Source organism: Canis lupus, unplaced genomic scaffold (genome assembly GCF_011100685.1).
Source record: "Canis lupus familiaris isolate Mischka breed German Shepherd unplaced genomic scaffold, alternate assembly UU_Cfam_GSD_1.0 chrUn_S1898H2097, whole genome shotgun sequence".
Classification (NCBI taxonomy): domain Eukaryota; kingdom Metazoa; phylum Chordata; class Mammalia; order Carnivora; family Canidae; genus Canis; species Canis lupus.
Window position 1 is genome coordinate 115 of NW_023330762.1, and position 63,512 is coordinate 63,626.

Below are 63,512 nucleotides of genomic sequence, written 5' to 3' on the forward strand. Positions count from 1 at the left end.
GTAGTAGTGACAGATATCATGTGACCTACAAAGCCTAAAATATCTACTGTCTGGCTCATTAGAGAAAAGTTTGCCTATTCCTGGCCTAGATGCATAGGGCCAGATAATAATTATTATAATAAGAATCTTAATGTGGCATTACCATATGCTAAGTAGTTTCCAAGGTTTTATTTAGACTTCAAAACATTTTACAAGGAAACTAAGGCACAAGAGGTTAAGATAACACAAGTAATAAGGGCCAGCCAACATAGGAGAGGTATTTAAATAATAGGTTATCACTGAGTTCTAAAATGATGAACAAACCATAATTTAGAGGCTTGAATAAAGCAGTAAACAACTCATGGTAAGGTTACAAGAACAATGGGATCATAGAAGCAGATTATTAGTAATAACCACATTCAGATCACTTGCAAATTCCTTTTGCATATGATATTAGATGAAAATATATGTTTAAGAAAATAAAAAAAATAGAAGTTACCAAAAACAATGCTTTATTTTTTTAAAAAGTGTTTCTTCCAGAGATGCTACATTTATTATATTTTCCCCTGAGCTTCTACATTTAAGTCATAATTTCTGCTTCAAGAGAGTCACCCTGGGATAATCCTCATTTATTTTTTTTTTAATTTTTTTTTTTTAATTTTTATTTATTTATGATAGTCACAGAGAGAGAGAGCAGAGACACAGGCAGAGGGAGAAGCAGGCTCCATGCACCGGGAGCCCGACGTGGGATTCGACCCCGGGTCTCCAGGATCGTGCCCTGGGCCAAAGGCAGGCGCCAAACCGCTGCACCACCCAGGGATCCCAATCCTCATTTATTAAAAGTAATTCAAAATGGTCTTGAAATTTATATTTGAAAATTATCTTCAGAATCAGGTTACTCAGATTATACCAGATGTGGTCCCTGATGACTTTTGCCTTCTTTAGAAAGTAAATCCACCACAAGGCAATTATAAGGATAAAGATTTTCCACAACCTTATCTAAATAGTTCATTGCTAATCACCAGAAGCTGGCACATAGTAACTGCTTAAAAAATAATTGTTGAACAAAATGCATGACTTTCTTAAAAAGAAGTTTCAAAAATGTTTTAGGAAATGACAACCCTGTTGGAAAATCTCCCTGGGTAATTTTTGGGGAAAAAAAAAAGCCAAACAAACATACATTTTGTTCATCAAATTTCTTTGATTCAGCTATTCAACAAATAGTCATTGAGAGCTAGAAGTAGCTACATAATCTGTGGGGCCCAGTGCAAAATGAAATGCAAACCCCTTGTTCAAACAGCAGGGGGGGAAAAGTATTTTCCTTTTTCCTGTGGCCTTCTTCTCAATCTGTCTTTGTGTTTTTATTTGCTACTCAGTGTTGCGTTCCTTTGGATGAGTGGGTACTCACAGAGAGAGTGCTGAGCCTCACAGGCACTGTAGATTCTATGCTTGACTCCACATGTGGGCACAAGAATCCAGCCAATCCCTCCCCGTTCCTGCACCAAAGTGGGCGTGGTGGAGGGGAATGGGAGAGGCAAGCAGCTGTGGTCACTGGGTGGAGTAGGCGGGCATCCCAGAGAGATGGGACCAGGGTTCCAAGCCCCTGGTATATGTTCCATTGGTCTTCACTTACAAAACAAATCCAAAGACAAATGATAAAAAGTTCAAGGGGCACCTGGCTGATTTAATTGGTGGAGTGTGGGACTCCTGATCCTGGGGTTATGGGTTTGAGCCCCACCTTGGATGTAGAGATTACCTAAAAATGACATCTTTAGGGGTGCCTGGGTGATTCAATCAGTTAAGCAACCAACTCTTGATTTCAGCTCAGGCCATGATCTCATGGTCCTGGGATGGAGCGCCCCCCACCTCCACCACCCACGGGCTCAGAACTGGGTGTAGAGCTCACTTAAGATTCTCTCTCTTGGGATCCCTGTGTGGCGCAGCGGTTTGGCGCCTGCCTTTGGCCCAGGGCGCGATCCTGGAGACCCGGGATCGAATCCCACGTCGGGCTCCCGGTGCGTGGAGCCTGCTTCTCCCTCTGCCTGTGTCTCTGCCTCTCTCTCTCTCTGTCTCTGTGACTATCATAAATAAATAAAAATTAAAAAAATAAAATCTTTAAAAAAAAAGATTCTCTCTCTTTCCCTCTGCCCCTTGCTCTTTCATGCATTTGCCTGTGTGCCCATGTGCATGCACTCTCTCAAATAAAATAAAATAAAATAAAATCTTTTAAAAGAATTTCAAGGGGGGATCCCTGGGTGGCGCAGCGGTTTGGCGCCTGCCTTTGGCCCAGGGCGATCCTGGAGACCCGGGATCGAATCCCACGTCGGGCTCCCTGCATTGAGCCTGCTTCTCCCTCTGCCTGTGTCTCTGCCTCTCTCTCTCTCTCTCTCTGTGTGACTATCATAAATAAATAAAAATTTAAAAAAAAAAAAGAATTTCAAGGGGTGCCTGGGGGGCTCAGTCAGTTAAGCATCTGCCTTCAGCTCATGTCATGATCTCAGGGTCCTGGGATCGAGTTCTTCATTGGGCTTCCTGCTCAGCAGGGAACCTGCTTCTTCCTCTCTTTCTACCCTTCACCTACTTGTGCGCTCTCTCTCTCAAATATAAATAATAAATAAATAATATAATAAATAAATAAATAAATAAATAAATAAATAAAATCTTTAAAAATAAGTTAATACATTTTTTAAAAGTTCAAGAAAGCAACTGAAAGATATTAAAATCAAACTTCCTCCCAAGTGCTAGTGAAGCTGGCTCTATTAAGAAACCACGGTAAAAAAAAATTAAAAACAACAACAAAAAGAAACCACTGTGTGCTAGGTATTGAATGTATAGCATGAAGAAGACAAAGACTGCCTGTCCCCTGGACCTTTCTGTCTAACAGAAGAGACAACGAAAGAGGAAATTACCCTGCAGTGTCTAAGAGAACCAATGTGAGTACTGGTAGCTTCAGTATTACGGTCAAGAAAGCAGTCCCAATACAGAGACTGCTAAGTGAGACCTAATGTATAGGAAGGATAAAACCAGAGAGAGTGCAGATAGAGGAAACAACACTTGAGAAAGTAGAGGTGAAACATGAACCAAGCATTCCAGAACCTAAATAGTTTGGCTAGAGTGGGAACACATGATTCAAGGCTGGCAAGTGAAGAGTGGGGGCTTCCTGAGAACAATGGAGAGCCATTCAGGGGACAGAGAGGGACTTGATCAGAGCTGTGCTATGTGAAGTCAATCAAGTTACAATGGGAAGAAGAAATGGGTCATGTGGGAAGAAGAGAAATTCCAAAGGGGAGGAAGCTTGGTAGGAAGAACACAGGCAGGGTCAAAGAAAGAAGCAGAGGCAGTTTGGAGATATGTGAAAGACACTAGATATCTACAGGGGCTCACAGTGGGATAAGAAAGACAAAGACTGATGCATAGAACTCATTTTAATATCCATCTGGTAGCTGGGGACCACAGGTGTCAAAGCAGGAGGCTGAGCCTGCATTGAACGTGCCTCTTTGGGAGGCATAGACCAGATCAGCGGCAGGCTCTCACCAATCACTGTTCTAGAACTGTCACATAACACTGAGGCTTGACACTTGTTGGGGAGCCCATGATCAGCATTCATTCCACACCCTTCATTACAAAAGAACTTAACTCTGCAAAGCAAATATAGTAACCCCGAGACAATGTTATCCAAGAAATCTCATGAATGGACCAGAGTTAATATAAAGACAGATGTTTCAGCTCCTTAAAAAAGCACAGATGTGTGCCCGTGCTTGATCCTTAGGCCTGTATGTGTAGAATAGCATCATGGGCTGGTAAATGTTGGGAAGATGGTGTCTTAACACATTCAATTTGCCCTACAACTTTTTTGAGTGCATAACTGGCTACCATATTTTAGGAGTCCCCCTTGTCCATCAGGTACAATAAAAGTGATTGATCCCTTCAAGAATCATTTTGCAACCACGAATATGATTTGCTGAGCAGTTTGGCGAGGGCTATAGGAGTACAGATGGCCAGAGGAGCTTGCTGGACACAGTGAAGTTTAGAAATCACAACTCTTAAGGTCTTCTTCCTAACATTGAGGAGGTTATTGTCTACACCATTAATTTCTCAAAGGATATCAGACCATTGTTTCATGTTGGGTTATAATCAAGTACTTCCATGGCTTCCTTCTCTGTTGAATACCAGTAAATTCCACAAGGACTAGGAGCACAGCTTCTTCATTTTTGCCTCCCTCTCAGCATTCTGTACATTATACATAAACTACACAAAGATTTATAAAATAAATAAATTAACTAAACATCTTCATCTTTGGCAAAATGATCCTGGCTGATTTTTTTACAGATTAAATTTGTGGGGGGGGGGATTTTCCTAGTTAAAACAAGAGAGGATGTTCAGGGTCAGGATGTTTCTTGGTCTAGTCTTTATTGCGTGCATTGGGAGCCACAGAATTGCTCTTCAGCTCTCTGTGGGAGGAAAGAGTAAAGCTGTCCCTGATCACACAACAGTAATCTGAGTCAAGGATATGAAACAAGCCCTTCAGGAAGTGAGCCGATTAAATGTTATTTCCTCAGATATGAGGTTAATAAACAAAATTTAGTTAAAGAATCAAAACACTTTAGATTCTTATGTTCCCTAAAGGGGATAAATAATCGGTGTCTGGTGATAAAAATATATGAAGAACCTGGAACATTTTTCTCATTTTCCCCATCTCGCAGTCTTATCATTCAAGCTTTATGCACAATGTGACGTTAAAACCAGAAGAACTTTTTTTCTTCCCCCTTTTGTCGGGGGGTAAACCGGCTGGAGCTTTGTGAGCAGTGAGTAATACACCTGGCACAGGACCAAGGTAACTGCCACCTGAAAACTTTCCACTCTGCTATTTTTCTTCAGCTCAGGAGTCTTATGGTCCAAATGGATGAAGGAAGCTGTTTGGGGGCTATCGTTCACAGGAAGTTTCCTACCGCATGGGTTGCCTGGTTATGTCAACTCTCACTTTCTCCCCTATGCCTACCACATGCCCAAATGTTTGTTTATTTTTTCCAAAGATTTTACCTATCTATTCATGAGAGACCCAGAGAGAGAGGCAGAGACATAGGCAGAGGAAGAAGCAGCCTTCCCAAAGGGAGCCTGATTGGGACACAATCCCAGGACCCCGCGATCATGACCTGAGCCAAAGGCAGATGCTTAACCACTGAGCCACCCAGGCATACCCATGCCCAAATGTTTGATCTCAGGATGATTTCTTCCTGTTTCTCAGCACACATTTGGGTTTCCTCTCCCTTGGCCACAGCTTGGCACATCCTCAGAGATGGAAGCCAACTTTAATATCATAACAAGAAAATATATTTTGGACTGTCAGTGTAGCAGAGGCCACATTGACAGGTTTCTTCACATAACCCTCAGGCTTTATTTGTAGGCTCCCAACTGTCAGTATCTGCCTCTCTGTCCCGAGACCATTTTCCTTAAGCCCAGGGAGGTTGCTCTACCTGGCATAAAGCAGGCCTGAAGTCCAGGAGAATCGTTATGCCAGGAACAGCCATAACTCATGACCAATAGGAACGGGTGATTGATACCCTAGCTTCTTGGGCCCTCAGTGAAGATAATCCTAAAGTGCATGTTTTATGTTTCACAGTCAGGATGAGCTCCTAACATACCTTTGATCAACTGCCTTTCCCATCTCTACATCATACCCCTGCTACCATACTATCATTTCTTGCCACTCCCAAATAAACTACTGGCCCTTGAAACTTTGTCTTGGGTCAGTTTCCAGGGACACCCAAACCAAAATGGTCAGCAGGTTCCTCCTCAAATTCTTATAATGGATGGGATGATGAAAACTGGATAATTCATAATTAAACTAAGAGTCAAGTTGGCTAAACATAAGTTCCTTCACTCAGAGCATCACTATTCCTCAAACTTGCTTCTTCATGCTCTGAAAGTATTCTTCTGACTGAATGACCTCTCTGGTAAGTAGTTTAATAGAATGCATTTCCGATCAGTGTAATGCGGTTTGAAGGTTATGGTACAAGCCTCTGAATCATGATTCACAGGTATTTTTCCGGAACTATTTCTGATGTACCAAGTGACCTTAGCCATTTTAATGCTGATATTCAACTGGAATGTGTGCTGAGTTGTGAAATCATAGTCCATACCTGGTACAACAGACATTTTATTTTCCAGGCGGAAAATACACCAATTATTTCATTATTTTTCACTATTCTTTATTTTCCCTTTCCCCAAATACTAATTCGTTATTTTTTCACATCTCTCCCTCTTGTCATTGTTCTTTTTATGACAAAATGATGCAATTGCACATAATATTCATTTATACGGTAGATGCTACGTGCCCAACAGATCCCTTCCTCTTGGGTCAAGGAACTCACTCCTCTGGCTGAGGGATATTGGCTGCTAATGGTGCATATAACTCAGTTCCTCTTCAGGAATTCCTGAGCTGAAGGTTATACTCTTCCCTGGGGACAACCAACATTTGAAAAACTTGGGCTGTCTCCATTAATCACCATGTAGCATCTTCTCCTCACCCACCTCACATATCACCCCCATTATCATTCTTGGAGGATTTATGAAAATCTTTCCTGGTAACTTTTTCCAAACTCAGTCAAATTTGGGGGGCAGCAGTGAAGGACAAGGTTTAAAGAGGAGATTTTCCTACCAATAAATTAACTAAAAGAAAAAAATAGGAGGAAGTAAGCCAATGACAACCTAAAATGAGCAGAAGAAGGAAGAAAAGGTAAAAAGGTTATGTTGCTGAAATGGTACCTCCTGTGCATTTGTTGAAGGTGCATCTATTGGTGCTACTTCCTTTAATTGCAGTCCTTTAATTGCTAGCCATTCAAATCCCTTGTCAGTTAGGGTCATGGTAGCAGCTATAATAAATAGACCTCAAAATATATAATATTGTAGCCTCATAAAAGCTTATTTCTTGCTCAATTAAACTGTTTCTGGGTAGTGAGTGACTCTGGGGCACGCTCGGGCCCCCTCTGTATTGCCTTCTGTTTTACAAAGCAGCTCCCCCTCCCCCAAGGCCTCATCTTTATCAGCATCTAGTCAATAAAGGAAGAAACAGAGCAAGGAGGAGACATATCTGTTTCCTAAAAGGCTTGGCTTGGACTTGGCATAAATGATTTCCTGCACACATTCTGTTGGTTAGAACCTGTGACATCAACACACTACAAAGGAACCTGGGAAATATGGTCTAAGTGTATGCTCAGAAGCAAGAAGGAACTCATTTTTGCTGAACAGCTAACATACCCAGACACAGAGCCTTTGTACAGCTTCAGGAAGATAAGCAAATACCAAGTTTCTCAAACTGTACTGGGGGTGGGGGTGGGGGATCTTAAAGGTGCCACCTGGCTAACTGCTGGAGCCAGTCAATGGAAGTCCACCTTCTTCCACTCCCCTTGGAGCCCCTAATACTTAATACCTCATAGTAATTCTAATCTCTCAGTAATAGTTGTACTAATACACCAAAGTAGGCCCCACAGTAAATCACTCTACGTCTCCAAGAGAGGAGAGATGGCCTCTTAGGAACTGACTGAAGAATTAAGTCTGTCTTTCTTCCCTCCCCTTCCCTTTCTAATGAAGTGGTCACATTGTTTGGGAAGGTTTCTGAGATCATTATCTGGATGCCTCATCACTCTGACACCACTACTCTGAGCACTAGAATTTCAATCACCAAGTCCTGGGAAATTTAACCAGGTCATTTTCTTAACATTTTGTCAAGAAAGGAAATAAACTTTCCATAAAATGACAGTTACCAAAAGATAGAGAGAGAGAGAGAGAGAGAGATTTCTCTTGGCATACTACAAAAGCCAACAGTGAATCTTCCGTTTCAACATTCAAGCCAGAGATCAGAATTTTATTTGAAGAAGATGACAACTTTGTGGCTAATGGTATTCTTTTTGTACTTATTCACTCTTCCAGATGAACGACAGAGAACAATTGGTCATTCTGAAGACAGCTTCACAAGAGAAGAGCTTACAGCCCATATTGTATTTTTTTTAGTTCAGAAAGGACATTCCTGAGGGAAAATATGATCAGGTTTATATGAGTCAAATGAAACTATCTGTGTAGGAGGCTTTTGCTTTGTAGCATAAATGGTTAACCCAGACGTGTCTACACATAGAAGAGCCAAATTATAATTAAGAACTTTCAGTGAACACCACCACACTAGATATTATCAGTGTTTACCAGTAGTGTCTGCTCATATTTACAAATCACTTTTTAATGTTCATGAAAGTATCTTACCTCAATTATTTACAACTCCACGTAGAGCATGAGTGGATAATCTTTTTTTTTTTTTTTAATTACCGGTTACATCTCCTAAAGCAAAATCAGTTTTGTAATTAATTCAGAGTTGTTTTTCCTTAAAGAAATAGTAAGCATCAAAATCACCTTCTTTTTACTAAGCAAAGAAAGCAAAAAAGTACATAATTCTTACAAAATACGTTGGGGCGACTGCGTGGCTCAGTCTGCTCAGCATCTAACTCTCGATTTCTGCTCAGGTTGTGGATAGCAAGGATGTGATGTCAAGATCTCATTCGGGCTTTACACTGAGCATGGAGCCTGCTTAAAATTCTCTCCCTCTGCCTGCCACCCCCCGAACCCCCACACTCTCTCTCAAAAATACATACATACATACAAAATTTAAAAATACTTAAAAGTATTTTATTTCCATACTGTAGCTGGGTAAGAGGAAAGGGAGTAAGGAAGAGGAGAGGGATGAGGTGGAAGCAAAGGGTGAAAACAGAGAGAGACAGAGAGGTGAGTAGACATAAAAAAAAAGGAAAAGTTGAATGATAATAGAGGAGAACAAAGTAGAGAATGAGAAAGAAAAATGGAGAAAAAAGGAGTAGCAGAATGTTTTTTTGAAAGGAATGGGGGACATTTGTACAAAGTAATAAACAGAACCTACCTATGAGGTAAGAGAATCGGGAAAAGTTCTCTCCCATATTGTAGCCATTATGATCAGAGCAACTCAAGGTTGAATGAGATCAAGTCCAGCGTGGGTCTAGCTGTGGGTGTTGATTTCTTACTGTAGACTTTATGAAAAGCCACATCTCTCCAATCAGAAAGATATTCTTTTTTAAGTGATCTTTCATAATTCACTTTCTTCATGAATTTCAGGTTCTTTAAAAAATTTTTTTTAATTTTTAAAAATTTGTTTTTAAAGCAAATTCTCTACCCAACATGGGGCTTGAACTCTTGACCCCAAGATCAAGAGTCTTGTGCTCTACTGACTGAGCTAGCCAGGCACCCCATAAATTCTTTTTATTAAATTAACATATAATTTATGTGCCTTCAAATTAGTTTTTTAAAAGTATACAGTTCAAGGCTTTTGATAAATTTACAAGGTTATACAATCATTACCACTACTTAATTCAAGAATTTTTTCATCACCCCTAAAAGGAACTTCATACACATTATAATTAATTCCCCATTCCCTCCCTCTGCCAGCCTCTGGAAACTGAAAATCTCCTTTGTATCTCTATTAATATGCATATTCTGGAAATTTCATAAAAATGGAATCATAATATGTGGCCTTTTGTATGTGTTGCCTTTCATTTAGCACGTGCTTAAGGTTCATTCGTGTGGTAGCATCTATAGTACTTCATTCCTTTTTATAGGTAAATAATATTCCTATGTGTGTGTATATCATATCTCTTTATCCATTGATCAGTTGATAGACATTTGAATTGTTTGCATTTCTTAGCTACTGTGATAATGTTGCTCTGAATATTTTTGTACAAGCTTTTTTGTGAATATGTTTTCAATTTTCTCGAGTATTTGCCTGGGAATGGAATTGCTGCGTGATATAGTATTACTATAGTTAACCTTTTGAGGAATTACCAAAGTGTTTTCCATAGTGGCTGCACCATTTTATTCAATCCAGCAATCAGTAAGTGTTGCAAATTCTCTACAACCTCACCAACACTTGCTAAAGTCCACCTTTTTGAGTATAGTCATCCTGGTGGGTGTGAAGTAGTTCTCATTGTGGTGTTGATTTGCATTTTTCTAATGACTAATGAATGGAGCATCTTTTCATGTGCTTAAAGGTCATTTGTATCTCTTCTTTGAAGAAATATCTAACACAATCCTTGCTCATTTTTTAATTAGGCTGTCTTTTTAGGATTGAGTTGTGTTTTTCATATATTTTTGTTACCAGATCCTTATCAGATATATGATTTGCAAATATTTTCTCCCATTCTGCAGAGTCTCTTTTCATGATGCATAAAGTTTTTTAATATTAAAAAAATAATAAAAGTTTTTAATATTTATAACATCCAGATTACTTTTGTTTTCTTTGTGAATTACGCTTTATGTGTCATATCTAAGAAACTGTTGCCTAACCCAAGGTCATGAAGACTTACACCTATGTTTCCTCCAAGAGATTCATAAATTTAGCTCTTACACTTACTTCTTTGATCTATTTAATTTTTGTATATTATATGATGTAGGTGACCACATCCATTCTTTTTCATGTGGATACCAGTTGACCAGCACCATATGTTGAACTCAACTATTCTTTCTCCATTGAATTTTCTTGGCAAAAAAAAAAAAAAGAATTTTCTTGGCACTGTAGAGATTTATTCATTTCATCTAGGTTATGTCATTTGTTGACAATTGTTCATAGTATTCCCTTATAATATTTTCTATTTCTGTAAGGTTGGTAATAAACATCACCTCTTGGGATCCCTGGGTGGCGCAGCAGTTTAGCGCCTGCCTTTGGCCCAGGGCGCGATCCTGGAGACCCAGGATCGAATCCCACGTCGGGCTCCCGGTGCATGGAGCCTGCTTCTCCCTCTGCCTGTGTCTCTGCCTCTCTCTCTCTCTCTCTCTCTCTGTGACTATCATAAATAAATAAAAATTAAAAAAAAATAAATAAAAAAAATAAACATCACCTCTTTCATTCTTGGTTTTAGTATGAGTCCTATCTCTTTTTTTCAGTGTCAGTCTAGCTAAATTTTTAAAATTTTGTTGATGCTTTCAATAAACCCAATTTTGGGTTGGGTTTTTAAAATCTTCCTCATTGTTCTTCTGTTCTACTTCATTTATTTCTGCTTTAATCTTAATCATTTTCCTCCTTCTGTTTGCTTTAGGTTTAGATTGTTCTTTTTCTAGTTTCTTAAGGTAGAAGGGTAGGTTATTGATTTAATAGCTTTACTCTTTTTTAATATAAACATTTAAACCTATAAATTTTCCTCTAAGCATACCATAAATCATGGTAGGTTGTGTTTTTGTTTTCATTCATCTAAAATTATTCCTAATTTCCCATGTGATTTCTTCTCTTACCCATTATTTGTGAGCATATTAATTTCCAACATCCTAATTTATCAATGGGAATTTCAGAAACCCCTTCTGTCATTGATTTCTAACTTCATTTCATTGCAATCAGGAAACATACTTTGTATAATTTCAATCCTTTCAAATGTTTTGAGACTTCTCTTATGCTTAATATATGGGTCTGTCTGGAGAATACTCCATGTTCACTTGAGAAGAATGTACTTTTAGCAGTTTTGGGGGTGCTCTATAGATGTCTGTAATGTCCAGTTGGTTTAGATTATTGTTTAAATCTTCTTTTTCCATGGTAATCTTCTGTCCAATTGTTCTATCCATTATTCAAAGTAGGATATTGATGTCTCCCATTATTACTGTTAAATTTTCTATTTCTCACTTAAATTCTTACTTTTTTGCTTCATAAATTTGGGGACTCTCTTGTTAAGTACATATAAGTTCATAATTGTTATATCTTCTTGATGCATTGACACTTTTATCATTATAAAATACTTTTTTGTCTCTAGTAACAATTTTATCTGAAAGCTATTTTGTCTGATATTAGTGTAGCTTCTCTAGCTTTCTTTTGGTTATCTTTGAATGGTATATCTTTTTCTGTCATTTTATTTTCATCTCTTTGTGCCTTGAATCCAACGTTTGTTGCTTGTAGCCAGAATATACTTGGAGCATTTTAAAAAATCTATTCTAGCAGGGCACGTGGATGGCTCAGTTAGTTAGGTGTCCAGCTTTTGATTTCAGCTAGATCATGATCTCAGGGTCCTGAGATTGAGCCCTGCATCAGGCTCTGTGCTGAGCATGGAGCCTGCTTAAGATTTTCTCCCTCTCTCCCTCTGTGCCTCTCCCCTACTTCTGTGCGTGCATGTGCATGCACACACACACACACACACACACTTTCTCTTAAAAAAAAAAATTCTACCAATCTCTATTAATTGGAGTGTCTAATTTACACTTAATGTAATTAACATTAAGGTAGAATTTACATTTGCCATTTTGCTATCTTTCAAATGTCTTATGTCTTTTTTATTTCTTTTATTCTGTCCCTGCCTTTTTTGTGTTAATGTCAGTTTTTTCCACTATTAGTAATGCTAGTCTTCATCATTGAAAAATAAGAAATATCAACAACTGTTTTTTAAAGATTTTTATTTATTTATGAGAGATACAGAGAGGCAGAGACATAGGCAGAGGGAGAAGCAGGCTCCATGCAAGGATCCCAATGTGGGACTCAATCCCAGAACTCCAGGATCACGCCCTGAGCCGAAGACAGATGCTCAACCACTGAGCCACCCCGGCGTCCTGTTGCTGGGTCCCTTTAAAAAAGGAAAGGAATGTTCCAATATAAAAAATATGGTATTCATGGGCTACAGTTTGTTCAAACACACCGGGGTGAATTTCCAGGCTTCAATCCAATTGTATGATGCATTCAGAAGCCCTGTGCCTGCTCATAAAAATGTCTCAGATCAAAGACTTTGAAAGTTGTTTAGGAGCTTTAACTCTTACAAGCACAGCAATGTTGGCCATTTCATTTTGGGAACAGAAGTTCAATACTGAAGTTGATAGAGCAATGATTATAATTTCTCTAATTCCAGAAAGACACACACACACACAGACACACACAGACACACACACCCCTCCTAAGAGAATAAGTAACTTGAAAGGATTGTTGGAAGAGCCTCTCTGAGTCAATTCACCATTTGCCCTAAAGTGTTCATTTTTCTACTCTTATTATTCTTGAACACCCAAATTCTCCAATAAATCATAAATGCATAATTACTGTCACTTGGGAAACTTTTTGACAGCAAGATTTATGACCTGAAGCATGGTGGAATTTTTGTCTCTCTAGTTAAAAATGATGTTCAAAGTAACCCATTACTTTGGTTAGAATTATTCACATATTGGAACCAAACCTCAAATGCCAACCCCAGAAGAAAGCCAGACTTGAAAACAACTGAAAGGATTTTCTATGGGCAAATCAAGAAGCAGAACAAATCCAGGCTGCTCAAAAGGTTACACAATCTATACTTAGGTCTTAGACAAGGATAGAATATCAGCTGATAAAGACTGATATGTCTTTACCAGTATAGACTAAAGCCACCCAAGAGATAATACCAAATAGTAAGCCTCAACATTTGACCTATGATACCTTGTAAACACTCAAACAACTGTAATTGCTGAAAACAGATAAGAATTGGAAACTATTTTTGAAAACACATTTAGTATATTTATTCATTAAGCCCCTCATAATTCTCTCAGTGACTCTGCTATAAAGAATGCCACTTAAAATATGCATGCTTGGGGCATCTGAGTAGTTCAATAGGTTAAGCGTCTGCCTTCAGCTCAGGTCATGATCCCAGGGGCTTGAGATAGAGTCCCATATGGCTCCCTGCTCCCAGGAACCTGCTTCTCCCTCTCCTTCTGCCATTCCCCACCTACCTTGTGCTCTCTGGTTCTATCTCCCTGTTAAATAAATAAATAATTTTTTTAAAAAAAAATAAAAAATAAAATAAAATATATATGCTTGTGAAGAGGTATGAGAGGGGAATCAGTCGGTAAAGAAATATTTGTTTTGTGGTTACAAAACCGTATTTCTGAGCCAGAAAATACATACATAAAACTTTTCTCTCAGAGAAAATCATGTAGTTTGCAGATTAAAATTAATAAAAAAAAACATTAAGCAATGAAAATCAGTAACCCAACATGGTTAAAACCAGAGAACTATGCTAAATTCTGCAGAGTTTCTGTAAAGATATTTATATGCAGGGAGATATTTTGAAAATTGTTTTCCTGTTGATCTTCTAGACAGGAAAACAGGCCTATACAGCCCTAACACTTTATTTGCATTTAATAACTTTTAAATTTCAAATCATCTTTTTAAATTGCCTAGCAATTATCTTGCCACATACTTTGTTCTAATGAAACTGAAATATCAAAACCAGCTTTTCTTTTAATTTTAAGTTTAGGATAGGACAAACGGGATAATGGAAAGAGCAATGGATTTGAACACAGAAGATATGGATTTGAATCTTACAGTAACTATGATATCAGGTCTTATTTTCTTATCTGCAAAATGGAGATATCTTCTTCATTTTTCCTACAAGGTGAAGGTAATGAGAATCTAATTGCTTCTATGTAAAGATGGTGAATTAGGGGATCCCTGGGTGGCTCAGCGGTTTGGCGCCTGCCTTTGGCCCAGGGCGTGATCCTGGAGTCCCGGGGTGGAGTCCCACATCGGGCTCCCTGCATGGAGCCTGCTTCTCCCTCTGCCTGTGTCTCTGCCTCTCTCTCTCTCTCTGTGTGTCTCTCATGAATAAATAAATAAAAATCTTTTTTTAAAAATGGTGAATAAAACACATTCTTCCTGAAAGCTAAATGCAACATCATTACAAATAATTTTAGAAGGCATAAATCCACAATAGTGGAGCAGGGAAAGAACTATAGAAACAAAATTTTGGAGACAATATGATAGACAAGTGACGAATAAACTGGCAAGCCCAAAAAACTGGGGAAATCTAGCTTAAGATTCATTAAAAGGTTCAGGAATTGATAAAAATGCTCTGATGGTGTGGGTATGTGTGTGTGAGTGTGTGTGTGTGCGTGTGTGTGTGTCTGTGTCTGTGTAAAGATAATATTGATAAAGGAGGACTGGTTGAAGGATGTTTGAAAAGCAGTTGGGTCTCTGTATCCCCTCTCCCACTCCATGTGCCTGGGCAAGCTGTCCATCCCTTATGCTGGCAGATGTCTGAACGTTTATTCCCTGGAAATAGTAAAGCACAGGGTCTCTTCATCTGGGTAATATCAGGCACACAAGAGCAGTCAGGATCCATGACAAACTAAAGAAGATTAAGTGAAGAATTCACAGTATTCTAACCTACCCAACTTTCTATGCCAGGAACGTTGGCAATCAGATGTGGACCATCCTCTGAGCAGGAGACTGATGGAAGCTTCCTTGGAGAAATTTGGCCAACTTAATAGAAAAGACCCAAATATATGGACATCAATGTTCTCTAATTTAGAGCATCATACACATTCAGAGCTTCCAATCAGCTTTAGAGTCTCCCATTATTAAACATGAAAGGAAAAATTATTGACTACCAATATCCAAGGAAAATCTCTAAAATAAAAAATAGAAAATAAAAAATATAGAAAATAACAACAGCACATGGGGGGGGGGGGCAAAAGCCACTCAGGAAACATGCTACACAAAAAGGAGAAAACTTCAAATTAATATCATTAATATCTTTAGATAAGAAAATATGTTACATCCATGAAATATGAATAAGATGCTATTTAAGAGAGAAAACAAATAAAATAAAAAAAATTTTGGAAAATAATAACATTATAACAGAAATGAAAAGCTCAGTGCAAGAGGAAAAAGTAAAATTAAGAAAAACTCCCAGAAAAGAAAAAAAAAAAAGGAAAGAAAAACTCTCAGAAAGTGGAACTAAAATATGGAGATGAAAAATAGAAAATAAAACATAGTAAAAAGAGAGGATAAGTCATAAATATGCAATAACTAATTAATAGGAGTTCCAGAAAGATAGAACATAAGAAATAATGAGAGGAACTTGGCAGAGAAAGAATTTAAGACTATATCCCAGAAATAAAGACACTAATTTCCCAATTAAGAAATACCACCAAAAGCCAGGACAATAAAGGAAAACAAACTCATGCCAAGACATATTATTGTGAAATTTCATAATAGTGAGAGCAAACAGAAGATCCCAAAATCTTTTGGAATGTAAAAATAAGTAATATAAAGAGCTGGCTTTCAGAATGGCATTGGATTTCCCACAAAACCTAGGAAGATAATCAATGTCTTTAAAGGCTTCCCAAAACCTAGAAGATAATCAATGTCTTTAAAATTCTGAAAGAAAATGAGTTCCAAACTAGAATTCAATACCCAAGCAAACTATTAATCAACTACGAAGCTGAAATATATATATTTATTTATGAATATGCAAAGCCTCAAATGATTTCCTCCCATACAACTTTGTTAAGAAAGCTAATGGAGGATATGCTCCATTACAATGAGAAAGTAAAATGTGAAATGAATACACAAGATTTAGGAAACCAGAGATCCAACACAGGAGATAGGTGAAGGTAATCTCTGAGAGGATGATGAAGGGAGATCTTGGAACTCTCTCAGTACCAGAGCACAATCAGTTTAGACTGGAGCATATATAAGGAGGGTACCACTAGCAATCATTCTAAAACAAACAAACAAAACCCAAAAACAGTTGGATTTGACAGATTATTTTACACTTGAATATGGTCTCAGAAGATGGAAAACAATTTGAACATAAGTTAATATAAGGAACATAAAAATTAAGCAAATAAAACATGATATAATTATTAAATCCAAAATAAAAGGAAAAAATTATTCAAGCAAGGAAATCTAATCAGCACACACCATGGCTCAGTTATGAAAATAATCGTGATTAACTGAATATCAATGTAACTAAAATCTATGACTTAATTGGGAGATCAGAGAAGAAATATTTGTGTATGTAGCAGAGGCAGAGTGAGAAAGTTACCCTTTATCTTTTACATTAGGAAGTCAGCAGATTATCTCTAACAGTGTAAAATCAAGAAATAGCATATTTGGGCATATTGGAAATATTAGAAGAACAAATGGAAGGGTAAATATGGTTGCTTTGGGGGATTGGGCTTTGGGAATTGGGAAGCAGGAAGGGATAAAAGTCAAAGATTGCCATTTTCCATTGTAAGCTTCATTTAACTTTGAAAACAATGTATATATATACAACTTTGATAAAATTTAAAACCTGTAAAAAAAGAAAAGCCTAAATGACAAACTACGTCTCAAAATCATCTCTTAGAATACCTGGTTTGTAATAAGTAGTTAATCTTTTTTTTTTTTTTCTTTTAAGAGTAGGAAGTTTAGATGTTTCCATAGTTCTTTCACACAGGAGGACATCAGTGACCCAGAATGTGGAAACTAGGAGCATGTTGTCCAAGAGCACATGACAATATTCTCATCTTTGGAAATTGTACAGCTTTATTGGGTAGTAACTCAGGTACCAGCAAGGGAACAATGATATATTTGTCCTTATTGGCCCAGCAAGGCTGTTGAAACACAAATCAATGAAGCAATTGAGCAAAAACCTTATGTGCATGCATGTGTAGTAAGTGCATTTGCTTGGCCCCAAGACAAGTGTGAGATAGATCAGAATTATGAGACAAGTTAATGAGAGAGCTCATGAAATGGATAAGTTCTCACTCTCAGAATTTATCTGGAGTGATTCTCAACCTCAATTGCACACTAGATTCATTTGGGGAGCTTTAAAAACTCCTGATTGGCATCCTAGACCAATCAAGTCAAGATCTCCTTCAAATTACCTCAGATGATTCCAATGTGTGATGAAGGTAGAGAACCATGGCCCTAGGTATAAGTTCATGAGACTGGGGTGTCTGCCATTTCCCAAAGCCATGAGAGCCCCGGGGAAGGTAGACACACGCTCAATGGAGAGAGAAGTTGATATCCTGCCCTGTACCAAGTCCAACCTGCACTTCTTACCCAACCCCACTCTCAATTGGCATAGTTATATGAATGTCTTCTGGGTCATTGTAGGGCATGTACTCTCAACAGGATGTCATCTTTCCCTCCCTCACTCACCAGAAGAAGAGCTCTGATTGGTCAAAACCTAAGACACTGATGCGGAATGGGTCTTGAAGGCAGAGCCCAGGCTCTATCTTTTCCCTTTTATCCCCAGTGTCCAGCAAAGTAGACCGCTTTTTTCCTGTTTCTAGGCCACTGGCTTTCACAGAGTGGGCTCAGGCACCCTGGCCTCCTCTTTTCAGCATCTCTGCATATGGGACTGGATCTCTCATGAGAATCCAGTGAATGGTGGATAGAACACTGACTTGGGTTACTCAGGCTGCCACAACAAAATGCCATACATAGATGGGTGGCTGAAACAATAGGCACCTACCTCCAGCACCTACCTCCAGGTCTAGAAGTCTCAGGTCCGGGTGCCAGCATGGTTGGGTTCTGCTGACAATCTCTTCTTGATTTATAGAATGCTACCTTCTTGCTGTATCCTTACATGACCTCTTCTTTATGGACAAGTGAGAGGGAGGAATGGGGGACAGAGTTAGATACAGAGAGACAAAGACAGAGAGGGAGGGAGGGCTCTCTAATCCCATCATGAGGGCCCAACCCTTATGACCTCCTCTAAACCCAAAGGCCTCATCTCCAAATACTATCAAATTGGGAGTTAGGACTTTAACATATGAATGAGGGGGCACAAATATTTGGTTCTTAACTGATGTGTTAGGCCTCTGGCCTGATCTTTGTCTCCAGCACGGTCTTCCAGAGGTTACCAAGCTTTTGACTAAGTCTCAGTAACTGGAAGGGTATTTTAAAATTTATCCAGTCGCTGACCTTTGTATGTGTTCTTCCTCAGTTCAAACACCCCAGAGAGCAAATGGGAAATTTTAAGTTCTGAATCTCTTACTAGAAGCACTTAAATACAGTTTATAGGGAAATCCCCGGCTGGTCTTCCACTGCACTGATGGCCAAAAGATGCCACTGATGTTTTCCATTCTTCCTCCCAATCTTATTAGTATAAGCGATTCAAATATAGAGCAGGGAATTTTGCTAAGCATTTTAGAAAACCAAGAAGAATAATTCCCTCCTAACTCACAAAGCAGGGGTGAAACTCAAAATATTTCACAATGGCAGAGGCATAGGCAATGATTATTTACAAGTGGATATAAGAGTATTTCAATACATTAGCAATAGTCACAGTAATCCCAGTGTGGTCCAACTAAATATTAGCCTTGCCCCAAAGCACTTATGAGTGCAGTGCTGCGTGTGCATTAATGAATTCAGGAATGCACTGGGGAATGCAAAAGGTATGGAAGCAAAGCTAAGCAGGAGCCTCCTGCCCCACCCCCGCACTTTCTCCTTTCTGTCCTCAACTTTGGATTCCTCTACCTGAGGCGATCTAGCCAGCCACAGACGGGTGCCGTGCCTTAGAGACGCGGCCCTGAGTTAGTTTAAACTTGAATCAGCCCATCCACCAGACAGGCCCTGGCTTGGGAAATAGAGAAGTGAAAAGAAAAAAGAGGCCCTTCGATTCAGCTGGAGACAGAGAGGGAGGGCGGGTCACCAGCAGTCAAGAGGAGACTCGGTTCAGAGTTGCCTCAAATTACATTTGTCCACACACGCATGCGAAATGTTGCTTAAAAAATAAATGAGGTTAATTTCTCTTTACAGGTTCCCTTTCATCTCGGGGTTTCAAAGCACTTTGCCACAAAAAAGCTCCATCGTCACTCCTTTTTCTAAATATAAACCAAGGGCCCTCAGGGTTAAGGTTCGGTAAAGCCCTTTGAACTTTCCAAAGAAAAAGCACTAAAGGAAAACACTATTTTACCATTATAAGCTCCAAGTGGCCAGGCAGGGACCACACAGCCAGAAAACTCTCCTTCTGAAGAAAGGCCACGCCTCCGCTCCGATGACACGCTTGCTAATTAAAATCACAATTAGAACCAGCAGGGAAGATGGAGGCCAGTGACTAAAACGCCCTTCCCCAGAAGCAGAAACACTCAGGACTGACTCACACAGGATACATCAGATTTTCTCCAGCAGGCATTTGGAGGAAAGAAAAGAAATTCGAGTCCAGGCCTCCCTCCATCTACTGACCCAGTAAACTCCATGTCTGGGTTGGTGACACATCCCTGACTCGCTGCCACCTCAGCAGAGTCCCAGCAGCAGGAAGAGCCAGCTTGGCTTCCTGTGGATGGAAATGTTTGCATCTGCATTTTTCAGCAAAGGAAAGTCTCAGAATCTCCCCAGTTCCAGCATGTGAGTCATTAGTGGGTGTTTGTTTTTGGGGTTCTGGGTTTGAGTCACCACCCTTCCTGCTGTTGGTCTTCTCAATCCAGGGGGAGCGAGCGAAAAGAGAGAAGTAGAAATGTTTGTGATGGTCAAAGCAGGCATCTAAGAGTTGGCAATTGTATCAGCAGCTCATTTGTAAGATTGTTCTGCTCTCCGTAAACAAGTATATGACATTTATAAATAACAGTGGGAAAGAGGAAGGAGGAGGAAGGAAGAGAATAAGGCCATAAAGGATGTGATTGAGGTAAGCGGAAGTAGAGTCTAGTCAAAGTAAAAATAGGCAACTGCCTGTTTGTCAGCTAAAGGAGGAATGGGGCTGCTGATGTTGATCAAACTCTACATGTGCAGCTCTCTGGCACCATTCCTTGTTGGCCTGGCAGTATGGCTAAGGAGGGGGTGGTTTGCACAGGTGGGGCTGCCAATATCCCCGAACAAGTCTGGAATCTGACAGACCACCTTGGCTTTGAAAGGATTTCTTCCTGATGTCCCTCCATTTCAGTGCTATGCCTGGCACCATTTATCCCCTGAAAGGACCTCAAGACTCCCAGAATTCTACAACAGGAATGTTCTACAAGGGTCTCAATGCCGTACTGGGACCAGGTGCCAAAAAACACTAGCTTGAAAAAAAGATATCATTTTTTTTTTTTTTCAGAAGGCAAGTGTATATATTGTTCCTCTCAGTCTTGACTGTGATTGAAAACTGAGAATCTACCGACCACAAGGGGACACGGGGTTGCGCGGGGAGGGCAAGATTTTGCGTGAAGGAAGCCCGACTGGTGCAGGTGGGAAAGTAATGGTACATCTTCTTCACATCACTGCTCCTTGTCAGATCAGACAGTTTGGTCTACCTAACAGCTAGTTTTTACTTCACTGACATTGGCCAGTAAATCAAGCCATTTAAGATGGCTGAAAAAAAACAAAGGTGATCGTGAAAATATAAAAACACAACAAAAAAAGCAGGTTTTTGAACTAATGGACAGCTCAACCAGATTTGACCCAGGGAAGACATCTGACCACAGGCATTCCAGTTTCCCTTCCAGAAAGCAGAGAGCCGGCAAGTGGCAAGTGAAAAGAGCTTCAACTTTTCAACTGGTATGAGTGTGGAAGTCAAAACTGGGCCTGTTGTATGCAGTTGGAGGCTGGATACTATGTTTTATTTCAAGTATATATGAAAAGATATCTGGATGCCCGCACACTCTTGCTACATTAGGGACTTGATGAAGCTCAGAAAAACAGAGCCCCAGCCCTCCTAGCATTCCAAATGTTAGGCAACCTACACAAATCCTTGGCAGAAATGTTGACAATGAAAACTAACTCTGCTGTCATTCTAGCCTGAGTCACAAAGGAAGGAAGAAGTACTACTTGATTCGAAACATTCTCATTTAGGGGAGAAGAAATTATAATGCACATCACCACCAAACGGAAAACAAAGGTTGTAAACTCAGGAGCTGTTTTCCTGGGACCTTGACGTTTTTAAATAAAAGCCTTCGTTGTTTACTGAATACTTTTCACATTAATGTCTTAGTTTCTTGTTCTTAAAGATAATTATCTGTGGATACAGAACTTCCTGAACTACCCATCTTCTGTGGGTACATACATTTGAAAGATGCCCAAGGCATATTCCAAAACAAAACAAAACGAATTAAAACACTCCTGATTGTGACATTCTGTTTAAGTCATTATTCATGACACAGCTTTAAAAATTCTCACAAAAAAAGTGATGACTGGAGATTTGACTCTGGAGTTTACTGTTCCAGAATAATCTCTTTACTGCTTGATCTTGGGTACCACATCTTGGAAAAGTGGCTGATATGTTCTCAAATCTTATGACAATCCATTAAATAGCTTCCATATCCAAACTGAGCTAGCTGCCCAGCTAAGAATATCTAAGAAGTAGGTCCATAGGGATCATGTATCTTCTGTTACTCTGATTCTTTAGCTATAAATGATCAATGTAGATTCCACAAGTGACTCAATCAGGCCAATTAGAGTGCTTCCTTGGAATTTGTCAAACTGCAATGTGGCAAAGAATCCCATATTCTCTGGATGAGAGCATGAGATATGCAATTTGGAGATATGGGGTTCCTTTTTCAGAGTAAAAAAATTGGCTCACACCTAGAGAGGTGAGATAGAGAAAGCAGTCTCCCCTCCCCTTCGAGGGGAGTTCAATGCAGGGCTTGATCTCATGACCCTGAGATCATGACCTGAGCCCAAACCAAGAGTTAGATAACTAACTGACTGTGCCACCCAGGCACCTCTGAGTTGTGCCTTTAAAAGGCATGAGTATCCTCACTTCTTAGACCCTTTCTTTTCTTCCCATTGACTATGATACAAGTATTATGGCAGAATGTTGGGAAAGGGGGATCCCTGGGTGGCACAGCGGTTTGGCGCCTGCCTTTGGCCCAGGGCGCGATCCTGGAGACCCGGGATCGAATCCCACATCGGCTCCCGGTGCATGGAGCCTGCTTCTCCCTCTGCCTGTGTCTCTGCCTCTCTCTCTCTGTGTGACAATCATAAATAAATAAAAATTAAAAAAAAAAAAAGAATGTTGGGAAAGGTCATCAAAAAGACATGACTGCTGGCTGATCAGTGAGCTGGACCCAGACCCTTGGAGGCTCATCCCATCCCCTCTTCTTGGAATGTGAATTCCATCTATCTTTCCCACTTCCAGAGGCTAATCCAAGGGCATAGCCTTGAGACTGTGATGTGATGTTGAACACTTGCACAGCATATGTAGCTGAATCCAGTTAAGGCCTCTTTATGAACTTTTAAGATATGGTGGGAAGGTGGAGGGATCCATTCACCTTGCTGCTTCCCACTACAAATCTTGTATATAAATTCTTTTCACTCATTTAACCTGTCACCTACCAACTTGGAGTGGCCCACCTCCTTCTTTGATCTCTGCCTGCCCTCCACATATGGGAGCCAGTTTCAGGGTATAGCCAGAAAGCTCGAGAGGGTTGAAAACTGGCACAGAACCCAGACTGGCCATCTTAGACTACCAAATGGAAGCTTCACGCCAAGGATGGCAAAATAAAAAGACGTTAAGGTTTATGATATCACGAATGTGCCATATTAACCTCAGCTCACATTTGAACAGCTAACATGATGGAAAAGTAATTGTCTATTTTATGTAAGACACTTTTATGTTTCGGTCTTTGTTATTATAGCTGAAGCTGCCTATTAGCACCGACACAGTCAAAATTAATCCGACCTGGAACTTTCTTCAGTTAGCTCACACCACATTTATGTTTTTGAAACAGCTTGAAGTTGTTGTTTTTTTAAGTTTAGTTATTTATTTTTAAAAGATTTCATTTTTAAGTAACCTTTACACCGGACCTAAGGCTTGAACTTACAACCCCTACGATCAAGAGTTTTCTGGTCTTCTGACTGAGCCAGCCAGGTGCCCTGATAAAGTTTTTTAGAAGAGGGAGCTTAATCTAGGCTCTGAATTAAGAGCAAACACTAGGGAGTAGGAAGTATTCTGGCCTTTGAAGGTGGAGAAGGAGGATGGAACAGCAGCCTGAAGTCAGGAAAATGCATGCCTTGCACAGAATTGACAGTTCATGTAGGAGGTGTAAAGGGCATATTTTTGCTTTTGTTTGTTTGTTTGACTTCCTTTGCTTTCAGGAATTGCTCCTCCATTATTCTCTGTGATTCTGATTTTTTGGTCAATCACATGGCCGGCCTTCCACTAGATGGGAATGGATTTGACACTCTGTTGGTCCAAATAGGGCCCTCTATGCTCCTGTCCTAGAACCTGGAACAGCTTCAGAGTGGGCACGTGACCTACGCAGAACCAATCAGAGTCCTTTTGGAAGATTAATAAAGGTGCAGGAGGGCAAGAGATTATTTTCTTTTCTTTGTGACTGCTAGCTATGAAGATAGTGTAAATTTAGCTTTGCCAAGGGTATCACTGCTGTTACAGGGAAGAAGGCTGCCTAAAAATTAAGTTAACTTGGAAGATATAGAGCCTGGAGGAGAATAAAGGAGGCCAGGAGGGCAGAGTTTGAATCTTTGGAGCCAACTGTGCCTGAAGCAAAACTCTCCTCCTATCTTGGACTTTCCACCGGGAAAATACCAATCCCTTGTGTGTTTCTGCTTTGTGGTATTTTTGTCACCTGCAGCTGAAAGAAAACTGCCTACTACTGGACTAACCGGAGAGAAGATTATAAAGTAGACACAGTTGTGTAACAGTGCCCTAAGTGCTCGATGAAAAAGTTTGGACTTGCTTTTGAAGACAACAAGAGGAACCATTTAAATTAGGAGGCTGTTCAGGGGGGAATGCTGGAATTCTTCAGTGGAAAGAGCACACCAGGTGCTGCTTCTAGCCTTATCACTTCCTGGCAGTGTTTTCTTGTCTGCACAATGGGGGTAATTTCAAGTACTTTGTTTGATGGCTGTAGGAAATACATTAAATAATATATTAAACACCTAATACATTGGTACATCTTAAGCCTGCGAACTCTTCCTATAGTGATAGTGGTGGTGGTGATAGTGATAGAAGATAGAGAAGCAGGAGCAGGAGAATGGGAGAGTTGCTCCTTGACTAAGTCAGCAGGAGCAGAAATGAATAAGAGTGGTGTTGAGAGCCACTGGCAAATATCAGCAGGACTGTACACAGTCTGGAAATGTGAAGCAAAGGAAAGACAAAAGTCAGTTATGAATGAAGGTTAAAATTTCTGTGGAACTGACTGATTCCTGAACTTTCTCTTCTGCGTTGATCATGAAAAATGGGACAATGACAACAATGAAACAACTCTATGTGTATGTCTCTGTAGCTGTGCTTGCATATGGGAGGCAGAAGAAGCAAGGCTCCATTGAACATTCTTCCTACTCAGTGCCCACTACAGAATTTGCAGGGTCCTGTGCAAAATGAACATTCAAGTTCTATGTTCAATAAAATTAAAAAAAACATTTTTCCCTTTCTTCCGAGGCTTTTTTCTTGATCTTTGTAGATATTTTTGTTTGTTTTTGCTTTTTACAGTCACATTATCTCAGATATAGGGATACTTACAGTGTCAGTGCAAACCCTCCAGATGCCTGGGACTATGCCCTGCAACTTGGTTAGTGCCTGACCTTGATCCTTCCCACACTTGTGTCCAGGCCCTGTGCCAAAAGCAGAGGGCAGCAGTGATCACTAGACAGGGGTACAAGAAGAAGCAGACAAAAATGGAGACAGGAAGGTGGTGAAAGTTGAGACTTCAGGTGAGTTAAGTTTCCAAAAACCTAGCATTTGCTCCAATGTCCCATTGGGCTTCAATTAAAAAATACAAATAAAAGATAAAATTATTAGGGTGCCTGGCTGGCTCCCCAACAGAGCATATAACTATTATAACAGTAGAGCATATAACTCTTGATCTCAGGATTATAAATTCAAGGCCCATGCTGGGTGTAGAGATTACTTAAAAATAAAATCTTAAAAAAAAAAGTTAAGATCATCAAGTATTTCTAGATGATGACCACAAACTATTGAACTCCAAGCATGTGGTTCCCTTCTATGATAGTTAATCTTATGTAGCCACCTGACTGGCCCTTGGGTGCCCAGATATTTGGTCACATATTATTCTGTGAGTTTTTGCAAGGATGTTTTTGGATGAAATTAATATTTAAATCAGTAGACTCAGTCAAGCAGACTGCCTTCTCTAATATGGAGGGACCTCATCCAATCAATTGAATAAAACAAAAAGGCTGACCCTCTTCCAAGTAAGAGTTTTTCCTGCTTTCAGACTCATACTGAAAGATCAGCTCTTTCTGGGTCTTGAGCCTGCTGGCTTTTGGACTGGAACTTACATGATTGGCCCTCTTGGTTCTCAGGCATGTGGATTCCAACTGAAACTAAGCTGGGTCTTTAGCTTCCAGACTCACCCACAAGATCTTGGGATTTACCAGCCTCCATTATCACACTAGTCAATTCCTTAAAATAAATACCCCTCCTATCTATATCTATGTCTATGTCTATGTCTATGTCTATGTCTATGTCTATGTCTATGTCTATATCTGTCATCTATATCTCTATCTGTATCTGTTTCTTTGGAGAATTCTGACTTTCTGGGTATAGGGCTTGTGTACTTTCCTCTGTATCACAGGATGCTCTCCCCTCAAGCTGTCCCCACCAAACTCTCCCCCCCCCCATTTTGTTTGTACTACACTGGTCACATATCCATGAGGGTGGCACTGTTCCTAATTCCCCACTTGCTCCCACATGCCACACAAAGAAAGAGAGAGGGGGAAATTGATTAGTAGAGAGAAGAAGCTGCCTTGGTGCTAATGAACTCTCACTAAAGTCCTGTGCTAAAATAAAGCATAAGTAAATTTTTTGATGTCTAACAATAAAGGTATAGATGCCATAAGACAAGCTTACACATTTCCAGTCTTCCAAGATCACCTATTGAAACTGATTGAGGGAGAAAAATATTAATTTCATATGCTACAGGCCAAGAATTCAGAGGTAATAACTGAACCAAGGTCCATCCTGTGTACAATGAGCTCAGCTCTTTACCCTGTGCAAGGTCAACAGTACATTTTGTGCTGTAGGACAAGGCCTTATCCAAAGCCCTGGGACCAAATGTCAGAATTCAGAATTATCTTGGAATTTTACAAAAGTAATACAGTGTAAGTACTGTATATTATTTACACTTGCAACAGACTCTGGGACAGCACTCTGTGCTAAAATACATTAACATTTCTGAAGTAAAACATGTGAATATTTATGCTAGTTGGCCAGACTGTAAATAGACTCACATCAGTCTAGGTAAGATTTTGCTTTCAAATGAGTTCAGGTGAGGTCAGATTTTGCTGCCAAATGAGTTACAAAAACCCAGTTTGTAGAGCTTTCTGGATTTTGGAAATGCAGGTCAGGGTTAGTGAATTTGTAGTTCCTGTTTCCATGGTTGGCCTCACCTGCCATTCACATTCCTATTGCAATGAAGTCAGAACAAAATGAGGGGGTAGATTTTGGGAGGGGGGAGAACTTGAGGAGAGAGCATCCTGTGATACAGAGGAAAGGCCTAGAGGAAGGCTTAGGATTTAGCCTTGCAATTGCTTTCCACACCCTTTGGCCCAGCCACTGAGAGCTATGTGAGCTTAGAAAATGAATCAGAATCAAGGTGCAGGAGACAAAAATCCCCACAACCTCTCCTGGAGTTGTTCCTTCATGCTCTGTAGCACACCCCACGGAACTTCCTCCTAAGGCGTCCTAATGGCAGTAGCTAGCACTTGGGGCCCCAAACTGGGAAAAGTCATCCAGCTCTTTAAAAAGCATTTATGTCTGTCAACTGAGGGGCTGGTTGTACTTATACTTGGGGAAAGGGCTTTAAGAGACTGTCTACAACATCCAGTCACAGGGAGATTATTTGGAAACGTCGTCTTCAAATACACAGGGTGGAGTTACGTGACTATCACATACATAGCACAGGTTAACTCCCCAGCCCACATTCTCTCAGTGTATCTCCCATCATGTGTAAATTTAGCTGGTGTTTAAAATATAGTTGGAGGCCTTATTAGCATTTTATGTAGCCATCTTGAAAATTCTGAGGCCATTGTAGGGATATTGAGGGTTTTTGTTTGTTTGTTTTAAAGATTTTATTATTTACTCATGAAAGACACAGAGAGAGAGGCAGGTACATAGGCAGAGGGAGAAGCAGGCTCCCTTCCTCCCTGTGGGACTCAATCCCAGGACTCTGGGATCATGCCCTGAGCCAAAGGCAGATGCTCAACCACTGAGCTACCCAGGCACCTCACATTGAGGTTTTCTTTAGAGGATGTAATTTCCAAGCAATTGAATGTTGCTTCTGTTAAAGGTGAAGGAAGGCTTTGCCTACAGGGACCCTTCTGCATGGCAGTGCTTCCTCATCCATCTTGGAATCTTACCTACCCTCAAAGTCCCACGACCAATGCCATCTCTGCTGAAAAACCAGGAACAGAGCCTTTTCTGGTTCCTCCAGTGACATCTCTTCCATCTGAGTTCTCACTGAGCATTTTCAGGGTCTCTCATGTAGTATCCATTACTTTTTTATCCTGCCAAATTATATCTTATCTCAAGTAAAACTGCTTGGTTTTGGTTTTTGTCAGTATTGTTGTTTTCTGGAAAGCACTCATTTTTATATCTAAAACTGTTCCTGGGCCACAACCTTAGATGGAAGTAAATACTTAACAATGTTCTAAAAAGTAAATAATTTTGGACTTAAATTCATTTTCCTGGTGGCAATCTAGGTTAAAAATCCCTAATAATTTTTGTATTTTCCAGAGAATGCTCAGCAAACATACTAACTGGTGTAACCAATTGTGTATTGAAGATTTTTCTCTTCACTGTTAGCAAAATCTTGTTATGCTATCATTTGTTGTTATGAATACTGTACACTTAACTTTATGAGTATTTGTTTGCTTATTATTTCACTGAGAAAATAAATTCTACCTTAAAAAGAATCTCTGACAAGTTATTGGTGAAACTGGATTAGAAAGAGATAGTGTATTATTTTTAAAATCAGATTACTCACTAATTATTACTCAATGTCAGTCACTACTGATTGTGCAATAATGAAAGTAAAATTTAAAAGCAAGAGCCTCAAAAAGGAGTTAGCAAATTAGACTATGAATGGAATGTGTAAAAGAATTAAGACTTAGAAATTTTAAGGCTCACAGCTGTCCCTAGGAATTTAACCAACCACAGTGTTCACAACAACAGAGTATATAAAGGAATGCATGTTATATTGGTTCACATTAAGCCAGGGCTTTGAAGTGCTGAAATTCAAGCGAGAAACCTACATAATCTCCCAGAAAAAGACTCCCAGAAGAAGTGCTATCTAGATAGGTCAAAGAGAAAAACATTGGGGAAGAGGAGGCAGGTTCTTATCAGAGAGTATCTACCACAAAGGCAAGGCTTGGGGAATTAGAGATATAATGGAATACTCAAGAAACTGAAAACTCTAGGGGCACCTAGATGGCTGTCAAAATTCCTGCCCTAGGCTCAGGTCATGATTTCTGGGTCCTGGGATTGAGCCCCTTAAGGGGCTTCCTACTCAGTTGGGGGGATCTGCTTCTCTTTCTCTCTTTTCTCTCTCTCTCTCACCCTCTGCTCCTCCTCCCTGCTCATTTTTCTCTCTCTCTCTTTTAAACAAATAAATAAAATCTCTAAAGAAGAAAAAGTAAAAGAAACTGAAAACTCCAGTGTTTAGTATGGTTGAACCATGGTGCTGGGAAACAAGACTAAAGAGGTATGTCATGGCCAGATCCCCAAGGGCATTGTTTAAGCCCAACTGATGGTCCATGCTGCAAAAAGACATCGTCATATTTACAAATCAGAAAGCTCCCACTGGCAGGAGAAGAGAAAAAAGGCTGAAAGGGAGGACAATGTGATTGAGGGCTTGGAAATGGATGTAGACAGAAAGGGATACATGCAAGAGCTAGTTGGAGGGGTCACTCCAAAACTGTCTTGTTCTTTGACAAGAACAAGATATTGATATTTTGTCTCAATATCCTTGAGCCTCTTCTTTGCCTTTGCTTTGATGTTGTATATTATATAACAAGGCCCTGCTGCCTTGGCTTTGCAGGGCCGTTGTGCCTCAGCCATTGTTCTCTTGCCAACTCAACTGGAAAGAAATAGGGACCTCATAGAGGGATGATAAACCAGATGTGTGAAATTACTTGTATTAACATGTTTAGTAATATGTATGTAATTTACGCAGTGTGGTTTTGACTGACCTGGAGGTACTGGAGAACCAGCCTGGAAATGGACACTTTGCCAGAGCTATGGACAGTAATGACCAAAGGCCTTGCTTGACAAGCTGCCTAAGAAAGTCACTAATTATACAAACTATCCATACAGACAGTTTGTATTAGACAGACAGTAGAGAAATATGCTGTGGCTTTTTCATAGGATGAGCTATGCCCAAACATTACAAAAGAGTATTCAATGATATGCAAAAGAATCAAGACCAGTGATAAGCATGGATAAATGGGAAAGAGGAAGAAGCAAACACTGTCATCAGCTAAAACAAATAAGCAGAAAACAAATAAGCAAATAAGGTGATAAAGTTACCCTTTATAGAAAGTTGACTATGTACCGTGAACTATTTTAGTACAGTATACATGTTATTTAATTCTCACAAATGTACTAGGGAATTAGTCTTTGTTCCCATTTTCCAGACAAGGAAAATTGTGGCTTAGCACATTTAAGTGACTCTCCCAAGATCACACAGCATGTGAGTGCTGGAACTGATATTTATACCTCAGATTTCTCTGCCTTGAAAGGACAATTGTGCTGCTCATCATACCTCTGGCATGGCAAGAAAGAAAAGATACTTTTCTCGGGGAGGTTTACCTGGCATTTCTGAAGCAGGACCCTTCCGTGCTGAACAGAACAACAAGAACAGTTCATAGGCACCATTAAGTTCATGGAATGCTGGGATCTCCCTGCTGGGAGGTCTAAAAGCATCCATGCATAGAACTGACAAGGCTAACAGAGACACATACAAGAAGTTATTCAAAATTCAATACACCCACCTAAAACTGCTTAGTTCTAGTGATTTAGATGAACATGATGTTTAGCCAATTACTGAAGGTTAATTTATGAATATTTAGAGAATATCAACATTCATTTGGAGCCAGCATTAGGAGCTATGTTCATCCAAGATCAAGTCATGTTGGACTAGTCTCATTTCCACCTTATGTCTATGCTCTTCTAGAAGCTAGATCAGGGGAATGCCATAAACGACTCAATCTTGGTCTCATCCAGGTTCTTAGAAAAATGTTTTCTAATATCATTGTGAACCAGTGTGAGAATGGTAAGTTGAATGCTAGCTCAGCTGAACAGAACTGTAGCAACTGAAACAATTACATCCCAAGAGGATCCTGACTTGGTTATATTTAGTGATCTACTATAGACCATATGTAGGCTTGTCTTTTTCAATATATTTGGATGACTTGGAGAATGTGATCTATCTTCTGAACTCCAGCTTCATAATAAAATAATTGCTGGAAATCTTAATATGGATATCCGAAGCAACTCAACTGAAAATGTCCAAGACTGACATCATTATCCTCTCTCTCAGATTTGCCTCTCTCTACTCCTCCCAAATTCAGCTAATAGACTGGCCTGTTAGTCCTGTGTCTTAGCTGCAAGTGTTTGAACTCATCTGGAACTAGCTTAGGCAAGGAAGGGAAAGCATTGTCTCAGGAAGTCCAAGGAAGGTTGTACCATCAAACTGTAGGAGGGACAGGAATGCGAATGAACCCCACGAACAACTGGAGCCAGGTTTCTCAAACATTATAGAACTCTCCTCTCTGTTTCTCTTTGCCTGTTGGCTTCATTTTCTTTTGCTTCAGATGCACGTCCTTCTATATGATGGAAAATATGGGTACCAGCTCCATCATTTATATCTCGAACATTGTCTTATTTCAGACTGCTATAACAAAATACCACAGACTGGGTGGCTTAAATATCAACCTGTGAGAAATATTTCACAGTTCTGGGAGCTGGAAAGTCCAAATGCAAGACAATGTCTAGTGAATACCTGCTTCCTGGCTTGTAGACAGCCACCTTCTCACGGTATGGAAGTACATGGCTGAGAGAGATCATTTCTCTCGTGTCACTTCCTCTAATGGCCCTAATCCCATTAATGACTCCTCTGTTCTCATAATTTAATAATTTTCCAAAGGCCCACCTTCAAACACCATCACATTGAGGATTAGGTGTCAACATATAAATTTGGGGGTTCACATTCAGTCTATAGCAAACTTCTGTCACTAAAAAGGCCAGATTGAAACACGCTTTGGTTCCAAGTTCAAAATTCTGGACAAGGACTCTGATTTGGTTCAAATCAGCTACCCTCCTCTGTATCCATTACCTGCTGCCAGTAGGTTGGAGCTCTATGATTGTCACAGGGGAGGTGTCCTCCTAGACCAATCCGTTAAAAGCCATGGAAAAAACATTATCTCCCTTAAATTAACTTATTAATGGTTTTCAAAATAAATGTATTATTTTTTTTCCACAGTAAAAAGCGACATGTGTCCAGTATCATCATGACAAATCCATCCATTATCCTAGTCTCTACTCCCTCTTGAAAGGCTCCAGATAACTAGCCAACAGATCCCCAAGTGTATAAAATTTGTTCCCTCTCATTTTTTCCAACTAAGTTCCACTTTCTTACTTTAGATCCTCTTCATTTTTCCCCCTGAAAAAAGCTGGTAGTTTTCGGGTGGCACTATCTTCTGTTTTTGCCATACTTCATACAACCATCAAAATAAACTTCTACAATACAAATCTTGTCATGCTTCCAAAGATTTTCCATCACTCAAACGAATAAAGTTCCAAACCTCACATATAATGTAAGATCCTTGCCAACTAAGCTTGGTGCCACTTCTCCAGTCTTATCATAACTGACTCCTAATTTATTCATATCCCAGGATTTGAATTTGCTTCTTCTGGAAATTCCCCCAGATGTCTCACTCAGAAAAACAAAAAATACCTACTCAGCTGTGGAGTAAGATAGTTCTGAGGCCTTCTTTTTCAGCTGTTGATGGGGAACTGATCTTATATAGAACCGGAGGAAGTAGATAAGGAGATGCTCTAGTCCCAATTTTTTATTTTTACAGATGAAATATTGAGTTTGAGCAGAATAAAGTTACCTTATCTATGTGCTGCTGATCAAGAGCCTAAGTCTTCTTATTCCCATATCACTGCCCCAAATCCAGATGGAAGTGAAAACAAATCTTACAAACAGAAGAGCCAACAAGGGAGGAAGAGAAATATTGTCACAGGGAATAAAGATCCAGAAGAGGAGGATGTGCTTTCATTTTCTGGAATCATCTCTAACCCCAAAGTGTAAAAGAAAACAAGAAAAGCTTGTGAAGGCTAGGGAGAAGAGCGGCCAGACTCTACACACAGGAAGTAGAGGCCTAAGAAAAGGGGAAAAGGAGCAATGACTAGCTTAAGAAATCATTTCCTTAGAATAGGGTGGGTTCAGGGCCAGGAATAACGAGCCCAGATGGTTTTAATGATCAAACTCTTGCCTTTCATCTGGCTGTAGGAGGAACAATCACCAGTGAAGGGCCATATCCTGTCAGGCTCCCACTGGTGCCTTGGAAATATTTCACTGAAGCTGGGATACTTTCCCATTCTCCAACCCTCACACCAAGAAGATGGCTTACCCATTCCCAGGACTGCTCCAGTATTCAGGAATGTGCTAGAATTTATAAGGTGAATAATTCTCTCAATCAAAGAAGTCTCTTTTGATCCTGCCCTTCATTCACTTTAATATGTATATGTTGGAATATGATTTCTGGTTCATCTCAACCTCCTTGACAAAGCAAAAAATTGTTAACATTTGTAAGAAGTACAAAAAAACCAAACAACCCGAGGTCAAAAATGATACTTTCAATCCATTTGACTCTGAGAAAAACAGTTGGTAAGATTCATCTAGAAATCATTCTCCTCACTTTTCTTCTTCTTGCCTTCCCTCAACAAAAATTGAACTATTAAGAGATTCCAAAGTTGAGGTTACCTCCAAATACTGAAGTGTTCATAAAAATTTTACCCCATAATAGCTATCTAAGCAGAAAAGTAACTCCAGGAGCTCCGAAGCAAATCGTTGGCCTTCCATAGACTGACCCAAACTCCTTTTCCAACACATGAGTAAATGCCAGTATCCTGAGACCCCAGACTGTGTTCTTCTTTTTCTTAGTTTGGAAAGAATGACTAATCTCTGTATACTATTCTTGGACTGTTATTTTGGCCAGTTTAGGAAGAATGGACAAATACTAATAATATCCAACATTTATGGCATGTTCACAGTTTACAAAGCCTTTTTTCCATTTACTCCTTACAGCAGTTCCCACATGAAGTGACTTGACCTGGTCCATCTGTGATGAAGTGGTGAAGCTAGGAGATAAACACGGATCTTCTGAAGCCAGCCTCAGTTTTAACTGTGCACGAGACAGGGTAAGGAATGGTAACTGTAATTAGAAGGCTTCACGTTTCAGTGGCATGGCACAGTGAGGTTGCTGTTGTGCCCAAGATTGCGAATCCGAGAAACCACCAAGGAGCCGACACCTATGCAGGCGCACGAGGGTTATTAGCAAGCTCGAGCTTGGGTCCAAGTATACCCGACACAGTGGAGCAGGGACTTGGACCCCGAAGTGGGTTACAGCTGGGTTTTTTATAGGCTGGTCTAGGGGATTTTCAGAAGGGATGGAGGAACTTCTCAAGTTCTGTTTACATTTTGATATGGGGCTTTCAAGGGCATTGAGCTCTGTTCTCATTCTAATATGGGACTTTCTACCACGGGTATGGGCTCTGTTATCTTTTTGATATGGGATTCCCTGCGAGGGCATTGAGGACATTCTGCAGTTTTTCCTATAAAGTTCAGCTCTTATTCACAGGGGCCTAAGATGGCTGTACTTGTGCTAATGCTAAACTTGAGGTGGAATGGCCTTGATTTTTCTTGGCCTCCACGGTTGCCTCTTCTTCTTGTCAGCAGTGTAGGCTGGCAGGGCTGGGGAATCTGCTTCATATAGGCATGCTGGGACTCATGTTCAGTTTCCCCGGACATCATGGTTTTCCACCACTGGAGAGTCACAGGGCAGGAGAGGGCACACACAGGAGATTTTGATAGGCCAGGCCTGGAAATGGAGCTCATCACTTCCACCCAGGTTCTTTTGTCCAGAACGTCATCTCAGCAAGGGTGGCCAAGATGTCATTCAGCTATTCGCCCAGGTTCACAAGCCTTGGGAAAGTAGATTGGAGAGATTTGCCCTTAGAACTTTGGTTTATCAAGTCTCCATGAAGTCTGTCCTGTTGAAGAGACCAAGTTAAACAGTCTCTGGAAATGACTTTTTTTTTTTTTTTTTTTCCATTCCAGGGTCTTTTCCTCCTTTAAACTCCCCAGATTTCGGTCTATTCCTATTCACTTTTAGCCCTTCCCTTGAGGCTGCATTGGGATCTATTCAGTCCCCCCCCCCTTTTTTTTAAAAAGATTTTATTTATATTCATGAGAGACACACAGAGAGAGGCAGAGGCACAGGCAGAGGAAGAAGCAGACTCCATTCAGGGAGCCCGACGTGGGTGGGACTCGATCCCGGGACTCCAGGATCACACCCTGGGCCGAAGGCAGGCGCTAAACCACTGAGCCACCCAGGCTGCCCCAGTTCCCATTTTGTTTAACTCTTCACCTGTGTATTTGTCTTTCCCCTCATGAACCGTAAGCTCTTTAAAGACAAAAATGAAAAAAAAAAAATAAAGACAAAAATGTATCTATTGGCACAATACTGTGAGATACATTCCCTCCGATCTTCTTCATAACCTTCACCCTCATACAAAAAAAAAACCCTTAAATCTGCCGTCTATGTACAAGATGGTATGCCTGGAGCCTCTATGTACAAGATGGTATGCCTGGAGCCATAGGGAGAAGCAAAGAATTAGCCTTAGGATCTTAAGAAACTTATGAATAAGGCTAACATAAAAGTGCAGGTAGAAATACATTGCAAAGGAAACATAGAGGGAAGAGACTGATTTTGAATTGAAGGGAAGGGACTGGAAGGACCTCACTAAAGAATTAATAATCATTAAGGTAGCAGGCAGTTACTGAGTTGTCATTACACACCAGAGCCCGCACTACAGTGTCTTATACGTATTATTCATGTCAGTCTCCTAACAATCTTATGAGATGGCACTGGTATTGCTCCCCATTAGCCAGATTGGAACAGACACTAGAAAATTTCCAATACGGAACACTATGAGGACAACCAGTGCAATGTCAATATGGATTGTAGATCAGATAGATAGTAGTATTGTATAATGCTAACTTTCTTGATTTTGATCATCGTTTTGTTGTTATATAGGAGTATATTTTGTTCATAGAAAATTCACCCTGAAGGATTTAGGAATAAAGGAGCAGGATATAAATTTCTCTCAAATATTTTTGAAAATAGTAATAATTGTGTGTGTGTGTGGTGTGGGTGTGTGTGTGTGTATGATAAAGGAAATGTAGCAAAATGTTAATAGTGAAGATGGGTGACAGGAGGATCTGTGCTACTCTTGAAATTTCGAATTATTTAAAAAATGAAAAGGTACAAGGGAAAAGAAAGAAAATTGACAGAGTGATGAAGTGAATTGCCCAGTTCATACAGCTTGTAAATGGTGGGCAATGGTCTCCTGCAGAACCAACTAGCTTTGGCACCTGGACACATAAAGGACACAGATTCTCTGTGCCTTGTCATTGCTCTCATGCTGCCCCCTCCTCAATCACACCGAGCTGCTCAGGACCAATGAGGCACTTCCCTTGAAGGACAAAGCTTTCCCACTTGGCTAGCACCTGTTGCTGGTTGGCCAGACCCTCTCCTGCCTCTGCTTCTGGATTTGGATGAAAATAGCCTGCTGCGGAGCATAGGATGGATAGAAAAGAGAGAATGATACATCCAGGAGTATCTAGGTCCAGCTTGCAGGGCAAACTGCCACCAAGGGGAAGCTGGAGAGAAGCTTTTTCCCCTCTCCCTGTCTCCCTGCATCCCCTGGAGAGTTCTGTGTGCTGAGTGGACTCACCTCCTTGACAATCTGTGTTCAATGCAATAAAACATCACATCATATTGCTCCACATCTTCCCTTGTGCCAATTATCTTCCTTGTCCTCTGCCTCCTGAATGCAGCATCAGCATTTTAATCCCTGCCTTAGGCTCAGTTATCTAGAAGCAAGGGCTGGAAAAGTGATTAGGTGACAGTGCTCCTAATTTGAGCTGGATCCTAAAGATAGGTCATAACCTGACAGGCAGAAAATTGAGATAAAGGCACTACAAGTAGAGGGAGTGGCCTGCAGGAAAGCACCCAGGATAGAGGTGAATCATTCGGTTGAGCAGGCCAGTACAGACAATGAAATTAAGATATAATAGAAGGTGATAAATGTTGATGCCTGCTGTAGAGTTTAGACATAATTCTGTAGGCACCAGTGTGAGCCATGAAGACTATTCAAGGTAGGATGGATAATAATAATAATAATAATAATAACAACTAGTGTTTATTAAGCATGCACTATTTGTTAACCTTTGCACTAAGCATTTTTCATAAATTATTTTTTGTCCTCTTAACCATAATCCTATGAATGGGTACTAATTATTATTCTCTATGGCTTAGAAAGGTTAATGAACTTGCTCAAGGTCACACAGATTTTGAACTCCAAATTCCATGCTCTTTGCCACCAGAGTTGGGGTTAGAGACTTAACTTCAGGGGAAGTGTGAGGGACTGGTTGGTGGTAGAGACCTTAGAAGTACACTTGCTCTGAGTTGACCGTCCTGCCTTCCTTTACCGAAAAGAAGCTGAGAGGAGGTGTAAAACATAACTTTTCTTCTTCATATGCATTTTTTTCAATTTATTCATTCAAGACAACAGTTACAGCACAACAGGAGCTGATCTTAAAACTGGGGATCAGGGAGTGAATGAGATGGCCTCTCCTGTCCTTGTGGAACTTGCAGATTAGTGAAGGAGATAGAAATTAATCAAAGCCTCCCATATCTATCATTGCAGGCTGCCGTGTGCTCTGGATGAGCAGAGGCCATGATCCCAGAGTCCCGGGATAGAACCCTATATCAGGCTCCCTCCTCAGGGGGGGAGTCTGCTTCTCCCTCTGCCACTCCCCCTGCTCACATTTTCTCTCTGTCTCACTCATATAAATCAAAAAATATATATATTTTAAAAAAAAAGTAATCTCTCTACTGAGAGGCTGGGTAGCTAATGAAAAATAGCCAGCCAATGGAAGCATAGCATGTTTAATATCTTCTGAAATTTAGCAAGTCTGTAACTAAGCTCCTGATTGCTTCCTACCCCTAAGCTCCTTCCGTGGTTCTCACTTCTGTTCATGAAAACACCTTCTTCCAAGTTGCCCTAGGCCAAGGCATTAGAGGCACCCTTGACCCCTGTTTCTTAGTACTCAGATGGAGTTCTTTGGCAGACGCCACTGCCTTCATTGAGGAAATGCATGCAATGAATGTCCCACCATTACCATTGCTAGCACCCTGGTCCAGTCCATGCTCCTCTCGCAGCATGACCATTGTGATTGCTTCTTTAACTGGCTTCCTTTCTTCCACTCTCTGTTCTCTACAGTCTGTTCTCAACAGGGATCTTGTTAAAATGTTAATCACATTATGTCACCTGTGCCCAGGACCCTCTACTAACTCCCGATGTCTGAGAAGAATACAAAGCCTCACAGTGACCCACTAGGCTCATTGAGACCCCAGACCTTCCCCAATGACTGCACACCGCTGGGGCCTCTCCTCCTGCATGTACTCTCTGCTTTTTTTATTCTACTCCAGCCATGGCAAAATGCTTGCTGTTTCTTAACCACTAGACTCAAACCTTCACACTCCCTAGTCCATCTGCCTGGAAATTCTTTCCCCACCTCACCCCACTAGCACTTCCCATACCCCTTCCTGCTCCATAGTAATGCTCACCATCTAACAGACTGTGCCTTCTACTCAGTCCTTTTGTTATTGTCTGTACCCTACCATGTCTAGAATGTAAGTACTTCTGTGCTTACTCATTGCCATGATGCTGGCATTGAAAACAGTGTCTGCTGTTGGTGAACACTCAGTAAGTAGTTGTTAAAAAGATTAATAAGAATTTTATTAATTTTATTAATAAATAAATAATTTTATTAATAAGAATTTTTGAGAGCTTGTTCTGCAAGGCACTTTGAAGAGAGGAGGTCCTGGAAGCCTAGGACCCCATGGATTTCCTTGAATGTCAGCATGGTATCTGGATGCATTACCTCTGGGCGCACTTGTGACCCCAGACCTCATGATACATGCCACAGATCACACTTCAGGATTGAAAGTCTTATGCTCTCAGCGCAGCCCCTTCTGGGGACTGCCTCAGCTGAAGAGAACTACCCCTCCCAACATGACATGTCTCTCCCAGAGCCATCCAGACCCAATGGCTGATTGATGTCCGGTGTAAAGGTATGGTCTTCTTGCCCCAGTCTAGAGCTCTGAAGGATCCTTCCATCTTGAGAGCTCTGTGAGGTTGACTGAGGCCTGACATGACAGGGCTGACATGACAGAAGTCCCTCCACCTCTGCCTGACTGCTTCATTTCCCTTTCTTCCCCAGAAGCTCTCTCCTGTAAGCCTCCTGCACACTAACTCCATCTCAGAGTGTGCTTCCCAGGAGACCCAGTCTGTGACACTCCCTCCTCAAATCAAGATGCATCTCTGATTCAGATATTGAGACTCACAAATAGTGACCCTTCATCATGACAGGTAAAAACAGACTGTCTCCTAGAAAAAAACAGTTGGCTTCATAAAGGCCAAGCGGTCACTCACTTCTGAAATACAAAATCAATGGCATGCCATTAAGAAGAAAATATGAAGAACTTCCCAGAAGCACCAAAGAAAGGGGATGTTGTCATTGAGACTTTGGGAATTTAATGCCATGCACAGGTAACATAGATGCTTTTAACTGGGACCTCCTGAAGATAGTTCATGACCCTTTGTGAAGATGATGTCAAGGAAGGCTGTACCTTGACTTCCAAAAATAAAGAGGGTAAATGGACTCTACCTTTCAGGAAGGCTGGGGTAGAGAAGGGTAAAGTGGGGCATTCACAGATTCCTAGGCACTTCTCTGTTGTTTCAGCACATTAGGAGAGAGTATTTAAGGTTTACTCATCTGATACAAATGAACAAAATATGAAAAGACCATAAAATAAAATACATGCTTTCTTAATGTCTTTGCAACCAGGGGACACAGGAATCACCCTACTGAAGGCATGCCTGGAGATCACTATTCCAGTCCTTGCTACTTGCTGTTACTCCCTATAATACAAATCTGAGCATGTATTATGCCAGCTTAGATGCAGCTTCTACTTTTGGCTGATTACATAATGACCAAACTCTTTACCCACAATATTGAATGTCTTTAAAAATCAAATCACAACCAAACACCCTGGGTTCTATTCTAATTCTTGGGATATTTTTTCTCCTCCCTGCCCCCATCTTTCAGAATCACTTTCTGTTCCTTAAAGAAGCTGGGCCCTTTGTTTGTCCCAGCTCTTTGTTTTGCATTTGCTAATTTTGCTTTCCCCGATTCTGCCCAGCTTCAGTGTTACCTGTCTGCCAACCTCTGACTCTCCCCAACTCTAGCCATAATTCATCGCTTTCCATCTTTGTTCTCATGCAGCACTTTGATTGCTGTTCTGGCTTTCTTTCTTCTTTCTTTCTTTCTTTCTTTCTTTCTTCTTTCTTTCTTTCTTTCTCTTCTTTCTTTTCTTTCTTCTTTCTTCTTCTTTCTTTCTCTCACAATATGAATACATATGAATACATAAACTTGTATTCATATTATAAGATATATAAAAGAGTAGCAAGTAAGAGTAGCATCCTATCACCTCATGTTTTGATTCAGAAGTTGATTGGTGGGGGAAGGAGAGGTACACAGGTGCTCATTACATTATTCTATATATCCTTTTAATATCTGAATATTTCATTGAAAAGTGATGATCTTTTCTTTGCTACTCACTCATCATCAGCCAGAAATATGTTAACAGTATTGTGTATTGGTTTTCTAGACCTTTCACTGTATCTCAAAATATAAAGTCATATATACCCATGCGATAATTAGTTTTATTCAAATGGAATCGTACCATTCCTCTTGTTCTACATTTTTTTAGTTAATAGTTGTTAGTTGTAGAGCAGTTTCAGGTTTAAAGGAAATTGAGCAAAGAGTACAGAGAGTTCCCATTTATTTTACTCCCTTATCGGTTTCCCTATATTATCATCTTGTGTGGTTCATGTGTTATAACTGATGAGCTACTATTGATACATTATCAACTAAAGTCCACAGTTTATATTAGAGTTCACCCCCTTCTGTTGAGTTCTCTGGGTTTTCCAGATACATCCTGACACAGATCCACCTGAAAGTATCGTACATTATAGTGTCACCTTCCTGAGAACCCGCTGTGCTGCGCCCATTCATCCCTACCCACCCCAACCCCCAGCCACCTCAGCCACTGAGCTTCACTGTATTTGCACTTTTACCTTCTTTCCAGAATGTCAAATAGTTGGAATTGCACAGCATGTATTCTTTTCAGACTGCCTTCTTTTACCTTGCAGGTATACATTTTAGGCTTTTTGGTGCCTTTTCATGGCTATAATTTAATTTTTTAATTGGTGTTGATTTTCCGCCCACATCCCCTATATGTACATGTAGCTTTTCCTCCTAATAGCTATGTAGACATCTCATACTATGATTGTAAAAACTTCTTATCCTTTTTCTCCCCAAGGGACATGTGGGTTTTTCAAGTTTTCTCATTGTTGTACTTACATATCTTTGACTCCCCATAAACTTTGTACTTCTTAACCAATAAAACACAGTGTTCAGTAAACAAGCATTGCTTCTGTCCACAAAGAAAACTGTCACAAGGAAAGGGTGGTGGTAACTCAAAGCTGAGAAGAGGGAAGGGTTCATAGGGTCCCATAAATGATTGGCAGAGGAGCTTAGGAGATGGGCAGGAGTGGCAAGAGAGGATAAAGCTGCTCTACAAAAGATTTAACAGGGGAAGCAAGATTAGAATTGAGCCTTCAAAGGGTGGTAGGGGTTAGGAAGACTGGGGCATTTTCATTCTTTTCATTTCTGAAATCAAGAAGCAACCTCAGTGGAGCGCCTGGCTGGCTCAGTTGGAAAAGCACGCAACCCGTGATTTCGAGGTCGTGAGTTCAAGCCCCACGTTGTGTGTAGCAATTACTAAGATAAATACATGAATAAATAAACTTTAAAAAAAAAAGAAGCAACCTCAGAGTGCTGATGCTGACGTCATTGCCCTAGCCTGGGGGCCTGGAAATATGCCCACCCTGACTGCTGCTGGCTTCTCCAGCTGTCTGTCCTCTCAGCCTGGGAGAGCATGTAAGAGAAGATGGAATCTCTGTTAAGCACTTTTCCTAAGAGCATGGATGTGCGTGATGTGACTCCCAGGCAGGCCTTGGCCAAAAAAGGCAAGGAGGACTGGCCTCCAGCAGTTCTCGTTCCAAAAATATTCTTTGCTTGTGGAAACCAAGTCAGTGCAGAAGGACTCCCAAGCTGATTGCCTCACTGCTCCTCGTCTGTATCTCACAACACTTCTGACCTCTCTGATACAGAATGCATCACAGTGCAGTCCATCTTCCCCTTCTAAGCTGATGGTTCCCATACTCAGGAGCCACACTTTAGCCACCTTAATTTCTCCTGTGGCACCTACCGCCCAGAGTAACCCCTGCTGTTGATTGCTAACTGAGGGAAGTATGAAGGAAGTGTTGGGAGGTACTACTCCTAATATGGGTTCCTCTGGAAGCACACTCTGAAATGAGATTCCAGTGAAAGTCTTTCATTACGAGAAATGACCCAGGGACAACTGTAGGGGAGAGGGAAGTGAGATTGGGAAGGGAAGGCAGCCAATACACGGTGTGTTGTTAAGCAAGTTATTTCTGTGGACAACTGGAGCCTAACCTCCCAGGGAAACTCTGGGAAAAGGTACAAAACATGTCCTGGGAATTATCCTACAAGATGGAAAGATGGCTGAGATATTTATATGCCCGCTCCTAAGAGTCACCATTTGAGGGCTACTCCTAGGGGTGTAATAATTTGTAGCCCTTCAAGCCTGCCATGCAAGGGTGACAGGATGACCTTCTACAGTTCCAGAAAAGTCCCTCAGGCTCTGAGGAACAGATGCTGGAAGGTAAAAGCCAGACCACACTGATTTGGTAAAGTCTGAGGGCCATGTGTAAGGGGAGTATTCGCTACACCATCTTTTAAGGAAAATATTCACAAGAGACCTGAATCCCCTCTATAAATTTGTGACAAGGGGTTGTCCCACTTCTGCTCCCATACCTGAAGTGGTAGGAAACTTAGTACATCCCAGGGCAAGAAACTTCAGTGTTGGCAATCCCAAGCGTTAGAAGCGCTTCTCCATTTCTCCAAAACCTCCCCGTGTCTAAATACCCCATGGGCTTCTAGTGGAGCCCTCTGCAGCTACTCAGGACATTAAAAGCATGTTCTATATGTCAACCCTTCAAAAATCTGAAAATAATTACTACAGTTCCTCTGCTTATCCATGGTCCCCTCTCTTTTGAACTTCTTCAGTTCTTTCTTTTTTTCAAGATTTTGTTTATTTATTCATGAGAGACACACAGAGAGAGAAGCAGAGTGTCACAGGCAGAGGGAGAAGCAGGCTCCATGCAGGGAGCCTGATGTGGGACTCGATCCTAGGTCTCCCGGATCATGCCCTGGGCTGAAGGCAGCACTAAACCACTAAGCCACCGGGGCTGCCCTTCTTCAGTTCTTTCAATATATTCCTTACCACATAGTTTTGAACTCTTAGCCAGCCCTCACACACCTGCTTAAACAAAATTTTTAAAAAGACAAAAAAAGGAAAATAAATGATCTACCATGCACAAAGTTATTGTTAATTGTGGCACACCCCTCTCAGCCCATGTTTTACAAATCTATAGGCATAAGATCCAAGTCAGTCCCAAATGTCAATTATGTGAAAGAAAGCAAGGCTCTCCTTTTTCCATTGGCACTAACATTGGAAGGGTAGTGTGAACATGAATCCATTAGGCGCCACTGTGGAAAGCCTAACAATGGAAGCATCCAAGAGGACAACTGCGATGAGAGAGAGGATGAGGCCAGGTGACATCATGAGTCCCTAGATCCAGCAGAACCTAAACCCTATAATCTCTAGACTTTTTAATTGTGGGATCAATAAATCAATCTCAGTCTCTCTGCCCCACCTTCCTTCTTTCCCCTCTCTGTCCTTTCTAAGCAGTTTGAGTTGAGATTTATTATTTGTGATGGAACAATCAAAAGAATCTTAACAAATTTGGGCTCTTCTCCCATGATACTATACAGCCTACATTTTATTCTAGACATAGACATACACAGACAGACACACAATCGTTTATTTTTGGAGGGCACTTTGTAAGTCACCTTCAGACCCATTTGCTCTGACAAACCTCTGAAAGAAGACAGATAGGTATTAAATTGCTATAGTCATTTTTAAAAAAAGGAAACTGAAACAGAGAGGCTAAGTGACTTATCTAGTATCACATAGCTAGGTAGTGGGTGGAAAACCTGGTATAAGAACCTAGATCTGTTGGGTCATAGGCCAATGTTCTTTCCACTGTATCTTGCTAGAGTCTGGGTTCTTGACCTGTGTGATCATCCTAAGAAATTCTCCTCTTTGGCTTCAGTTTCCCATATCTATTGTTGAGGACTGTCAACTGTGGTTTTCTAATGGTCCTCTCCAAACTTGCATTCTGGTGGTCTATGATTTTGCTTCATAACTCTGCCTAGACTGGTTCTGTTGGCTTTGGAGTCAAAGACCCTGATGAGAGAACATCCCATCAATCAGAGATTCAGTTATCACACCCACTCACACACATACACACACACCACACCACACACACGCACACCTGTCTAATGACATTTAAAGCTCCAGATGGTTCTGTTCTGAGAAGAAGCAAACATCAGTAATAACCCACGAGTAACAAAATATAATGTGTAGATGCCCTGTATCCCATCTGCTCTATTCTGCTCAGAAAAAAAAGTGCCTTGTGCTTTAATCTTTTTGTTTTTCAGTCCTCAAAAAAAAAAAAAAAAGAAATAGAATAGGCTTCATGTTGCTGCATTCCTCCTGACAATTGATGAAGCATGCTCTGCACTGGCCCCCCACGTCACTCGTATGGCTTTGCATTAGTGGTTGGGGTGGGGTCTGACAAACCTGCCTTCCCCCTTCAGTGTGGGCGCAATGTTCAGACACAGCTCCTAGGCCATCCAAGTGCTCTCTCAGCTGGCGCCTATGACTTCTCAAGACTGCAGACAGGGAAGTAGTGTGATCACATACTGATATATTAGTGAGAATTTAAAATCCACTCAGAGTTCCTGCTAGTTGTGGGCATCTCCATGGTTTTCATCTGCTTTGAGATTCTCTTAACCATTCTTGGACTTTTCTTCTTCCGGATACTGTTTTAAAAGATTTCTAAAAGGAAGAGGGGCCCAAATTCTGTTTTCCTTGCTGTATTTTGCTGAGTCCCAATACAATCCTTTTCAATGCCCCACAACCTAGTGACTTTTGAGAGAGTCAGGATCACTATGGCCCACAGAAGATTTCTGAGATTCCCATCTTCATAGGGAGCGCAGGTTCCTCTCACGATCTTTGTTCTAGGAGCTTCATGTGAAAGGGAGACGTTTTGTCCCAACAAGTCAGCTCATGTTCTGTACTCTGTTCTTTGGAAAATTAATATTACACAGTCATGTGATCATGCTTTAGTGGCCCAGATATGTTATTTCAAAATTCAGAATTAGTTTTAGCCGGGAAGACTTTGAACTTTTGCTGTAGTGGGAGGGTGGAGTGAGTACAGAGGAGGGTAGAGCATATTTCCAAAGTCAGAGTCCAACAAAACAACAGCAAAGTCTCCATTCATTATTTCATTTATAATAAGGTGTGACGCAGTCTTCTGCATGAAGGAAGAGAGGCACTTGGTGTAACCCATACTTTCTCAGGAATCAGAGGGTTCTGGATTGACCAATTATTAATGTCTGAGCTGCTTCAGAGAGAGTCTTAGTGACAGATCTATATTTTGAGTAATATGCACAGTTTGCTACATCCAGCACAAAGAGTGATAAACCTCTAAGGTAGATTCCCTGCCGCACAAGCTGACAAAAGCCCAGCTCTATATTTTAAGCCTCGAATCCTCTAGTTAGATGCAGGGCAGTCCCTCGACATGAACATCAGATACTTCATTCCTAGACCATCGGGGAGGTAAAGACCAAGAGAATTCATGGAATGAGTAACCCTCAAAACAGGGCCTCCTCTTCAGTTTTATGTAACCACAACATCAGCTTGCTGTTTCCTGATCAGGCACAGAGCCAGATTTGTTTAAGTCTCCTGAGATAACTCCCTGGCCTAATCCAAACTTGTCAGCCCCTTAAGGGTCAGCTCAAACCCCAATATTTCTCCCATGAAGGCATTCTCAATTACCTCTCCCTGACCACAGCCTGCATTTTAAGCTATTCTACTTCCTTTCTTTGCAGTTGGAATCCAATTCAAGCTCCCCACACCCCAGACTTGTTCTTAGTCTATAATTTGAAACTATTTGCTTCTTCCTCTCTGTTCCTCTTCTTTTTTTTTAAGATTTTATTAATTTATTCATGAGAGACACACAGAGAGAGGCAGAGACACAGGCAGAGGGAGAAGCAGGCCCCATGCAGGGAGCCCCACGTGGACTCGATCCCGGAACTCCGGGATCATGCCTTGAGCCAAAGGCAGTAGTTCAACCGCTGAGCCACCCAGGGATCCCTCTATTCCTCTTCTTAATTTGCTTTTTCTGTGGCTCTGGTCCTTGTATCTCATCCCTTGTATCCAACTTCACACCTGTCTCTGGGTCTGATACCAATTGGGCTTCTTTGGAAATGACCAGTAGTTCCTTTCTTTGGCTCTAGTACTGTTGGCCCTTGCCTTTGGATTTTGTCTGCTAATGGAAGCTCTGGATATGTCCTTTGACTCATTTTGGTTCCTGGAATCTAACCCAGTGCTAAGCCCTACAGGTCAGCTAGTTTCGGACTAACTGGTACAGGAAACTGGACAACCATAGCAAGTAATGATCTTCTTCCCTATGACCAAATGGCCTTTCCCAGATGAGCAGTAACTCTCCTAAGGTAGAGCACAGGTCACAGAATAAGCAAGGCACTAACTTCATAGGCTTGAGTTAGAATACACTGAGTTTTAATTCCACCTTCTATTGACTTCATTTACTTTACTAAAACGACAAACTAAACAACTTGGGCAAGTAATAAGTCTTCTTTGATCTCAGTTTCTTTGTTTTCTGCATAACTGGGAATAGTAGCATAGTACCTACTTCACAGGATTGCTGTGAAGATTAAATGAGCAGTAGGGTGGAACTTTGAAACACTAACTAAATCCTTTTTGGACTAGTACAAACTCTTACACATGGTCCCCAGGTAGTGTGTGTGTGTGGTGTTGTGTGTGTGTGTGATGAGAATCTTCAGACCTTGAGGATCGGTGTATCAGCAGCCATCAGGCAGACATTCAATAATGTAAGCTTAAAAAAAAGAAAACCAATAGAGGATTGAGAATCAACAGCTGAATGACGAATCCTTCCAGGTCATAAAAATAGGTGGTAGCCAAGGGCGTTGCTGCTTATGCTGACTTTATAGATTTTCAGTTTATTAAAACCTTCCTAGGTACAAGACTCAGGATTTCCAGAGGGGAAGTTGGTTGGGTCCATTATATTTGACTAGATGTGGCCCTTGTTCCAGATAAATCTAAGGAGGTATTGATGAGGCCCAAATTTTCTATTGGTGAGGTCCAAATTGCTATTTGTTTCCTGAACCTAAGACATGCCATCTTCGTGTAATTCATCCTTCAAAGTCTAGATTTTTTCCTGAGGCTTGACCTAGAAGCTCCTGACATGAGAGACCCAAACTACTTAAAGTTTATATATGCTGCACCACAGTAGTGGTCAGCAAAGGCCTAAGGGCCAATCCAGCCCACTATAGGGTTAACAATAAAATTTCACTAAAGCACAACCATTTTCCATTCATTTATACATCGTCTATGACTGCTTTCTCCAATACAATGGCCGAGCTGAGTGGTTGTGACAGAGACCAAACAGCCTGCAAAGGCTGAAACACTCACTATTTGACCCTTACAAAATATTTGCTGACTCTTGCTCTACATCATACATGTTAAGAGCTCCCAATGTCAACATATAATGATATGTTCTCTTGTATGTTTCACTACTGTAAGCTTTATCTCTGTTATAAGAAGTACACTCTTGAAGGCAAAAACCACTCATCCATTTCTTTTGTATCTCCTACAGATGCTTCCTAACATTCATGCATCAGGCCTCTCAGTCAAGCCAATTGTTCCTCTGGCCTTAAACCCCTTCAGTTTCCTCCACTTCCCTACCTTTCTGGTCTAGGCAAGTCAATCAGTCTTCTTCTTCTTCTTCTTCTTCTTCTTCTCTTCTTCTTCTTATTCTTAAGATTTATTTATTTATTCATGAGAGAGAGAGAGAGAGAGAGAGTGAGGAGAAGCAGGCTCTGTGCAGGGAGCCTGATGTGGGACTTGATCCCGGGTCTCCAGAATCACAACCCGGGCTGAAGGTGACACTAAACCACTGGGCCACAGGGCTGGCCCTCAATCAGTCTTCTTGTCTTTCCTTGAGTATCTCTCTTTACCCAGCTGACTTCTTACGGACTATCTCAAGCTCCTTATCTCTCACTATGTTTTTCTTGATAATCCAGTCAGAAGGCATCTCTCCCTTTTTTGAACTCTGTCAATGGGCTTTGCTTGCTTCCTGAAGGACATAGAGACAATTTCATTCTTTAAATGTTGAGTCTCCCCAAGCAAGTAGTTAGAGCCTGGAGGGCAGATACTGTGTCTTGTAGTGCTATCTAATGTCTTCTCCCTTTCCTACTTCACAGACTATCTATTGCCTTCTTAGTAGAGGCTGCTGTGGAAGAGGATAGGTCCTGGTTTACCATCATACAAATTTGGATGTATCTGCTTATGTAAAATAGTGTCTACAAGAAGTATTTGCGCTTGCTACTTGCTTGCATGAGGGGGAGGGTAATTCCAAGAGGAAATTTAGTGCATGGTTGGAGAGGATGGTATGGTGTTTGCTACCAAAGCTGGGCCCAGGGATTCATTTAGGCTCTGGGGAGAGGAGATGTTGCAAAACAGAAGGAGCAGAATCTCAAGAGGTTTTGTAGCTCACAGGGCATTTACCGTATTGCTTTGGGGTCAGGTGATGGTGTGGCTTGGAGTTTGAGGTCTTTCTCCTCATTTCTATATAAAAGGAAGGACTAAAAGAAATATGGCTTTTTTTTTTTTTTTTCCTACCCTACTCAAGGTTTTCAGCTTTGGGAGGTCTACCAGTTCTCCCAAAGCTAAGGAGCATCCTAGGTTAGGGTTCAGATTTTCACCAAAGCCTTGTTTAAAAATAGAGTTTTATTATTATTCAGATATGATGAGGCCAACACATGAGGAGACAATTGCCATTGGAGAGATGGTTTGTTACTCAGTTCCCCAGAGGAGGGGTCATGGCATGTCTCGCAGGCCACTGGGGAAGCACAAGTTAGGAGGCAGAGGAAGACAGGGGGGAATGGAGAGAAAGAGCCTTTATTGTGCTTCTCATGGAAAGTATGGTGAGGCAGGGCCAGCAGATTTAAGACTGGCTAGTTGGAATAATTTCAGCTAGTTCTGGAGTATAGGGCTGTATCTGATGGTCTGGCACCTAGCTCTAGGGTGATTGGGGTAGAGGATAATGATCCTGAGGGTGAGAGCCCAAGAAAGGAGGTGGTGGGTTATGACCTCTGAATAGGTTGATTCACAAATGCGCGCTTTTAAGTTTGTAAGGCATGCTTACAGGTGAGTCCTTTGCTATCTTAGGAATTGGCTAGCCCCAAGATATCAAAGCATCAGAAACACAAGGTGAATACAAGTTTCAACTCAGATCAGGGCTATAGTTAAGGACTGTGTTCATTTGCTATAACAAAACCACAGGCTGGGTGGCTTAAACAACAGAAATGTATTTTCTCACAGTTCTGAGGGCTGAAGTCCAATATCAAGGTGTTGGCATGTGGAGGCCAAGAAAAATTAAGACCATTGCCTTTGTCAGCAGGGGCCCAGGACCCATGATTGGGTTCTGCAAAGGATCCTCTGAAAAAGGGGGAATGTGGGACCCAGGAAATCTAACAAAAATCCTCTGCCCCTGGACAAGCAGAGCAGGACTAACTAACTCCATTTTGTGCTACAACCACCACCCGCCATCTCATGTGAAACCCCCGTACACACCTGCCTATTGTTTAAGGCACTCCCTCCCACCCTAGTTTAGCTATTAAGCACACCCTTATCAGAAGCCAGCACACTTAGGAATGCGGGACCTCTGACCTTTAACCAGCCAAGAAATGAAAACCCCTCTTTTGCCCACCAAACCTGAGCGCCAATTCTAACCAGAATAATAGGCTAGTTCAAATGGTCACTATAAGGTGAATCATAATTCAATTGGCCACCTGCGTGTGGACCAACATGACTGTGCAACTTTCTGCGTATGTTACAATCTCATTGGCCACTGGCCAACACTGTTGTGCTTCTTAGTCTCGGGGTCCAAGCCCCTGTTCTGTTGTATGAGTATACTTGGACCCAAGCCTGAGCTTGCTAATAAACCCTCATGCACTTGCATCGGTGTCAGCTCCTTGGTGGTTTCTCGGATTTGCAATCTTGAGCACAACAGGCAGGGTTGATTTCATTCTACAACTCACCTCCTTGACCTGCAGACGGCCACCTTCTCACTGTGTCCTCACATGATCTTTTTACTGTGTGTGCATCTCTGGTGTCTCCTTATGTGTCCTATTTTCCTCTTATAAAAGACATCAGTCAGATTGGATTAGGGCCGACCTTAATGGCCTCATTTTAAATTAATCCTCTCGTTAAATACTCTATCTTCAAATACAGTCACATTCTAGGTACTGGGGCCTAGAGCTTCGATGTATGAATTTTGGAGGCTTCAACAATTCTGCCCATGACAGGTACATTGATCAAGTAACCTGTGGGATTGCTTGAGCTGAAGAACATCAGAGAGGTGTCAGTGGGGAGACCTCTGAGGACCACAAGAGAGTGAGGGCATGGACTCAAGTAGAAGGTGGGGAGACATAGGTGACAACTATAAGCCAGGGAAGTCTGGGGAGTATGTAAATATTATTTCGTCTATGAGCTTCAGGAGTCTTAATGAATTTGGAGTACAGAGACAGTTGCTCCTGTGAAAGATGATCAATATATCCATCCTGAAAATTCCATCAGTACCAAAAGCCAACATCCACAACCCCAGGAGGTCCTCTTTAAAGAGCACAGTAATCACACTTACCAGTAAGAACAGCTAATGACTTGACAATACAGAGTCTGGGTTCTCTCTCTCTCTCTCTCTCTCTCTCTCATTTTAAAAGGTTTTATTTATTTATTCATGAAAAACACAGAGAGGCAGAGACATAGGTAGACAGAGAAGCAGGCTCCCTTCAGGGAGCCCGATGCTGAACTCCATCCTAAGATCCTAGGATCGCGATGTGAACTAAAGGCAGACGCTCAACTGCTGAGCCACCCAGGCATCTCTGGGTCCTCTCTTTGACACCAAAATTTCACTCAAATCTTGCAGGGAAAAATAGCATCAACAGACTTGAGTATCTGAAAGAAAGTACACAACGTCCAGTTTTAAAAAGTTTATTGGAGGGACGTCTGGAATTGTTGGTTACCATGGTGTTTTCAGCAGTATCAAAATTAAACCAACTTGCGGGCCTAGTGGAGGCAGATTTAGACAACAGGTTCTGAAAGGCTTTGTGTCAGTCAAAATTGTTGGTTGCAGTCAAGCAAAAAGAGAGGATTTCTCCAATTGAAGGGTATCAGGAGGTGGTTCACAGAGTTGACCAGAAGCAGGGCTCAAGTGGCAAGGTGGGTAAACAAACCTTGGAGAACAGGTGGGAACTGGAAGACTCTGGAAGCTGTCACAAGGAACAATTTTGGGTGGGGTGCTCCTTCTGCGGCTGAATACCAACCCACAGGATTGGTGTGGGTGTGACCACATCTTTACAAGAATAGCCACCAGTGATATTGTTGAAACTGTGTGAGTGAACACCAACAATCCCTATGCTTTTGCATTCGACCCTGAAGATTCTAAGTGCCAAGAGGGACCATCTAACCAACTGGTAAAAATCTAGTTCCCTTGCATGAATTCTTACCACTGGTGGCAAGAGAAATGGAGGCTACCAACTCCTCCTATCTTTTTTTTAGGAAAATGAGGGGAACTCTATCCCATATTAATAGGCATATTGGTGAATTCCTCCAAAATAAGAAGGGAGATTGAATGTTGGAAATTTAAAACAAAATCAATAAATGTGCACCAAAGCTATGATTGCGCCATAAACATTGGAGAGCTATGTCAATAAAAAACATTGAATCTAACGTTTTGTCTGTGTACCAGCCCCCTGGTTGGTGAGGCAGAAATTGCTACACATCCACTGAAAATCTGTGCTTTTCTTTTCATGGTGTAGAATTCTCAAAGGGAAGAGACTTCTGATCATGGGACTATATCTCCAACATTCTTTTGCAATGAGGTGCAATCAGATGACCGAGTTATAGCAAGTAGAATGTGCAAGTAATGCATGCCACTTCCAGGCTTGGCTTATAAAAATTCTCCCTCCTCTTTCCCTCTCTGACTGTGTAGAAGGAAGCTGGCATCCCTCAGAAGCTTTTGTGTTAAAGATTACAGAGACTCTGACTACTTGGCCCCTAAATGATTGCAAAGTGGAAGTTCTCCTCACTAACCGGTTCATCTGTCTGATGATTTTACACAAACAAGAAACATATTTTTTTTGAAACATGTTTTTAAAAAGATTTTATTCATTTATTTATTCATGACAGACACAGGGAGAGAGAGACAGAGAAAGGCAGAGGGAGAAGCAGGCTCCCTGCTGTGAGCCCAATGCGGGACTCGATCCCAGGTGTCCCAGATCATACCCCGGACCAAAGGTGGCGCCAAACTGCTGGGCCATCGGGGCTGCCCAAGAAACATTTTTTTGTTTGGGCTTGGGTCATTATACATTGTTAGGTGCTGATATATTTAACTTGTTTCTTTGTTTATTCTAGATGAGAAACTGAATGAACACAGGCTCTAGAATGAGACAGATCTGAGTTCAAGTCTATGTTCCACTACTAATTTCCTGGCAGCTTTTCCTTAATCTCTATTTTATAAAGTGAGATTAGTAGTATCTATCACAGGGATGACTGGGTGGCTCAGCAGTTGAGTGTCTACCATTGGCTCAGGGCATTATCCCAGAGTCCTGGGGTCAAGTGTCCGCATTGGGCTTCCCATGCCTGCTTCTCCCTCTGCCTGTGTCTCTGCCTCTCTCTCTCTCTCTGTCATGAATAAATAAAATCTTTAAAAAAAAGTCACAAAGGATAGATGTAAGGATTAAATGAAATGATGAATGCAAAATAGCTAGCTGGCATGACGATTGGCACCTAGTAGGTACTTAGTAGGTGGTGGACTATGAACAGAGTATGGTGCATATGATGGGAAGAGGTGTATAAATGGGAAATTAGGAGACTAGTCTCATTCCAGGACTGCTCCTCTCTGTGTAAACTTGGGGAAATCCCTTCACCTCTCTGAACCTTTCTTTGCTTATCTATACAATGACATTGGATGACACCTGGAGTTTTCATGCTGTTCCCTGTGAAAACTCTTGACTCTGCAAAAATCCTTAGAGACCCCTCTCAGAGCCAAGCGGACTCCAGTCCTTGCTCCCTTTCAAAGACAGAAGCTCTGATTCAGTTGTTTGACATACTGGATGTCCAGAAGACAGTTTGTTTGAAGAAAAAGTATCACTGCTCTTGTGAGGAAATTAAATATCAATGTACTCCGAGGTCTTCAAAATTCTTCCCTACTCCTTTACTCTAGGGTCTGAGCAATTTAGGGTCTGAGCAATGAAGGCTTTAATAAAACCAAGTCGTCTTGGGAGAGGCTTCGTCCTTCCTCCCTGACCTGACTAGTTTGCCAGAAGTCAAAGGCAACTTTCAATTTCCAAGATTGCCCAGGCATAAAAGTACTCAGGTGGGGTGGAATCATGACTATGAATAAGAACTAAAAATGCAGCCAACAGGTACAGTCCCTGGCACTGGGACATGAGGGAAGGGCGGGTGCACACTGTTCTGGTTGGAAAATGCCAAAGTCAAGTGCAAGAGGGGGCACACCCTTTCTGACCAGTAAGCTGAGGATAAGAAAGCAGGCAGCCTTAAGGCTCACAGAGCTCCACCAAAGAGAAAGTAGCTGGCTCCTGGTCAGGACCTTCAGCAGCCCAATGTGGCTTTCTTTTCCAATACATTGTAAGAAATGTGGCTATAACATGCACATGCCATAGAGAGGGAGGTTGGCCAAAGGCTACATATTTTGCTAGTATTATGACTTTTCAGTGGTCACTCGGCCCACAAATATTTATTTCAATGTACTGGATGGGGATAGAGACAAATCTATATCCTATGTTCCAGTCTGGGGAAATGACATAAATTAATAATCAAATAATATCCATCAGGGGGTGATAACTATTAAAGGGGACAGAAAATAAAGGGGGGTGTTATTTTAGAGAGGTTCTGTTGATGAGACGTTGATGTTGGGGCAGAGACATGCAAGGAGTGCATATGATGGGGAGGAGTGGTGTAGGCTGGAGGAGCAGTAGCCCAGAATGCTCTATAGGCAGGTGGGCCAGGGGAGCAGAGTGCTATGGGGAGTGAACAAGGGGGGTGGCAGGAGCAAGGCCGGAGGTGGTAAGCATCAGGGGGTTACTTCACTTAGAGACCGATGATTCTCTGTAAAGGATGTAGAATTTATTCTGAAGCCATCGAAAGACTCTGAGCAGAGTAGTGACTTAGTTCTTAAAGGGTGACCCTGGGTGCCTCAGCTCTCTAGAGGCACAGGTGGAATGAGAGTGAGCAGTTGGGAGTCATGTAATAATTTAGTCAGGGGACGCTGCTGATGAGAACATGGCAGCAGCAGAGGAGGTGCTAAGCGGTGGGATTCCAGATCCATGCTGGAGGGAGAACAGCTAGTTTAACCCGCCCACCAGGATGTCACCACCGACTTTGTTCTTACCACGTGTTCTTCTGCAATCTCATCCCCTTCCTCCAACCACGAGAGAATATTTCCTCTTGAGCAAAGAGAGGGGAAAGGAAGCAAAGCAAAGAGACAGAAAACAGAATTACTGGCAGCCCCGGTGGCCCAGGAGTTTAGCACCGCCTTCAGCCCAGGGCCTGATCCTGGAGACCTGGGATCGAGTCCCACGTCAGACTCCCTGCAGAAAGTCTGCTTCTCTCTCTGCCTCTCCCTTCTGTCTCTGCCTCTCTCTCTCTCTCTGTCTCTCATGAATATATAAATAAAAAATCTTAAAAGAAAAAAAAAAGAAAACAGAATCAGACATGAGTAAGAAAATGAAAAGTAGGTATAAAGACAACAGAAACCAAAATAGAAGGGGTAGGGACATCAAGAGGGAAAAAAAACAAGAAAAAGAAAGAGATGTGCTCCACCATTCTAGCTTCTTCTCTTTCCTTCTTTGTTGATAGCAGAAAAGCAAAAGAAAGTTTAATTTCCTCTATAGGCAAAGCCTCTTGGAAAACACTGGCCAGTGTTTCATGTTCTGTGGCCATGTGCACAATGCCAGGTTGAAGGAGCAGAAATAAAATTCCGGCCAAGAAAAATGAAAACTGGTGGTGGAGGGTGAGCTGCCTGCTCAGAGATCTAAATTCAACCCATCCTGACTTCTATTTTTTTAAAAGATTTTATTTATTTATTAATGAGACACACACACACACACACACACACACACACAGAGGCAGAGACACAGGCAGAGGGAGAAGCAGGCTCCATGCAGGGAGCCCCACGCGGGACTCGATCCCAGGACTTCAGGATCACGCCCTAGGCCGAAGGCGACGCTAAACCGCTGAGCCACGGGCTGCCCCCATCCTCATTTCTGGTAAAGCCTCAGTCCCCTGCACAGTAAGAGACACTGGCCTGCAATACTTTCCCCTGTCATTTTCCAGAAAAGAAAAACCTCATTTCCAAAAAGAGAGAAATTCCCCATCTCCCGTAGATCCCTTTCAAACCGGCAGAGCTGATTTTATGAAGTGTTTCATGAAGTCACAGTACCCTTGGGGGTAACCAGAAACCATTGTTTTCACAAGGGGAGAAAAAAAAAAAGCAACCGGAAGTTACATTCTGCTGGAGAACATAATCATATCCCCTCGCTAGCGTGGGTGAGAACATTCCCTGGCCACTGTAGCTTTTTGATACTGTCACTGAAGGAAATGTTGGTCATAAATCCTGATGAAAGATTACAGGAGCCATTTCCACCTTGGAGCATTGCAGTGTGTTTAAGTGTTTAACATAATCTTAAAATGCAATAACAACCTTCTTCTAATTTAATCTTCGGTCTTCAGCTGTCAACACAGATGCATGAAGCTGGTGAGCAGCTAAAGGAAAAAATAAAGAAGTGGTTGTGCAGGGACCAAAGATACTTTCATTTCCCTCGAAGCCAGACTTAATCAACAGTTTCAAAGAGGCACACAGCAGGCCGTTTGTATGAAATTTTGCCGGAAGGAATTAAGCTGAAAAAGAGTATTTTCCCTTTAGAAATTGCAAAGTTCCAACCGGGACATCTTATACAATAGGTCCACTTCTCTACTGTGAGCATGCGATCTATTTATGAAACTTGCTTCAGTAAATGGAAAACGCAAATAAAGGCAAGGCAAATCCAACACTGTCAACTTCAATTACTTTCCAGTGTTTTCTGTATTCTCTCCCTCGTTATTTCTTATTCTCTCCATACCTTTCCCTTTTCTTGTCCTACCAAACCCCACACACCCAGAGGCATTTTCAGGTTGATCCATAAAGGATGGTCGCCACAACATCTGTGGTTCCAGGCCTGCTCTCACCTTTCACCAAAAATCAATGAACCTGAATTCCAGCCTGGAATTTTCAATGAAGTTTTGTTGTCTTCACCTCCTCAGAAAGACAGGGTGGTTTTTTTTTTTTTAAAGTTGTTTTGTTTTTTAAAGATTTTATTTATTTATCCATAGGAGACACACAGAAAGAGGAAGAGACACAGAGGGAGAAGCAGGATCCCTGCTGGGAACCTGATGTGGGACTCGATCCCAGGACCCCAGGATCATGACCTGAGCCACAGGCAGACCCTCAACCATTGAGCCCCCAGGTGCCCCAAGGACAGGGTGTTAATGGCTCATGTATTAGGGAAAGCTTTGACCTGTGCTGAGGAGTGGGCTTTTGAAGGAAAACCAATAGCCTCCATCAAGTTCTGAAAATACACAGACAGGGGGCCTTCTTCACCATTCAAAAAGGGGGAGAGGGAGAGGAGAGAGGAAAAAAAGAAAAAAACAAAAAAAAAAAAAAAAAAAAAAAAAAAAAAAAAAAAAAAAAAAAAAAAAAAAAAAAAAAAAAAAAAAAAAAAAAAAAAAAATCCAATAACTATCTATGAAAAAAAACAAAACCCAACAAAAAAACAACAAACAAACAACCCCCCCACCCCCCAACCCCCCAACCCCCCCCCCCCCCCCCCCCCCCCCCCCACACACACACACACAGTCTACTGGGAGAAAGACTTTGGGTTTTATCAGTAAGTTTGACTCTGGAAACTAAGCAACTATCATTTTGGCAGGGTATCCTTAGGAGTTGAAGGTCAATATGCAGCTGGCTGCCTCTTACAAATTAAGTGTTCCAGTAGCTTCTCATTTTTATCTCCTCCTGGAGCAGAATCCAGCTGAGTACATTAGATGTAAGGACAAGGCCCAGTAACCATGGACTTTGAATTATCACTTCCTAGATAGTCTACTCTCATATCTCAGAAACCAACTGATGACAGCTAGACAACGTAAGGAAGCCATGGGAAGGAAGCCCATAAATCATTGACCAATGATGTCAGAAGAAAGGACTTCTGGGTAGCATGTCAACATTGGAAGAATAGAGCCATTTAATTACAGGTCAAATTAAATTGCATTTAATTACATTAATTCATGTAATGAGTAATTCTAGCCTCCCATAGGTTTTGTAATTTTTTAAAAAGATTTTTTATTTTTAAGTAATCTCTATACCCAATGTAGGGCTCAAACTTACAACCTCAAGATCAAGAGTTGCATGCTCTACAGACTGAGCCAGCCAGGTGGCCTTGGTTTTGTAATTTTTAAAAATTGTATGTTTCTTCATCTTTATCCCTAACTGCCTGAATTATTTTTCTTCCCTGAAGCATCCCTCAGGGACAAGAAGATGTAAGGAACCCCCAGAGAAGTGGAAATCTCTAATGACTAAAAGATGGCATTATTGAAAATGAATATTCCGCTTGAAAGGACACTTGAGTTAGATTGTTTTGATAAGATTATCATTCAAATATGGTTCTTTAAAATTTGAAAATAACACAAGCTTGCTTGAAAGTGAGGACACATCTCTTCACTGAAAAAAGCTAGCTTACTTTGGGAGCAGCTAGTAAATATTATATGGTTTTTTTTTTTTTTTTGTCTCTTTTTTTTCTGAAAAAAATGTAGTTTCCACTTTTCTTTATTCTTTATTATTTATTGTTCACTCAGATATCAAATATGTACTGCTCATGTGCTCAATCCAAGTGTATTAGACAAAAGCGATTATGCGCAATAATTTTGCATTATTTTTGCAATATATTGCAATATATTTCTGCAATATATTTATAAATACATTTTTATTAATGTATAATATACTATATATTTTATTATATACTTAGTATAATACAGTGTATAGGTATATACATATATATACCTATAGGTACTGCTTTTGAACCACAAAGATATTGGGAGAAAATATAAACGTTTCTACCAATTTAAGTATTTTCTGTGATACTTCTGGCAGATACTGCTCAGTGAGTAATCCAACACTTTCTCACCTTTTTTTCTTGTTTCCTCATGACTAGCTACTTGCTTTTTCAGCTTCCCTTGCTGTTGGAGAGGCACCTGGTCAAGTTCTGGCCAACAAGGCATAATGACAGAATTTCCTGGAGGATCATAACAAAGTTTGTTTTTTCCAAAAAAAGGCTAGATGGTGTTAGCATGATCCCTTCTCTTTTTCTCCTTCCTTGTGTGGGTGCGAAGCCCTGACACACAGCAGCCATTTTGTCCCCCTGTGGAATGATGAACATGAGTGAGGAAGGACGTGACCTGAAGATGACAGAGCTGAAGAAAGAAAGAGAGATTCTGGGTCTTAGATATTGTTCAGCTATCTGGCCAACTATTTCCTTTCAGAACGCACCCAAAAGCATTCTGAACTGACATAAAGTCTATAAGCCCTAGACATACACTGAAACAAAACATGAGCTCAAGAGCTCCAGGGTGAATACAAGTAATGGCAAGATGGAAAGTGACAGATAAGAGGAAAGGAAAAGTAGTCAAACATTGTCTAACTTGCTTGGAATGACAGGAACCCAAAAGAGCCTGAGGGAACTACATAGCACTTTGATATCTTTTAAGAATTAAAATAAGATTGGGGGGTAAAAAGAGTCTTCAAAATACTGCACTTTGCCAATGGGAACAATCAGAGAAATTAGCCAAGTAGTTCAAAAGCAGAGCCAAAAAACATGCCAAGTCAGGCCACTATTCAGAAAGTTGCTTAGAGAAGAACAAGGGGGAAAAGAGGAGTAGAGAGCAGAAAAGAAGGGAGGATGAGAAGAAGAAGGAAGGGATCATCTCTGTCCCATCACAGGCCCCCAGAGAGAAGCCTGCTACTGGGTGAATGTTGGTGCTTCGCCTGTATCCACTAGGATTCCTTTACCATTTTTGTTCATATTACATTTTTTATGCACAGACTCCTAGGGTGCTTTCACTCATAACAGTGGGAACCTGGGTCACTTTGTCAGAGGGCTATCTTTAGTTCCAGACCTCGCTTTGCTTGTGTGCACAGAGAGCCATGAGAGCCTGGGAATTTGTGCACTCCTGAGAGAGCCTTTAACATTGATGGGCACAAGAGTATATATACTTCAACTCCCTCTTCTTTTTTTTTTTTTTTTTTGGGACAGGTACCTTCTCCAATTCTCCTGAAGTTTTAAAGCAATCCTTGGTGAGATCGTGCTTGATACTGCCCTACTGACCAGCTTCCTTCTATTCCCCACCAAACCTCCCACTGCCTCATTATCTCATCCCAGTTATTCTTCCTAATAAAGCACTTTACTGTAAATCTCAGTCCCTGGGTCGGCTTCCGGTGAACCCCACCTAAAATGCCTTTTCTATGGGATATAAATAAAATTGCTCACCCAAGGCCAACAGAGCATAAAAGCAAAAGAAATTAGAGAGACAGTGAGTCAAAAAGAAAATGGGAAGTTTTGCCAAAAGTCAAAAATATGAGCCATAATTCTTTGTGCTGCCCACCCTGGCCCAACTGTCACTAGAGTGAGTGGTAGTAGTATTTTCCACAAAGATACAAAATAAATTCGATGTCCTTGCTAAACATTAAGCTATTTGTACCACTTGAACACCAAAATCTAATATTGCTTAGAGTTAGTAAGTGGGGTCAGCAAAGAAGGGAGAGCAGAATGACAACCATGGCACAGCTGGAAAGTGTTTCTGAGCCTGGCCCTGACCCTCTTCCTTTCATGGAGACATGGAGAGGAGATACAAAACTCTATTTATGCATGATTTTTCCCAACGCAGGTGAGTGATTAGCTGCAAGGTTGAATTAAACAGTGATGTGTTATTTCTTGTTAAGAGTTAGCTTCTAGGGCAGCCCGGGTGGCTCAGCAATTTAGTACCTGCCTTTGGCTCAGGGCGTGATCCTGGAGACCCGGGATCGAGTCCCACGTTGGGCTCCTTGCATGGAGCCTGCTTCTCCCTGTGTCTCTGCCTCTCTCTCTGTGTCTCTCATGAACAAACAAATAAAATCTTAAAAATAAAAAAATAAAAAAAAAGGAGTTAGCTTCTAGTAGAAGACTTCAGCCTCCAACCTCACAACAAGAGAACCAGACCATGGCTCAGGTGACCAGGGGATTCATGCGTCTTAGTATCTGACCCTGCTTGCTGCGTGGTGGGTAATTTTAGCTAGAAGATATCAGGTCAGTCATCATGGAACCAACTTGATTACATCAAACAACAAAAGGATCAGTTTCTGATTCTCTGGAAAGACTGGATTTCACATAAAGACTAAAACTTTGTTTTCTTTCTTCTTTTTTAATTAAATAAAGAATCTGAGAACCAACAGGCCAAGAGAAATAGGAAACCACTGTGTACAACATGAATATCAATGTGTCTAACAGGTTCATTCCTAATTCACTACTCTAGAAAGAAAATATTCTGCCTTCTTGACAAATATGAACAACTTCTAGAAAATTTTAACCAGAGTGAAGAATAACACCTTTAGTAACTCAACCTCCTAATTGACCATGTAGGTATCACCTGAATTCCACAGACATTCCCAATTCAATGCTATTCTCTTTACCAAGAAAGGAACCACATTTAGCAAAAATACAAACACACACATAAAAACAAGTGGAATGATTCAACAGAAAAGTGATGAACTTGGACCTTTCTTCAGAAAGGCTTTATCAAATGTACTTTTAGTCTAAATGATGACAGTTTGTGATTAGTCCACAGGTTGAATTGATTTTAAAATGGATTATATTAAGGAGATAAGACCAAGATGAGTCAGGTCAAAAGTTCACTTTTTATGACCACAGTAGATCACTTCACTTTCTGCACTTTTATTCTTTTGTTTAAATGTAAAATGCATAGATCTTACATTTGCAATTTGTAAGTTTTGACAGATGGATCTATCCATGTAACCATCACCAGGATCATGATTGAAAAAAAAAAATGTTGTGCCCCAGCAACTTTTGTCAGCCTCTTTCCAGTCCACCCCTGCCTTCCAGTGACCACTCTGGATATCTACCCCCTATTTTCAGCTTTCATGTAAATTGTATCAACCAATACGTGCTCTTTTGTGTCTGTCTGCTTTTGTTCAGCATAATGTGGTGGTGATTCATATAGTTGTGTAACGCTAGTTTGTTCATTTTTGTCCCTCAAATGTGTACAAATGTGTTACAATGTGTTTACCCATTCACTTGTTGACTGACATTTGGGTTGTTTCCAGTATTTGGTTATTATGCATCAGGCTGCTATAGACATGCTCATGCAGGTTTTTTCATGGGTATGTTTTCAATTCTCCTGGGTGATATCTAAAAGTAGATTTTGTCATTGTAGGATAGGATTGGCCTCTACTTTATAAAAAACTTCCAACAGTTTTCCCAAGTGGTTGTACCATCTTTCACTCCTCCCAGCAACATAGAAAGGTTCCGGTTGCTCCACATCTTTGCCAAGATTTGGTGATGACAGTCTTTCTAATTTTAGCTATAGAATGGATACTATAGATTGAAATAATTTTGAAATAACAAATTAGACTCAGATCTCAATTACTATCCATCCCAGTTTGCAGCAAATTCTTACCACCTTCAGAGTTCATCCTGATATTACTTTCTTTGCACTAATTACTTCATTCCTTGGCCACCAAGAAAAGTTACTGCTTTGAAGAGCTGTAGAATGAACTGTTCCAAAACAGATGAACTTTTTTGAACATTCCTGTTGTTTTGTATTATTTCTATCTCTTTATTCCTTCATTAGCACTAAAATAGAAATAGCATCAGTTTGCTTTATTGAACACAAATCCTTCTATTGATACCTCTTCTCAAAATGAGAAACGCCTTGATGGAAGAAGCTGATTTTTAAGCAGTATAGATAGATAGAGCATAAATTTCTACCCCTCCTCCAGTTCTTCAAAAATTGTAGCAAGAGAGAAACTGGTTTCAAGAACATGTTCTCAATGAGATACCATGCATGCAATCATGATTTTCTTAAAGTTCAAGCCACATAGATTGGGTCATGTTAGAAGTAGTCTCAAAATAAACCTAGATTTTTGGGATCCCTGAGTGGCTCAGTTGGTTGAGCATCTGAACTCTGGATTTCGGCTCAAGTCATGATCTCAGTGTCCTGGGATTGAGCCCCGTGTAGGGCTCTTTGCTAGGTGAGGAGTCTGCTTAAGATTCCCTTCCCCTCCTTCCACCCTCCCTCTAGCTCATGTGTGCGCTCTCTCATAAATAAATAAACAAATAAATAATCTTTTTAAAAATAAAAAATAAATAAATCTAGGTTTTTAATTCTTCATCAGCTAACCAGATTGATTATTATGGTTGACTGGTTGATTGGTATGATCAATTGGTAGGGTCGGAGCTTCATATGGTGAAGGAGCCTCCTGCTTGTTACACTGTGTTGAGAGGCAGTATAGCAGGTGGTTAAAATTACACACCTAGATGTAGACAACCCAACTCCAAATTTTGGTTCTATCCTTACCAGTTGGGTGGGCTTGGACAAGTGTTTAACCTGTCTCTTCCTAAACTTAGCCACATATAAAATACCACTATTTTATTATAATAATATCCACATCCTAGAGATTATGAGGAATAAAGGAGTTAATATGTAGTAAATGTTCAGAATTATGTTGAGCATATTTTTAAAGTTACATAAATGTACTATTATTCATTTGAAAAATATTAAGTGCAAGTGAATCAAGTAAAAAGATTATGGGGTCACATTTAGATTTAGAGGTATAAAGTACAGCAGTTGATTAGTAATGTTTGCCACCGGTAAGATGTGTATGTTGGGAGTGTATGTGGAGGGGATGATTAAGTGGCAATATACATGCCAGATATTAGTTTCCTTGATTGAGGCACTCAGAATTGTACTTGTTTTTGATAAAATTGCAATGTGATGCGGAACTACACTTAATCTCGTA

The 63,512-nt window shown here is 40.9% G+C and overlaps 1 long non-coding RNA gene across 2 annotated transcripts; it reads left to right on the forward strand.

Moving 5' to 3' along the window:
- The first annotated feature begins 19,617 nt into the window (after positions 1 to 19,617).
- Positions 19,618 to 59,877, forward strand: LOC119878774. Of its 2 annotated transcripts, none has more exons than XR_005387130.1 (4): positions 19,618 to 20,104; positions 33,166 to 33,335; positions 33,964 to 34,076; positions 59,755 to 59,877. It is a non-coding gene; the product is annotated as an uncharacterized LOC119878774 (long non-coding RNA). The 2 variants fall into 2 exon arrangements; XR_005387131.1 differs by lacking the exon at positions 59,755 to 59,877 and adding an exon at positions 39,229 to 39,740.
- The last annotated feature ends 3,635 nt before the right edge of the window (positions 59,878 to 63,512 follow it).